At 36.6% G+C, this 71412-nt stretch overlaps 3 protein-coding genes, 1 long non-coding RNA gene and 4 pseudogenes across 4 annotated transcripts; 2 read left to right on the forward strand and 6 right to left on the reverse strand.

Moving 5' to 3' along the window:
• The first annotated feature begins 348 nt into the window (after positions 1–348).
• On the forward strand, positions 349–11924 carry LOC120131667. The gene is made up of 3 exons (XR_005516941.1): positions 349–359; positions 6865–6876; positions 11796–11924. It is a non-coding gene; the product is annotated as an uncharacterized LOC120131667 (long non-coding RNA).
• Positions 8916–11684, reverse strand: LOC120131666 (BAG family molecular chaperone regulator 4-like). Its single transcript, XM_039148606.1, has 4 exons — positions 11242–11684; positions 10806–11062; positions 10569–10715; positions 8916–10216 (listed from the first exon to the last, which is right to left on the reverse strand). Exons 1-4 carry the CDS (start codon positions 11435–11437, stop codon positions 10028–10030), a joined length of 789 nt encoding a protein of 262 aa, XP_039004537.1. The 5' UTR covers positions 11438–11684; the 3' UTR covers positions 8916–10027.
• Positions 11925–12208: 284 nt separating the features above from the next.
• LOC120131531 lies at positions 12209–14151 on the reverse strand (annotated as a pseudogene).
• Positions 14152–15625: 1474 nt separating this feature from the next.
• Positions 15626–16132, reverse strand: LOC120131532 (secreted RxLR effector protein 161-like). Its single transcript, XM_039148509.1, has one exon. The coding sequence runs from the start codon at positions 16130–16132 to the stop codon at positions 15626–15628; it is 507 nt and encodes a 168-aa protein (XP_039004440.1).
• Positions 16133–22087: 5955 nt separating this feature from the next.
• LOC120131668 lies at positions 22088–24577 on the reverse strand (annotated as a pseudogene).
• A 7553-nt stretch (positions 24578–32130) lies between these two features.
• LOC120131533 lies at positions 32131–33875 on the reverse strand (annotated as a pseudogene).
• A 7459-nt stretch (positions 33876–41334) lies between these two features.
• On the reverse strand, positions 41335–42829 carry LOC120131464 (annotated as a pseudogene).
• Positions 42830–63598: 20769 nt separating this feature from the next.
• On the forward strand, positions 63599–65773 carry LOC120131899 (probable glucuronoxylan glucuronosyltransferase IRX7). Its single transcript, XM_039148770.1, has 4 exons — positions 63599–64156; positions 64242–64606; positions 64695–64945; positions 65030–65773. Exons 1-4 carry the CDS (start codon positions 63868–63870, stop codon positions 65490–65492), a joined length of 1368 nt encoding a protein of 455 aa, XP_039004701.1. The 5' UTR covers positions 63599–63867; the 3' UTR covers positions 65493–65773.
• Positions 65774–71412: the final 5639 nt, after the last annotated feature.

Raw genomic sequence — 71412 nt, forward strand, 5'->3', positions numbered from 1 at the left:
AATAATTTAAACTGCCCTTTATCTGGAGGCCATGATTTATCTCAGTTTTGTTCTCTCTTTTTTTTCATCAACATCTACTATATACAATCCCGATAGTGAACATATAGTTATAAAAATTTATTCATAATCATAAAATAGTCCATGAGGTTTTTCATCATATTAAAGAAAACAGACATACATGCAAACAGAAAACGGAGGGATTAATGCAGAGAAAAACGGTGGGCAATGATATGAAGCATTAGTTGATATGAAAGTCATTGCCGGGGTTGAGTTTGAGGATCTCCTCAAGCTCTTCAAAGTCCGAGTTAGAGCTTTCAATCTGCAGTTGTTCCGGTCCAGATTGGTCCAGGCCCACATTTGTGAGCTCTCCTCCACTGGCTTCCCAACCAGCCACCGTCATATGCCCCGGATCTTCCTGCTGCAAGTTAAGCTCGTTCATCTCTTCGTCTATGTAATCTTTTCCATTATCAACTGCACAACAAATCAAGATAAATAAAAGCATTGATTACTTTTAAAATTGAACAAAGGTAGATAGGAATTGAGGTAATGTAATTTTAACATTGAAAGGAAAGAAAAGTAATCCAAAACAAGTTACAAAATAATTATACCTCGAAACAGAATTACTTCATTATTTAAAAATTAGAGTCAAATTAAGTTGAACGCAAACAAACAAAACGGAAGTGTAACTGAATGCAGTACATCAATCATTTCATGGGTGACACTTTGACTGACGAAGCTACCATATTGGCCAGCGGTACTTTTAAGGTTTTCGTTTCGATTTTGGTCATACTTTTTGTGTTTTTCCAGTTAACCATTTTAATAATATAATTTAAAAATATTGTTTGGTAATTAGTGTAGAGATTTGTATTGAGAGGATGATAGGTGGGTTATATTATCAGTGTGCTGCATTTTTCTACCGTTCAGAGAAGGATTGATCGGCGTCTCCTTCGTGGGCAGTCCCTGTTGCATCAATTGTAGTTCCCTCAGCCTATTTAGTTCGGCTTTCTTCTCTTCGATTTCAGCTGCATCCGCAAAATATAAACAAAAATCGTATTATATGCATGAAATATTTATTCGTATACGTACTTTAATCATTGTATTCCTTCTATCCGAAAAATTTTTGATACTATTTTAACGAGAGTTCAGGTGTTTGATTTACCATCCACCATAACCCTACGATTAGCGCAAGCTGAAATACGGTTCTGCAATTGCTGTCGCTCATTTATCTGCAAGAATTGCTTTTCCTTTTGCTGTTGAATTTGAGCCGAGAGCACGATAACTTGGGTCTGTGTTTATTTGAAAATTTTCATACATAGATGAGATCAATTAAATGTGGAGTAAATCTAGAGAAAGATGAAGTTTTGTTTACCTGTAAAGATTCCACCTGCTTTTCCATATCATAGATATGTTGAAGCTTCCTCATTCTTGATCTTTGAGCGGAGAGTCGATTTGAAATGACCCTACACAACAAAACACAAGAGAAGGAACAGTAAATGATTGAACAGACAAAAAGAAAAGTAAGATATACATAGGCTGAAGCAAAGAAGATAAAACGAAGTTACCGGTTAAGCCTTCTTTGTTCCATGATTTGTTCCTTCTCACAACTCTCACTGCCTTGAACACCATTGCCCACCACAGTTTTGACATAAGGGCCGAGTATCAAGTTCTCAGCAGGCAAAGGAAATGGATTTTGATCTGTCTTATTCATTTCATCACTCATGAGAAAATGATCTAACCCCGAGAAGAAAGAGGGCATAGTTTCACTGTTGCTTGCCCCAACAGTAGGACCAGCAACAGCACCAGCCTGATTCATGAAATAGGGCTTTTGTCCCACATAATTAAATGAAGTAGGGGATATAGGAAGATTTGATGGAGACATGGAGGTGAAAGGGTTGGCATTGGCACCCACACCGGTGGCAGCAATGGGATATTCAGGCCAAGTTGAGGTAGCAGATGGAATTTCCTGCGCAATATTTTTGTTCTTTCCGTCCATGCTTTCAAGTGCTACTGTTGCTATAAACCTGCAAACATGCAAAACAAACAAGCATTACTAAAAAGAAATCAAAATCTTACAAAATATATATTTTCGACTCAACTAACCTTATAAAGATTTGAGTTACTGTGATTAAGAGGCTTCCCTGGGCTATGTATTTATACACAAAAACACTGCACATTACCATATATGAAGCAATGTTGCTCCTACCGTTATTTGCCCTTTGGTAGACGGATTTAGAACGGAACCGAAGCTAAATAACGCCCTTAAATCAGATTCAAAAAATACAAAATTACCCACACAAAACATAGTGCAAGATTATCGTCTAATTTGGATAGTCTAGTAAATTCAGGTAGCTTGCCGAAGCTAGCCATTGGTCCTCATGACTTGAGCTTCACATTTTCCATCTCACCTCACAGTCATCCTTATCACTAAGAAAGGTAAATAATACCGTTTTAATTTAATGGTAATTAAAGCATACTCCTATTAGGGTAAAAACATATATCTGTCCCTTTAGTTTCAATGCTTAGAAAGACACAAAACGCTTGCAACTGAATTCAGGCCAAGTTTGGAACCCTAATAATTTTCAAGCAATTATTTATCTAAATCATGCCACCGGTACTGCCTTATCTCTACTTCTTGATATGCTTGAATTAATACTTGACGTTATGTCCCCAATGTTAATGAGATTTTGATTTAATGATATGCGATGGTATTAAAAAGTTGAAGGTTTTAGGTTTGAGTTCAATTAATGACACAGAATATGCTTGAATTTATAATGGTTAGTTTCAAGTTATATAGAATGAATGGAGTTAATCTTTACCATTTGGATACCAATAAGACACCTTAACTATATTGGCCCTTATTGTAACGTTTAACGACCACAATGAAAATATATGTACGTTAGTAGTTAGTGTCTAAGTAAAATAATAGTTTTAACCGTAGATTAAAATATCATTATAAATGTATTCGAAAAGTCGATCCCGCCAACAAGGGTCCTTAACTATTGGTCCATTGTACCGTTAGCTTTCAACGATTTTCTAACTGTAACTCGATTAAAATATTATTTATTTAAATATTAAAAATAATTAAAAAAATATGATTCATAATGATTGATAATAATAGTAACTAACGATCGCGATTAAAAGATATGCACTTTAATGACTAAAGAAAATAGTAGTTTTCACCGTCGATTAAAACATCATTATAAATTTATTCAAACGATCGATTCCATCCATAGAGGCCCTTAACTATTGATCCCTCGTACTGTTAGCTTTCAACGATTTTCTAATTGTAGCTCGATCGAAATGTAGTTTCTTTAAATTTTAAAAATAATTAGAATTTGAGTCTTAATGATTGATAAAAGTAGTAACTTTTAACTACCACAATTAAAAGCCATATTTTTTTTAACGATACCTCTATTGCATGTCTTGTTTTATATGATCCACTAATAAATTCATACAAAACGTTCTTTCAAAAAAAAAAAAAGATAGGTACTTTAGTGATTATGGGAAGTAACAGTTTTAACTGTCGATTAAAATATCATTATAAATTTATTTAAACAATCGATCACAATAAAATGAAATGTTCATTATTTAGTGGATTATGTATGTGTCATCAAAGAATGATTATGGAACGTTACTACTAATTGTACATAAATAATGATGATGAGGTCTACGTGAAGACTTGTCTCTAAATCTCAAACTTTCGATGTAGCTTTCAAATGCAAATGTCAATATGCAAAACCTTAAACCAAAGCATGATAACTTAGCCACAGAGCACAACATTTCATCATAAAAGTAATGTGAGATGGGATTATGGTGATGTGTGGTAACCGGTGTTGCAATTGTGAGTGTTTAAAAATCATTTCATCTGATTTCAGCAATGTTAGTCACATTATTGGTCAAAAACATATAGAGAACTCTACAGTGGAGCGGATTGAGACAAGTCTTTGGAAGGCATAGAGATGTTGATAACTCTTTCATAGTGAGGAAGAGGTTTGGCTTTGTAAGATTTTCCAATAGGGCGGATGCAGATAGAGCGATTGAAAGGTTGAATAATTTTGTCATGCAAGGTTTTAAATCTTTGTGTCTGAAGCCAAATATGATGGAAGGCCGATGACTTGGAGAAAGTTTTACAACAACAACTTCAGCAAGCCTCACAAGGTGATAGTTTTAAAGGAAACAAATGTTCATTCAGGGAAACAGGCAAGCGTAATGTCAATGGAGTGTTGGTAGTGATAAACAAAAGGACCAAACGGAAGCAATAGGGGAATCAAGCAATAAGGAATTGGAAACATCGAATGAGAAGAGTTACAAGAGAATACAATGTCATGTTGAGGAAGAAACACTTCAGAGGTTAGAAAAGTGTCTTGCAGGAATTATGGCGACAATCTACAGCTCAAGTAGAGTAGTAAAACGATTGCACGATTGGAGGCTGGGTGAAATCATTGTTAAGAGTATGGGTAGTCGGAGATTTTTTATTGAGATCAAGGGCCATGAATTCTTTAAGTCACTAAAGGAACATAATTGGTTATCTAAAAGAAGCGTTCGCTGATGCATTATGGGACAAAATGCTTCTCAAAGCATCGATTGTGCAAAGGTCACAATGCTAGTTTCCACCAGGCATAGGGAGAGTATTGATGATGTTATTGAATTAGAGGTGGGGAGGGAAAACTTAGTGGTTAGTATGATGGAATTGAGTTTTCAAGATAGTGGGACGAGTTTTGCAAAAGAAAACTTACGCTAGAAATATTTTCCATGCTGGAGAAAAGTTAATCAGCCTAGCTAGAGACAGACGCAAGATTTTATGTTAAGGGAAAATATAACGGGAAAATAAAGAGAAGACATGTAAATAGAATAAAATAAAATAAAAGTTAGTGATTAGTGGGTTAGAGGTTAATGCTTATTTTAGAATTTTATCTGGACCATAAATAATGTAGATCTTAGCCCAGTGCAACTCACCACAAAGGTCGTAGAATGATTCGAATGCGAAAATAAAAAAAGTTAGTAAGTTGGCGAGTTAGCAATTAGTATGTTAGTAAATAATTAGTTGTTAGTAAGTTAGGATTAGAAGTTAGGGGATTAAAAATGAAATTAAAATAGGGATTGAAATGTAACATAACACAAAAGAAAAAACCAATTTGAAATCAATAAAAAAGTATAAATATGTGACTAAATTGAAATAACTGTAAAAATGAGCCAAAATTGCAATAAAATAAAAAAAAATAGGGTCCAGCGACGAAAGTGTAAAAATGCGCACAATGTTGGGGACCTAAACGTAATTTTCCCAAAAATTTGCACTATAAAACCCACTATTTTTTATTTCATTCATTTTATCCTCAAAACAAAAAAAAAAACTCTCTATTAATTCTCTCTCGACCAGAAATCAAAAGCCTCCATTTCACCCACCGGCCACTGCCCACGGTGGTTGGTAAACTTGAAATCGAGTCCAAACAAACCTGAACTACCCGATTTCCCTTCCTAACACCAAATCGGATACTGGACACGGCTCAACGAGCCCTGGCCTCACTCAAAACACTCGACCTTTCGGCTTCACTCTCCCCAATGACCTGAGGCGGGGATGACTCTTCAGTGACCCTCTTAACTCCAATCAATCCCTATAGACTCATATAAACTTAATCTTTTCCCCCATTCCTATATTTTTTTCTCTGAAATGACATACACACACAAAAACCAAACCAGAGAAAAACGAAAAGGAAAAAAAATGGAGAATACCTTTTGAAATGCTAAAAAAAACTTTTGGTTTAAGGATCATCTTTGCCCCTATAGGCCAAATTTATCATTTTTCGTCCTATCATGTTTTCGTATCAATTTAGCCCTCAAAGTTATTTAATTGTATCATTTTATGCCCTTTTTCTAACTTAAAACCTTAAATTATAAATATTAAGTTAGTGTTTAAAGGTAATAGGGTTATGATTTAGGGTTTAGAGATTATAGTTTAAGGTTATAAGTTAGAGGTAAGGTTATAAAATGATGCAATTGAGTAAATTCGATGACTAAATTAATGTAAAAGTACGATATAATCAAAAGTGATAAATTGAGTCTACTACATAGGTAGAAGTTACCATTTTGCCAAAAAAATATTTTCTCTGATTATGGTTCCTTTTCGAAATGGAGTAGGTCCCTTTATAATCTGTTTTTTTTTTTGGAGTTGTGTTATACCCCGTTGCAAATCGAAAAAAGAAAAAGAAAACAAAAAATGAAATTACATTCAATTTTTATTTTTGTCTTGCATGTGATACTGTGGCTGGGGAGCGACTGGGACCACTGGATACACGAGGAGGCTCGATGTGCTGCTGTTGGGGCCACCTCACGTGGCCATGGGAGGCGGCGGAAGCAGGAATGTTACACTAGGGCTTCTTCACAAATCCCAAATGTGTGGGTTTGTTGGGCTTCGGTTGGGTTAAGAGACTTGTTGGGCCTAAACCGGGTTTGGAGAATTTGTAATGGGTTATTATTATTTTTTGAACGTATATGGACTGGACATTTACCTTGGGTGTTAATTTTATTGGGCTAAAAAATTGTGATGACAGACTTTTAGGATAGAAAAGGAATTCTTGTACAAAGGCTAAATCTTAATGCCATGACAGTTCATATTGCTTTAGCGGGGCTAGAAAGAAATTCTTATTTAAGGAGTTGCGGTTATGGTGAGTTTCGAACTATTTGGAGTCTCTTTGGGGCTGTCTTATAACTGTTTTGATATAGGGGATTTGTGGGTTGTGGCTCTTAAAGGCAAAGAAGATTTTGTATGTTGTTTTTTTTTTTGTAGAGTCGGATTATTGTTATTAGTAATTATCAGATTATGTGTGCTCTTTTCCTCCGTTTAGGTTTAAGAAGGATTTTAACGAGGCAAAAAAAAAAGTATCTAACGAGTTTGTTGCATCTTTGTCAATAACGTAATGACAATATGAGTGTATCCATGAATTTTATTGTTGTTTTCCCAAAATATGTTGTGAATTGAGATGAAGAAAAGAGATTTCAGAGGTAAGAAACAGGATTTTAGGATGTTATTTCTTGAAAAAGATTGTTCATACATGGCTTAGTTACAAACGTCCTTTTTATAGACCAAACTTCCTACAAACAGTTTATTGACTTATGCACGTAGCCCAATCATAAACCGAACTAATAACAACTACTGGGCCAGACACATACTAGCCCACCCGTCTCATTAATCAATACGGTACCGTTTTACTCATCAGACCCCATTTCATAACATTGCAAGCCTTCACACGTCGCGATCCCAATTCCAGCTTCTGTCCCCAAATCCTCCAGCTGATTCAGAAGCCCTAAATTAGCCGCCATCGTTGTGACAAAATATAACGGATTTGCTAGTGTTGCAGTGGTGGTTGGCATGTTTTCTAGAATGAGACCTTCATTCCAACAACTAGAGCGTCCGACTAAAGGAAGCTTGTTTCACTGGGAGTGCTAGAGATGATTGTGAGCGATCGGGACAGTCATTTCACGGGGATGTCCTAGACTAAAATGTTGAAATTGGGTCCATACTTGAACTTTTCCATTAGCATTCATCTGCAGGCCGAATGTTAGTGCTACTCATTGCGACTGTTTGAAGTTATTGAATGTATTCCAATTTTCTAACAACTTGTAACAAAATGAGACACAAATCAGAGTTCATTTAAAGATAAAGATGGGACAACAACCACTTACACCTGAAACTGTTGTAGGCTTGTAGCCGATTATGAGGAGCCTAATTTAGTAGCTTACAAGTTTTCAAAGACTTGACTGGAAATCATGATTTAGTCAGGGCTTATGTAAACATGGCTTAGTCATCAGTCATGGCTTATGGAGGGGTTTTTTTTACCTAAAATTCTGTTTGAAATGTAAAAGCATTCCCAAATAACTTATTTTCAGTAAAAAATCATATTCAAAACGTGATTATTGTCTCAAATCAAGAATCTGAAAAAGATAATTGTGCATTAGAAAGCCCCAAAATTATACTCAAACCCTAAATTAAAGAGACTAAACCAATCTTATCACTCCTATTTTGGTTACTCTAATTTATTTTATTAATATTTTTATATAACATGACATTTTTTTTATTATTTTATTAATATATTATTAAAATAAAAAGAAAATTAAATTAAAACCCCCAAAATTATACCCAAACCCTAAATTAGAGGGACTAAAATAGAAGTAATTTGAAAGTTGAATAATTAAATTAATTTTTTTTAAATTTTAGTGACCAAAATAAGAGTGATAATATAGTTGAGTGATGAATGGTGTGATTTATCCTTTTTTAATGATGACATTACATTATTTTATGTTAACCATTAGCATAATCGTTAAGTTTTTAATGATAAATTACCAAATAAAGCCTAAACTAAACATTATGTATGATTTTGGAAAAAAATATTTTAGATACTAAAACGGAACAAAAATAATAGTTTAGGTACTACACTTATAGTTTATCCATTTTTTAATTAAATTAAAATTTAATTAGGTCTTGATAATTTAATAGGTTTAATGTGGTTAAAAAATAGTTAGATCTTAATTCTTAATGTGTTTGACCTTAAAATATGTATTTAATATATATAATATATTTAATTTTTCAATTAATAAATCGACTTTAAACTGAATTAATCGTTAACCAAATATTAAAAAAAGTTCATTGTTCCTCGCCTAACCATTTTTAATTTAATTAATTCGATTCAGTCAGTAATTTAATTAATTTTGAAAAGTTAACAAACCCTACTAAATCGTTTGATAAGTTTACAGTTACAAATTAACTTAATTAAACCTTGATGGAGAGGGACTAATATAAGCCGTAACGAAAAGTCATTCATCGTATATAAAGTCCTAATTAAGTTACTAAAACTATTATTACATTCTTAATCAAGCCTTCACTGTGCGGTGAATAGGAGGGCAATCTCTGCTTAACATTATGCCCAGATGAGCCTGCTTTCCTTTCTGTGCCGTACGGACGTCGTCCGGAAACATGAATGTCAGGTGCTTACTTATTGCCTGTAATTCAAATTAAGGGAGAAATAAAAGAAGAGAAAATCACAGCCACAAGTTGAGCAATCTTGTTGAAAGCTAGCTAGTCAAGGGGTGGTTTCAATTCAATCTTAGAAAAGACAATAAACAAAACACTTTGTTACAAAGGAGGTCTGGTTTATTCCATTGGAATCTTCTTCTTCTTGTTCCTCTTCTGCTTAATCTTCATCCAATCTCCTCCGTCTCCAAAAACAGCTCCTCCTCTGTACTGTAATGTTATTTATCAGGGTTATCTGAAGCTTCTTCTACCTAATCTAAGGCGAGGAAGAAAAACGATGAATGCGAAGAAGAGAACGAAAATAAAGACGAGAACAAGTAACCAAATCTGGCCATGCAAAGCAAAGTGGGTGTCACGTGACAAACTCAGCTCAGCCGGTGGTTGTGAACTTGAAGGCTCCATTGATGGTGAAATGAAATCCAAAGCCTGCTTGACTCCATCCTTCATCGTTATGAACCAAATACCACTAGAATTCCCTTTATAATGTCAATTTTTTAGCAAGCAGAGAACAGCGCTTCATAATGAATGAAGATGAGAAAGAAACCAAAACACAGAAAATGTGGAAAAGTCGTTTATGCATCTTGATTATCAATTATAAGACAACATAGGCTACTATTAGTCTTTAAATGAATACAAGACAAGTTGCAAAATGAATAAAATAACGGGCTTTTAATGGCCCACCACTGAATTGATTCTTACGGTCCCATAATAACTATTTTAAGTTGCAATTATATGGAGTGTGCATTACTGCATTTCGGTGAGGAAGAGGGTTCCCAAAAGCTAAGCCAACAAGGAAAAATGAGCAGAAACAAGTAATATTAGCCTTGAAGAATCGTCCATGATTCTTTATGCATATCATGCCGAAAGATAAAGAATCCATCTCTCTGCACTTCAATAGCAGAGCTATTTACAAAAACCAAAGCAAAATGAAGTGTTCTATGGATGGAACCTCGATCCCATACAAGACTAGTACATTACCATGTGATAGATGTTATGTTGAGCTTAATCGAATACTTCCCATTCTTGAGTTATTCTTGTAGAGGATGGTAAGGAGGCTTGGCTTCCTACCCCCGACTCGAATGCCTCCCATTTGCTACTCACCGCCACTGCATTGCAACTACTGCTGAAGGGATTGGGGTTTCGAGCCTTCAATTTGTCTAGGCTGTCCACTAGTCCTTGCACTCGACGAACCTGTGCCAAAATCTAATGTTTTCTAGTATGTGATTCGAACTGAAAAATGGTTGACAGCAACCAGATCCATCAACGACAACCTCCTCTTTGTTCACTATTTTAATCAACAAAATATACTTTTTTCCCTTCTATCAGGTTGGATGCAGTACAAGGAGGTGGACATGTGACATATTTAACCAACTGTTTCCATTTCCAAGCAAAATGGGTTCTCATTTTTTATCTTCTTCTCTATGACACAAAGGCACCAAATATATATCAACATGAACAAGCAGAGTTATTTGTACCAAAAGGGCTTTTGATTAGAGCAAAGGAAAAAACTTTTAATCATATGTGTCTCAGTAGGAAATCTAACCTCAACCCGCCTCTGGACTTTGGCTTCCCCATCAGCCTCAATTGAATCTAATTGGAGCAATTGTACCATAAGCAACTCCGTCAAGACAAGGAATTCGTTTTCTGCGACTTTTTTACCTGCGCCAACAATTCCCTCCAAAGCAATAACCTACCAAAGTTTGGTCAGTGGGCTGAAAAGTATTGACATTTGTAACATGAAAAACTAAATTTTAATCCCTTATTTTCAGCGGATGCTAACCTTCTCAGAGAGTTTATCAACCTCTGATCTGACCTTAGCAACCTCTTCACAGGCTTTTAGCACGGTCTGATTTCTATTCATCTCCTCCAGCTTCCTCTCTTTGGTAGCTGGGTCCTCTAAAAGTACCACCTTTGACATGTCTTTTACTCCTACCATATGTAAACATTCTTCATCATCCTTTTCTTTCCCTTGGAACAATAGCCTCTGTTCCTTGGGCTCCAAACCGGTTTCTTGTGCAACAACTCTTTTCAGATCCCCTTCAGTTTGAACCAAACTAATAAGAAGAGGAATTGCAGAAAAACATAGTTTGTTCAAAGGAGAAAAAGTAACATGCAAACTGCTGGTATGAATTGATGACAAAAGCCACTGTGCTAATCTTCCCTAAAACCTCAACAAAGACAGTCATGAAGCAAGAAAAATGTAAAGAAATGATTACCAAAAGTGGATTGAGCAGGCAGAGCTATATCATGGTGATAACAACCATGAGAAACTTTGATCTTGATCATAGGAGCAGAAGAAGCATCCCCCATGTTCCTCTTTTGAACAAGCATGCCACCAGGCCTAAGCTCCCACTCTATCTCCCCTTTAACGCTATTGTTCACTACCCTTTTTGAAGATGATAACCTTTTCATGGTCAGAAAATTAGAAAAGGTGAAGTTGGTTGAGAGAGAGGTACTAGTCTCAGCTAATTGCGATAGCTAAGGCTGAACTAGAGAGGATTGAGTAAGCAAACAAAAATTGCTCTGAAAAAAAGACCCTCCAACATAACCTTTTTTTATAAGGTGTTACCGGTTGGGCAGCTTCAAGCTAGTGTTTCTGTCTTGTGTACTGTGTTTTTCTCCCCTATTTGCATGTAAAAATCATGATTTTGATGAAGGAAACCAGGACTATGACAGAATCGTAATGTTGGGAAAATCCCAAAGCAGATGGAGCCTAAATGTGCCAGGTGGAGGGTCCAGAGGATGAGAATGATAGGGTCGAACAATAAAGTATATATCATATGATGTAACGGATGAGACTGGAGGGTCCAATGCTTTAACTTCAGAAGTCAGGGAAGCCTTGATTGGTGCTAGTTGTAGCCTTCTGCTTGCAGTTGAGGATATTTCTCCACAGAATTTATGGAATTCCAAACATAGAAGATGGTGGATGTAATGACTTCACTCCCAAATATATCCATCTAAAGATGGATATAAATACACACATATACTGGATACAAAGAATGATAAAAGATCCATTCCACTCCTTTGGATTTATACAAAAAATATAATTAATGAAAATTTTCTCCCACCTCTATATATTATATCAACTAATTATTTTGATTCAGTACATAATACAACAAGCAGTGTACAAAAAAAGAAAAAAGAATATTAAACCAACGCATACCGATTGAACTCGATAATATGGTCATCAAGAGAGTGACGGACAAACAGGACAGAACTGAGACCAAGGACTATCAAGCTTAAATCAAACAAAAGGCATGACTTATTCCTGTTGAACCATAGATCAACGAAGCCACAGGTATCTGTGCGAGCATGAAAAGCGAGGAACCGCTTAATTGACCTGGGAATCTACAAAGGATATCGGACAACCAAAAGTTACAATGCAAAACTGTCATGTTATGTCTAAATGCAACCAGATCCCAATATTTCGAGCATAATTAGAGAGCATCTTCTTGGTGCTAGCATTGTGAGAAAACCTACCATTTTTCTCTCTTAAATGCAACTTCTGTTTTCTGTATTATCATGAAACTCTTACTCAACAAAATAATCGAGCTACCAAGTAAAATGAAATGGTGTCATGTAGAACTGCATATTCATGTTGTCAAAACTGGAACTCTCTTTTGCCCCATAAATGCTTGACGAAGCCAATGATACCCATCTCGGTAATGCTCAAGGGAGAAGCAGAGCTGCCTTATAGCCTCTCGTTTTTCTTCTGCTCCCTCCAGTATTGTGATTCTTTGCCTCTCAATCACATCCTCTAATTCCTTAGCTTTTGATTGCAATACCTCCACCGATTTATGTGCTCCTCCAGCAGTAGCAACTAGCTGCACGCGTTCCACATTTAACTCGTGAAGATGCTTGTCCATTTGATCAATCTGTTTATCCCCAGTACTAATATCTGCTTTGAGAGATGCAATTTTAGTTTCAAGGTTAAAGTCTTAAGGTTTTCATTCAAAACTTTAATGCAATCACTCTTCTCAGCAATCTCCAGTCTTAAATGCTCAATTTCACCACAAAGCCTCTCCTCTGATTCTCTTTTCTCATACACGGCTTTTCTGATGTCCTCCTCCAAGGACCGGCCTCGCCCTTCCCAATCCCTGATCTGTTCTTCCAAACAAACTCGTCCCTCCAACAATTTTGATATCTCAGCTTTGATATGAGCTTTCTCGGGAAAAATATTCTGCTCGGCATCAGATACAGCTATCTTTAGATCACGGATCTCATGATACCTGTCAGATAAACTATTCTTTAACATAGAAATTCTATCCTGCAGCTTGGAGACCTCTCTTTTCTCTGTATTCAGTTTGGATTTACATGTAACTATCTCCCTTTGAGCCGAATCAAGGTGACCCTGCAACTTTTGAATTTTTTCATTAGATTGCTTCTTCTCCAGCTTCAAACTAGCAATCTCTTTCTCAGAACCCTGAAGCATTTCTTTAGTTAAACTTAATTCTTCCACCAGTGCCTGCATCTTGCCATCTGCATGGTTATTATCTTTCTCCCACATACCATTCTTATTTTCAAGATCCAATGCCTCGTTTACCTCGATCTGCTCTATCTTGTGCATCTTGAGTTTGACACTTTCTTCTTCAGATGATTCTGAGTCAGCTGCCTCAAGTGGTTTATATTTTTGGAGCTTGATTCTCAACCAGGTGACTTTCTTCGGTGAGCTGTATTTTTTTATTAGCAAGTTCAAGCTTTTCCTCATACTCCCTAATTCTAGCAACAAGTTCAGGATTATTATGTTTTGCCCCTCCTACTGAACCATCTGTACTTTCTTCCTCCAGCCCCCGTAGCTTCTGTTTCACTTCATGGACCTCGATCTCAAACTCAATCATTTTCCTGCTCACCCCTTGATCGCTCCCATTTCCTGATAAAACTGAGTAATTATTGACTGAGGAAGTATCGGATTCGGTTTCAGAATCTGTTCTAGTAGAGAACTCGTCCTCTTCTTTCTTGTACACATCAGAGCCGTTCCCACAAGAACCAAGGAAGACACTAAAACCAGCAGCTCGTGGACCAGATTTACGATGACCCGGCCTTTGGTCTGAGGATGGCCAAATAGAGGGTAGATCAGAGGCAATGTCAGAGATGTCGGAACCCTGAGATTGGAGATCTGATGGAAAATTTGTTGCAAAATATTGAAAAATATTGTTGTAGTATTACAATCTAAAAAAGTTTCATTTCAATAATAAAGTTAAAAAAATGTGAAATTAAAATAGAACCTGTAATCGAATGAAATCCTGTAATCGAATGAAATTGAATATGTAGGAGAAGAGTTTTGTTGAGGCCTGAATGAACAGTTTCCTTAAGACAGATTCGTCATCTCCTCGATGCTTTGAGTAACGTTGGACGTCGGTCTCCCAGGATACAACAACAAACGTTCACAACAGTAAGCACAGCCGTAGTGAACAATCGAACACAATTTTTGTCTTTATCTATCACCGGAAAATGACTTTTGAAGAATCGAAGAATTGAAAATAAATGTACTTGAAAGAAAATAATAAAAGTTGTGTGTTGAAATGTGTCACAACTTAACCTTTATATAGGGAGTGGATTGAAAGGTTAAGACCTTTATTGAAAGGTTAAGACATTTATTTAAATGAAATGACTTAACAATTTGATTAAAAATCATAACCTTTTAATCAAAAGGTTATCATGGAAAGACATGACCTTTAGAGTAAAATGAAATAACTATTTTCATGAATAGTCATTAACTCGATATGGTGATAGATTCTACGTTCGATATTTGCATAAGATAGGTAGGCGTCCCCCTTTGAACCTTCTCTTGTGAAAATATGTTTACCTTACTGGTTGTCCAATAGACGTGATATCCTTGAATTGTCCTACCGTTTGTGTAAGCGATGACATACCTCACACAAATATCTTACTGACAAGAGTTTGGTTCTCATGGTTATGTCCATATAGTAGTGGACATCTCCTGGTTATGTAAGAGCTTAGAGAACTATGCCCAATAGTCTCTTTGAAGCGGCTCCACTTCACTCTCACATAGGTGACTTATGTTGTTCGGTTCAACGAAACACATATTGGTCATTAAAAGCATTGTTTAACCTTATCCACATTTTAGTCAATGTTTTAATCATACGAATGGGCTTGGGGATAAAACCCCCACAGTGACCTCATCAGGTCTATGCAAGTAGGTTGTCCCATTGAACCTAGATCTTGGGATCTCCAGTCAACTAGGTTGGGTTTTCCTTCACATAAAGCCTTAACAATTCATGGGCTTTAGTCCCATTCCTCTTGATGTTTTATCAACTTGATCTCGTTTCAACCCTTTGGTTAGCGAATCCGCAATGTTATCTTTTGATCTTACAAAACCAATATAAATAACTCCAGTTGAGATCAGTTGTCTAATGGTATTGTGTCGACGTCGCATGTGTCGACGTCGCATGTGTCTCGACTTACCATTATACATTACATTTTGTGTTCTACCAATTGTTGCTTGGTTATCACAATATATACATATCTTGGGTACAGGCTTTGGTCATTCAGGAATATTCTCCAAAAAATTTTGTAACCATTCTGCCTCTTCTCCAGTTTTGTCCAAGGCTACAAACTCATATTCCATCGTGGATCTGGTTATAATTGTTTGTCTTGAGGATTTCCATGACACAACTCCTCCTCCCAATGTGAAAATATAACCACTTGTGCCTTGGTATCTTGAATATCAGATATACAACTGGCATCAGAGAATCCTTCTAACACAGCAGGATCTCTAGAATAATGCAATCCATAATTTCGAGTATATCTGAGATATCTCAATACCCTTACAATTGCTTTCCAGTGTTTCTCCCCTGGATTGCTTGTAAATCTTCTTAAACTGCTTACAGTGAAAGCAATATCAGGTCTAGTGCAACTCATAAGGTACATTAGACTGCCTATGATCCTTGCATATTCCACTTGATTAACATTTTTACCTTTATTTTTATATAGATGTTGACTTGTATCTATCGAAGTTTTGGCTACACCAGAATCATCCTTGCCAAATTTTTCAAGAATCTTGTCTACATAGTGTGACTGAGTCAATATGAGACCTTTAGATGACCTTTTGATTTGGATGCCCAAAATCATGTCAGCAAGTCCCATGTCTTTCATGTCAAATTTTGAATTTAACATATTTTTGGTACGTTTTATCATTTCATTATTACTTCCAATAATGAGAATGTCGTCAAAATAGAGGCATAGGATTACATATCCATCAACGGTGATTTTGACATACACACTTTTGTCACACTCATTTATTTTAAATCCATTTGATATCATAACACTATCAAATTTTTCATGCCATTGCTTTGGTGCTTGCTTAAGTCCATATAATGACTTTACCAACTTACATACTTTCTTTTCTTGTCCTGGAGCAACATAACCCTCAGGTTGTTCCATGTAAATTTCCTCATCAAGGTCTCCATTAAGAAAAGTTGTCTTAACATCCATTTGATGTACTTCTAAATTCCGTAAAGCGACAATTGCAAGTATCATTCTTATAGAAGTTATTCTTTATACGGGTGAATATGTATCAAAGTAATCAAGACATTCCTTTTGTTGGTACCCTTTAATAACCAATCTGGACTTGTACTTATCAATTGTTCCATCTGCTTTCATTTTTCGTTTGAAAATCCATTTAGAATTTAATGGTTTAATTCTATGAGGAAGATCCACTAATTCCCACGTATGATTTTGCATGATGGAATCAATTTCACTTTTGATGGCATCTTTCCAAAAATTACTTTAAGATGAATGTATAGCTTCGCTATAAGTTACAGGTTCAGTCTCTAGCATATAGGTTAGAAAATCCGATCCAAAGGATTTTTCTACTCGTGCCCTTTTACTTCTTCTTGGCTCTATCTCGACTTCAATATCTTGTTGGAAGCCTTGACTATTTTCATTAATAGTTTCTAAAGTTCGTTTCCTTGAACTTGAGCCAACTTCTCTAATTTTACAAGGAAATATATTTTCAAAGAATGAGTCATTTTTAGATTCTAATATCGTATTCTTGTGAATTTCTGGATTCTTTGATTCATGCACAAGAAATCGATATGCATTGTTTTGGTGAGCATAGCCAATGAAAATACAATCCATTGTTTTACGACCTATTTTCATTTGCTTTGATAAAGGAGTCATTACCTTTGCAAGACACCCCCACACTTTCAAGTAATTGTAGGAGGGTTTTTTGCCTGTCCACAACCCATATGGTGTCTTGTCTTTTTTCTTGCGAGACACCTTATTTAAAAGGTAATTTAATGATAAGACAGCTTCCCCCCACATGTTCTGTGACAACCCAGAACTTCCTAGCATAGCGTTCATCATTTCCTTTAATGTTCGATTTTTCCGCTCTACTACTCCATTCGATTGAGGAGAGTATGGTGGTGTTATCTTATGAATAATACCATGTTGTGCACATTATTGACCAAATGGTTCAACATATTCACCACCACGATCACTTCTCACCCTCTTAATCCTTTTGTTAAGTTGGGTTTCAACTTTTGCTTATAGAGAATAAATTTTTCTATAGCTTCATCTTTGCTTTTAAGCAAATATACATAGCAATATTTTGTGCTATCATCAATGAAGGTAATAAAATATTTATTCCCTCCTCTAGTTTGAACAAATATTTATACCCTTTAAATGAAATGACTTAACCATTTGATTAAAAATCATAACCTTTTAATCAAAAGGTTATCATGGAAAGACATGACCTTTAGAGTGAAATGAAATAACTATTTTCATAAAAAGACTTAATTATTTTTCATGAATAGTCATGATTCAATCAATTCATTTATACTTTTCCTACAATATTCTTCCTCAATTCTCCTGTCAGGTTGCCATAACGCTCCGCCAAAGAGCGATACATGCGGTAAAACTCCTCAACATGGGACACAAGTTCTGGCCGCCTAGTCCCTTCATACTCTTAGTTAATTGACCCTAAAATGAGAAGAAGAAAAAGTTAAGAAACATATAAGATCTTCACTGCACAATAGATAATGTTATTCGAAAAGGGTATAAGAAAAGCTTTCTATGAAACAAAGGGTAAGATAATGAAAGAAGTATGAACAGATTAATTTCTTACTGCAGTGGATCAGGTATAAGAAAACTAGGTTCAGAGAAACAGTGAAGATCAGTATTCAACCTGCATAACAATATAATAGGTACTTGTACACATTACAATACTTAAACATTACATTACCGGTAGAGTATATGTATATATAAGTGGTAAAATGAGATTTGTTCCATTCCATAAAATATATTAGGGTGAGTTGAGTTGTACAGGGACTTGAAAGACAAAAGTTAAGAGTAATAATCATGCCATTATTTGTCCAACTTTGAGAACAAGATATTCAGCTGTTTTCCCTTAGATTCCGTCATTCTAGGACCAATTTACTCGCCAAAAAAACAAAAAAGCTTTAGTCGCAAAATAAAGACAGTTTTTTTGGAACGGAAATGGATAGCCAGAAGAAAGGGTTTCACCCAAAACGCACTGATTTGGTGCTGCTAATCAGATAAGTCCAGTAGAGGATGCACTCATGATTGAGGGTGGACACATGCTCATCTTGAAATTTATATGTATTTCGATTATTCACTTACATTATTAATAATGTCTATCTTAAAATTTTATTTTATCCAACTTGAAATCTAAATTTTCGTAAATCATTTTATTAATGGTTTCCACCCTAAAATTTTATTTATTCTTACCTCGTTCAAAAAATTTATACTATTAATATATATGTATGTATCTATTCTCAAAAATATTTATAACTCGATCGAAATAATAGAAGAGCAGAACATGTGATAGATTTCTACATCATGAAGACCATGCGACGAGTCTCTTAAAGTCATTTGAGTTGGGTGCGGGCAACCCATCTCAATTCCCAAAACCCGGAAAATCATTCCAACTCGGTAATTGAACAGTTGAGAAGAAAAATAAAAAGGGAAAATAGTAGTAGCAGCAAAATAAGAAGATTTGCGCTTAAAAAAATATACGACTTACAGAGAAAAAGGGAGAGTCATTTTGCAATTGTTTGAGGGTGTTATAGTAATATTAAAGGTTAACTGCAAGGATAATTACTTATGTTTATGTTTTGTTTATTTTTTGTCACTAATTTTAAAATAGACATAATATATGCTTGTTTTCGTTTTTATTTAATTAAGACGAGGTCATTATATGTGACAAGATAGTTGGTATAATCACACATTTGGTTCTTATTATTTACATATTTTTCTCAATTTAGTCATACTTTTAAATAAATTTTCACATAAAATATATTTTTAAATAAAAATAAAAATATTTTAAATTAAGTTAATAATAAAATATATTTAATAAGTTAATAAAAATATTTTTAAGTTAATATATATAAAATATTATGAATTTAAGTATTTATACACTAACATACAAAATATACACACTATGTTGTCTACTTTAGACCAAGCAATAGTCTTAGCTTCATGGTTGGATACATGTTTAGTTTCTTAAGTGATCAAGGTTTGAATTTTTTTGTCTCAATTTGCTTTTCTTTGTTTTCTTTCAACAAAAGGGTGACAGAAGTAACACTTTGATTGGTGGAAATAAACATATTAGATTAAAATAAAGTTAGTGCTTCAACCGAATGGTGACATGTGTGACATGTGACATCATTTGATTGGAAGATTAAATTTATTTTAATTTATTAAAAGTAAACTAAATTGAGAGAATAAGTAATAACAATGACCAAATGTGTGATTATATCAAAAATATTTAATTGTTGCTAACAGTAGTTAATTCGAGGTGACCACGTCTTAATTAAATAAAAACGAAAGTGAACATATTTTATATTTTTTTAAATAAGTGATTAAAAATAGACAAAAAACAATCATAAATGATCATTCGTGAAGTTAACCCTAATATTAATATATGAATAGATTTCTGAGAGATCAATTCCAAAAGTGATGCCGGACGGCTAGGACACTGCCATGCCAAAAACTAGATGTTTTTCATTTTCCTACCATTCAATGCCGTCGTGAAAGGGTCAAAACCTAATGGATAAATTATTGGCGTTGTGGATTCTGAATCCGAAACATGTTTTATTCTGTCTTTGAAATGGATAAATACCAGCCACATCCTTTAAATTCTGTCCATTATGGTATAAGACTACATTATATGTATATATATGAATTTTGGTAAATCATTGAGGACCCAACCCTACTGCCTTTTCATTTCCCTTGATATGTGGTTTGTATTATATTTTGTTATACGATACCGACAGCTGCAAGGATCATCTCGTCTGAGTGGTGGAACCTCATAGGTAAGTACAGACATAAGATTTTATGTTGGAAGCAAAACTAAAATTAGAAAGGGATAAAAATAGATTTTCAATAGAAAATACATAGAAGAAATAAAATATATGATAATTTTATATTTTCAAAGGACGACTGCCCCCACGTGCCCCTGTGATCCATCCCTGATCATGGGGGCCAAGGAGAGCCTTGGTCACTACCAATTGTTTTTTTAATATTAATTAATATTAAAAAGATATATTTTTTTGAAAAATAAATAAGGAAAAATTTTATAGATCCCTCAATTAAAAAAATGTATTTATAAAAAACAAAAAATATTTTAACCCGATTATAATAAATTCCTAGTTGTGTCCCTGAATTTGCAAACTATGTGATTAACCTATTGCTTGATACACACTTACAGGGAACTACAAGTTTGATCCCACCATTTCTTGTATGGAGTATTGTTACACCAGAAAAATAATAAATTATTTTCTTTATTTGTTGCTTGATCAAATTGAAAAATAAAAGAAAAGAAAATCTCAAAAAATTATATTTTAAATTAATTTACATGTGTCTAATATCTTCTCTCATTTTTTTCCTTTCAAATTAAAAAAGATTTATTTTTACATATGAGAATCATTAAAATCAAACACTTTTATTTTATTTCTCAATTTTATTTCTTATAAAACACACTCAACTTATTTTCCTTCTATGTTTTGTGTTCTCTCCTTTTAGTTTTACACTCAACAAAACAAAATCTTAATACTAGAATTATAAACTGAGTGTGATGTGATGAAGACTCTGAAGCATCATAAGGAACCATATAAATGTTTATTTTTATTATGAAAGGAGTAAGAGCTTAAAAGCTACTTCATGAAACAGCACTGCTTAGATGGTGCTCGTCTTCCAGGCTTCCAGCAAAGCATCTCCGATTCCTTCAGGTTGGGCATGGAAGATGCAGAAACCAGGATCATGTGACCCTGCTAAGTTGGCTAGGCCATACAAATGTTGGTTTTCATATTGTTTCCTTATATCAGCTCTCAAACTTATCGATAACACAGAAGTTGATATTAAGATCTTCCAAATTGCAATCTCACATCCGACTTCAAGTTAATTTCATAGATGGACCAAAGGCAAAGGCATTTTACTTCCACAGATGCGCCATGCAATCCCTGTGCTTGTCATTCGACTTGCCTTTACTCAAATCCCCTTTTTTTTGGCTGCCAATTCTACGAATTATATGCGAAATCCTAACGTATAAGCCAAGTACCTCACCTATAACCATAAATGATCATACCACATATAATTGCTTTAATTATAACATTTTGGTGGGTTTTCATTTATACAGGCAAATTTGCTCCGACGGGGTTTTGAAAAAGAAGAAGAAAGGCTGATAAAGGAGGGGGGGAAATATTTTTCCATGTAGGGAGTTTTGAACAGTATTGCCGGCAAACACCAGGAACAACTAGCATCTTTGGAAAAACAGCCGGAGCATACGACGTCATAAAGCACTGGCCAAACCACCATGGCTAGCCTCCCTCTCTTCTCCCCCTCTGCTGCATCCCCTCTCTACCTCCTCTCTGCTGCACATCTCAAGCTTAAAGCAACAGCAGAGGTGAAGAGTCCGAAGACACTGGATGCTGCAGCCTTCTCGGAAGACGGCAAGTGTTCCGGCCAACATTCGACGTCCCTGTAGCTTTCACCTACTTGGGAAAATTTTTTTCCCCTCCATATCAGGCTTTCTTCTTTTTCGAAGCCCATCAGAGCATTTTTGCTCATTTGTACCGTAGAAATATAATGGTATCAGAATTACATAAAACCAACTATGGCCAACAAAATTCCTTCTCACCCAAACTTCCAAATCTTGAGACACAGTTACAAAATTAAAAAATCCAATAGTTCTTTTTAAAAAACTTGTCTATAACAATAGCTCATTCAATGCATGGACTGGGCAGCAATAGAACTTTGACACGCTGTTATTACTGACCGGGAAAATCCAGTTGCATAAACCCTCCTTGACACCATCCAAATTCCAAACGCAACTCAAACCATGCAAACACGACTGATACATGACTCAGGGTTTGACCAACCCTCGACACACCCAAAACTAAGGACGCAAAGGACCTCAACCATTCCAACCCATATATTACGCATCTGGTTTCACTCCCAAGAATACACTAGACATGCGTTGAATCAGGTGACTGACAAATCTCACCATATTCGCCAAAAGCCTACAGCATGGAAAGCAAACCCAGCCTCCTTTTAGGTAGAGGAAGCTGCCTCCCGATCTTTATTCTCACTATCTGCTTTAATTGTATTATCAACTTCTGTTTCCTTCTCTCCCTTTGTAGCAACAGCCTTCTCCTCTCCAGCTTTATCTTCATATTTCTTTTCTTCAACACTCAACTTCAAGTGACTTGGCAGCTGCAACTGCAGATGCATCTTCATTTTCCTCATTCGACTTTTGTGATTCAGCCACTTCTTGGAACATTTCCATAAAGGTTTTGCAATCTATTTCAAGGGGAAAAAAGGGGGTAAAATCAGTAAAAACCAAAAAGCTTAATTAACTCAAAACAGAACTTCATAATAAAACCAAAAAGAAGACAAATCACAAAGAAAACAGCCATGATAACCCCAATCTAAATCCATCTCTGTTTCCGTTAACTGCAACTGATATTTTGTAACACTTACCCCAGAAAAGAAAAAATAAAGGCCACTTTTAACAGTTTCATTTTTCATAGCATATCAAGCTCTCCAGTTTATTTATTACATTAAAGTGTCAAATCGTATATATAACTAATTTTATCATGTCTAAAAGACTTTTAAATTCAACTCAGGATTCAATCATATCCCTTAGAGCAAGGGTTCACAAGCAACAACAGTTAATTTTAAATTATTCAATTGGATATCCTAGAGTTCAAATCTTATTTAAATGGCATATGTCATCAATATGAAATTCAATAATACCTTATAGGACTACAGGAGTAACATCTCAATGATTCTCCGAACAATATCAAACCCAATAAAACCATAAAGGTTAACACACAAAAATGCTTTCGATTTCCATAAAAATAAACATGTGCCACTGGGGAAAACATTTGAAATTCACAGCACGTTTTAAGGAAACAGGAAAATAGTATCACTCACATTTAAGTAAGAAAGTTGCTTCTCAGTTTGTGCTATAAATTAGTAAAACTATATCATTTTAAAGCAAGTACTTGTTTGAGACTGATACCAACTCATACAGATCAACAAAAACTAGAATTTCAGACACTCTGAATCTAATTTTTGAACCTTTGAATTGTGCTCAACCAAGCTTTCAAAAATTCATTAAGATAAGAATACTTGACTAAAACGTAAGTCACAAACTAATTGAAGGTAATATCAATGCCCCACTAGTCCACTCTATGAAATTCTGTTTGCTTACTAAACCCTGATGTGCAGATCCAGATCCATCCAGATCCAGATCGTAGATTAAATGAGTTGAAATAACATTGTTTCAATTTCATTTAGCAAAGTGATTTAGAACACAAAAATACTCACTTTCCACTGATGCAAAACGAATGCAGAAAAGTTCATCTTTCAATTCACCATCCGAAAAGTCAGAAGCGTGCCATACGCAGGATTTATCATTCCCAGCATGTTCCTGAACCGTCATCGTCAGCAACACTGCAAAATCATGGAATAATCAGAAAACGGAAAAGAAAAATATAAAACATAATTGAGGAAGTCAAAGTTAGAGAGGATACCTAGATGATTGGCGCAGATCTTGAGAGTCTTAGATTGCCTCATAACAAGGCGAACTTTCCCCGTCTCTTTGTGCTTCAACAGCTTCACAGTACCAGCGCCTCTTTCTTTCCATTGATTCCCTTCTTTATCAAAACGATACAGCTTCGATTTTCTAGTAAATAAAATTAAGTATATTCATATAATAAGGATCTCTAGATAAATAAACGAATATTCGAATCGGAAATATGAATAAAATAAAAATACTGACAGATCAATGATCGCATCTTCGTTTTCCTCGCCGGTGCTAACAGCGACTTCCTCGAGCTTGACAATAGGTGCGACTTGAGCTCCGGTATCTTCATCATCGGCAGTGGGTGCATCTTCGTCTTCTCTGTGCTCGTGATCGGCCTCTTTGCTTGCCATAACTATTTTTCAGGGAGAGGGGAGCGTGTGTGTTTCTTTCAATTAAGAATAATTGAAGGTTGTTAGGGTTTTGTAAAGGGGGGAAAGTGAAGAAGTGTTTATTTTGAACTGTTGCAGCCTGGAAGGCGGCGTGTGGTTTACGCAAAATGTAAAGTATGAGTTTTCCCTGGGCAATAATTAGAAAAAGGGGAATGTTTGGGTGATGAGGCGCATTTATTCTAGCGGAGAATATTGGGTTCCTACTTGAGGAGTTGTGTAGAATTGCTGGCAAAATAGTTAAGGATATTTTTGAGGCTTAATACAAAACATTAGTGACTGAATTTTACCTTAAAATTGATTTAATATCTAAATAATATTTTTATTAAAAATTAATGTCTAAAGTTTTTTCAGTTACATTTTTAGATGTTTATCATTATATTTTTTTATTTTTTTAATAATAAAAATATTATTTTTAATGAAAAAAACTTAATTTATTTATAAAAAACCCAAACTTTTAAAGAATTAATAAAAAAAATCTCATTTCAAACCCATTACCATGAACACCGGAGGAGCACCAACTGAGCAACGACGAGGATGAGTTTTTAGCGGAATTGGACGGTGGTTCGAATAGTGGTGACAACATAGCTTATGGACGTTGCGATCGGTTGAAATCGACGAAAAATAGCGACGGTGGCTTAAAATCTGACAAAACTTCGAACGCTTCTCCACGGTAAATGACAGCAGCTTACAGTGAAAGGTCATCGGAGGTTTGATCAGAGGTCGACGCCGATGCCGATGATGGTCACCGCTGGCCGCTCGGCGGCCTATTGTAGGGGAAGGGGGAGAAGGAGTATGCGGGGTATTGTTCTTTTTTTTTACAATTTTTTTTATTTTAAAAATTAATTCCTAAAATTACCAGAATATGACATGTGTTAGTTAACGATACTTTTTAACGACGGGCACCTAAATATAATTTAGAAACATTAGGTACCTATTTTTAACAAAAAAAATTTAGGCACTAAAACATTTTCTTAGACAAAATTCAGGTACTTATTTTTGTATTAAGCCTATTTTAGACCTTTTATAGCCAGTTTAAACCCCTAAAATAAAGGGAAAGACAACTTTACTTGAGAGATAATGGAAATTAACCACGCAAAAGGCCAACATGGTGACGGAACTATTGAACAATTGCTTATGCGTTGCCCTTTTGCCGTATTAGTATGATTTGGCTCTGAGTTTGGTCTCCGTCTTGATAATGCTCCCCATTTTTCATGCCTTAATGGCTCATTGGGTCTACCAACAGAATGTAGAGGAGAGAGGTTGTGGATGATGGGGACATGCATAATGTGGGAAATATAAAAGGTGATCAATGATGTCTTATTCAATCGACCCAAAATCTGCTTATTGACTACACCTTGATCTAGTCCTCCTTTCACAGTGCAATCATTAGTTAGACTCGCCCGTCACCGACTGAAGTGAGTCAGACGGCACCACCTTCTATTCCCAGCACCGCATTAAGAAACGGTTCCTTCTGGTGTTTTACGGTCCCTAACCCTGCATTCAATCGAACTGATTGCGTTGCATTGGCCATTCTCACCATACGAAACTATACGACAGCATGCAAATCTCTTCCTATGATCTCTCCCTTGCATGCCCGAATGTTGCTAATTCAGGAGTCGGGGTCTTCAGACAGGACCACTTTAAGATAGGAACGTAGAGTAGAGGTCAACTTTTGAGTAATGGTAAGAAGGTTCAGTGGCAGGTACAGCATTTAGCCTCTGATACCATATACTTGTGTAAGGAGTGCTTAATTATCCCTGTGTGTTAATTATGTGTTTCCCATACTAGGTTCTAGATTAATGGAAGTTGTTGCTTGTAATTGCGTTAAATGGCCGTTGGTCATTTTGTATCCGCCACTTCTAAGAGATTCTTTCATCAAAAAAACAGATAGCTGCTTTAATTGAACATAATAGGATTTTTTTTCCATTATGCAATAATTTCTCAATTACGTAGAAATAAAATAGGCGTCTTTGTTAAAGCTATCACAACTGGATTATAGCCAATTCTGGCAAACCAAATTCCTTTTCACCAAAACACATATTCAAGATATTACCCCAACCCAAAAACACAATCATCTACAACAAACGCTCTTTAAATGCATGTACAGGGCAGCCAAAAAAACTTTGAGACGATACCATCTAGTTTCACCAGCAGGAATATGGCAGACATGGCCAGGGAGATGACAACAGGTGTTTAATTTCACCACATTCGTCAAAAGCCTATGGCATGGAAAACAAACCCAACCTCCTTTCAGGTAGAGGAAGCTGCCTCCCCATCTTTCTTCTCACTATCTGCTTTTTGTGTATTTTCAACTTCGGTTTCCTTTTCTTCCTTTGTAGCAACAGCCTCTCCAGCTTTATCCTCAGCTTTCTTTTCTTCAACGCTCAGCTTCTCAAGTGACTCCACAGCAGCAGACGCTTCTTTGTTTTCCTCTTCCGATTTTTGCGATTCAGCAACCTCTTGGAATTTCCATGAAGGTTTTGCAATCTAATTTTGTAAAAAAATGTAAATCCAATAAAAGCGAACAGCTTTATTCCCTCAAAGCAAAACAGCCAATGTAATGAAATTGAAAAAAAAAACCATTTTATAACTTTTAATAATAATAAAAATACTTAGTAAATCAATACTCGATGGATTATTTATGACTTTACCCTAATTTTATTTAATCACTAAAATGTACAAATTTATAACAATAGCACTAATCTCTTTAAATTTGATTTTTAGTCATTACTCTATTAAGTCTTGAACGATTTGATGGCGTGATATTTATTTTTAGTGATGTAAAATTCGGTCGTATACATAATTTTTGTGGGCCAGTTTCCTATCATGAATTTTTTTGCATATAAAATGACACGAATCTAAGACCTTACTTAAGCAATAAATCAAATTGCCTACAACTAACGTTGTTGATAAATTATGTGACATTTGTTATTTTTCATTTTTTAAAAGAATCTTCCAAATTTCTTTGGTTACTCTAAATATTGTCAAAATAGATTTGTTTATTCTATTATTTTAATTTTTTTTCTTCAAAATCTATTTAAGATTCACAAAACTTCAACATAAACTTTTATTTTCTGTTTCGAGTCTTTTACAAATTTATCTGAATCGTGTGCAGTTCTCTAGATTACAATATTACTTGAGATGAAAAGACATTAGATGCTGTATAACTTGTGCTTCTTATCAAATAGTGAGTCGGGGCCTGATTAGTGAGTCAATCCTAAACTACGAGTTTGGGCTTCTTATCAAATAGTCAGAATCCTGATGGATGGGCTTCTCTAACAATATATGTTGTAACCTGTCCAACAACTCAATACATCTTATTCGGTTGAGAATTTAAAGAATCAGGGCTCTCTAAAGTGTCAGTGTTACAGCATTATTGGTGAGACTAGGATTTTCACATGGATAATGATTAAATTTGTAAGTTTTCTACTTCAATGAGCATGCGATTGGGGTACTTGTCATAAAAATACCCAATCATACGCATCGAAATAACCTCCATTAGTCATGTGTTCATACCATTACCATATCACATTAGTCAATTCAACGGATTCCTTTTTCTTTTTCGGGGTAATAGAGAGGAGTCGAAATTAACTAGTGAAAGTCTTCTTGCAAAATAGCAGCCATTTTCACAAGAGGATCTAAAAAATAAATAAAGTCAATAGTAGCTCCTCGGCTCATAGCAGCTAATAAATTTCTAGTTATGTCCCTACTCACGACTAATGTGAAGAATCTTTATATTCCGATCACGATTCTAGAGCTCAAAGATGACCTCACCAGTGCGTTTCCGATTAAAGCTTCAGAACAATGGTTCCATATTTTGTTAACTTCAAGGTTATCCGTTTCCAATTCGATTCGTCTAAACCCCAACCTCCAAGCATGCAACAATAAGTCATGAACTGCCCATAGTTTAGCCACAAGTAATGACCATCTTCCCAAGCTTTAAGGAAATCTATAAATCCAAACCCCTCCGAATTACGTAACAAACCGCCAACAGCTGCCATAATATCATTTTGTTGTACTGCTCTGTCTGAATTTGCTTTAACCAATCCATCATTCGGGTTACACCACGCTAGGGGAGTTCTCACCCGCAAAGCTTCATTGTATATAGCAAGTGCAACAACCACAACACATTCACCAACAATTTTATCACAATGGAAGATAAATTCTCTTTCTAAACATAGTTCGAATAGAAAATCAAATTGATTAGTGTTTCCACAATTTCCAGCAGTAAACCGCAAATCTAATGGACCGATCATCTGCATTTACAGTCATCATATCAGAATTTCTAAGATACTGTCCAAGACATACCTTGAAGAGTTTCGAGTAGAAATTTAGCAGCCTCTCCTTGCGAATCACTGTTCCCCACACATATCTTGCCATCCTACAATGCCTTAGGATGTGAATCATAACTTCAGCCCCCATGTGAAAAATCGAACAAACATCCGAACTCGATAGATGGCGGCGAGCACGCTCGACATTAGTAAGTGATCGCTCATGCCTTGCTAACCACAAAAAGGTTATGATTCGTTGGGGACCTCTAACTTCCAAATCTTTTTCCAATCAGAACTACTCCCATCTATATCGTGTTGCATGGTAGAGGAATATGTTGATTTTGTTGTGAATCTTCTATCAAACTCCCATCTTCATTCGGGCGAGTCAGAACCTAGACGAATATTAGGTGGTTAGACAGTAGCTATGCGTTGTGTTATGTGTGCAGGGATAACATTCGAAATCATCGCCCAGTCCCATTCTCCCGATGGTAAGGTCATCGAGCACACCGGTGCAGGGGAAGGAGAATCCAAGCCATTATAAGAAAATACAAGTCTATTTCCAACTTTCAATCAGTGATTGTACCAAAAGTCCGTCTCTCAACCATCACGAATATATCAGGAAATACTATCATTTAGATCATTCCAAATCCGTTAGCATAATTAAGCGTAAAGGGTAAAGGATTCTCCCACTTGTATTTGGCTCTAACAACTCTTACCCAAAGCTTATCAGGCTGGTAAGAAAATGAAATCCAATTTTCATTAAAAAAAAGATTTATTTTAAGCAAGCAAGCTATGAAGCCCCACACCTCCATTATTAACAGGACATTGTAACGTCTCCCACTTCACAAGTAGCCAGGGCTGTCATTATTTGTAACGTTTCATGCATAAAACAAAGAGGTACGGAGATGAAGGATCATCTTGTCAGATCCCCTTGAAGGTTTAAAAGACTACAAAAGCTCCTCATTCCAAATCACCTAAGTGGAAACCAACCTGACTCAAGTCATAATTCGAGCAATGATCACCACAGGCAGTCACACAACTTTTAACGTATCCTCAATGTAGTTCTATTCCAGACGATCATAAGCATTTTCTAGATCGATTTTAATCGTCATTCATCCCTTCCAGTTTTCTTAGACATAGAATGAATTATCGCCTGGGCTAGAATAATATTATCAGTAATTTGAAGGCCGGGAACAAAGTTTACCTGGGTTTGAGCCACCCAAGTCGGAAGGAATGGTTTCAAACGATTAACCAGAATTCTGGTAATAATTTTATAGAAAACATTACATAAACTGATTGGTTTAAACTGGCTGATCAAAGTAGGACTATTCATCTTAAGAATAAGGACCAGTAACGTTTGGTTAACCAGCCATCCAGTGTGTCCTCGTCGAAAAAATTCTTCACATAGTTAACAACCGACCATCCTACGATATCCTAATTTTTTTTGAAAAATGCCACATGGAGCCTATCAGCACGTGGAGATTTTAGCGGTGTCATACTGAAAACCACCGTCCGCACCTCCTCACAAGTAATTTCAGCTAAAAAGGGACGAAGAGCTTCATTATTTAATTGCTTGAAACCGCAATTTTAAACAACAGTGCTACAACCACGCACTTTGCTAGTGAACAAAGTTTTAAAATAGCTGACAGTTTGCCAACGGATTCCTTATTTATTGTAACATGCCTTTGTGGTTGTGGCCAAATCATTATTATTCTATATGAAAAATGTGAGTGTTTTTTTCACATGGAATTACCCTTCCATCGTACCATTTTCTTCCAAATGTGAGTAATGAAAATGTACCTTTTTCTTTGCCAATGTTCTCAGATATCTTGCTCTGTTTTACGAAACATCTATGCAATGCTAGGGACACAACACGCTGATGGGTACAGAGTAAGGCGGAGGTGAGCCGGCTCTAATCCCTTTGTTTAGATATATACATATAATTTTAAAATCAATTTTGCCGAGCAAAAATTACGAGATCAAGCATAATATTAAAATATATAAGAATTTGAAACTTTTAGGAATCCATATTTTCTCAAGATAGTTATCTACTTTTTTATTGTACTCGCATTGAATTTTTATTTATGCCTACTCACATATAAGTTAGGGTATAGGGGTAAACTATACGGATGATCACTAATGTTTGAGGTAATTTTTGTTTTCCCTATTGATGTTTCAAATGTTACAAATCGATCACTAACGTTATCAATTGGTTACAAACTGGTCACTCACAGTTATTTAAAAAAAATATTTATTTTTTTCAAAATTCATTGAATACAAAACTTTTAATTTGAGTTTAAAAGATTTCATAACTTTCTCAACTCAAAATAACTGACTTGGTGGTAAGCTTCAATGCGAACAAGGGTCCAGAACAAGAAAGGAAATGAATCTAACATCCTAATATAATGAATATGAACAATTAGTTGGTATTTCAAGCATTCCCGCTGTTTGTTGACAAAGCATAATCTGTTCAAGGACTTGATGGAGACCATGGACCTGTATTGAAATCAGTCTCTTTCATTTCCCGACCAATCATGAGGTTCAAAATTTATTTGGTTTCTATGAATCTCTCCTGATTCCTGTCACCCAAGCAAGCATGCAAATCTTGATGGATAAGTAAATTGAGCTTAAAATTGGAGCACTTTTGATGAATGGAAAGATTATACATTCCCACACTCACACATCAACTTGTGCGTTGAACCGACACAATCTAGCGGTGTACCTTTTCACATGGCCAATGGTCAACAAATCAGCAGCGTAATAGCTAATAGTAGGAGACAAGAGGCAGACGATTTGGACTTTGGATTCGGTGCAAACAGATTTTTGGTTTCCAACATCCTAAATTAGTTTCCTCAAATTGCATCTTCTTATCCTTTCCATCTTAGAATCACTTTTCGTTGGCCTTGGTGTAAGTAAACCAACTTAAATTAAGAAGTTGGCCGAAAAATGCGTGCCATTGTCAATGGTAGTTGTCTATGACAAAGCCTTAAACTTTTGTCGAACGTATTTGCTTTGTGATGGCTGATAAAATTTAGAACAACGTCTCCTTTCAAATAAGGTTTGATTTGATCTTGGCATGACCAAAAAGCTTGTGAGGCTGAGTGTGAAGTGTAAAGAATATGAGTAATTGAAAATTACCAATAAATTGTATCTGAATAATTTTAAATTACACAAAAATAGTTGTGTTACTCAATAGTAACAAAATATGTGGATTCCCACCGCTAATTCCCCTTTCGTGACGTTTCTGTGTGGGAAGAATCAGCCCAGTACTCGCACAGTAGCGCATCACCCGACCATTTTTGCCCTTTCATACCCTTGTAATTACTACATTGCCACACGACAGTGTTACTCAAACGAATCGGACAACACTATTTCCTTCTCTGTTCTCATCGATTCCGGACATTCCGTACTTGTCCCAGTTCGCACGTGATTCGGGAGCGTAACCCTTATGGTCACCCATCCATCTGATTCCCAAATTACCCTTTCTTCCGTCGCTAATTTACCGATTCTCTCCGCGCTGAAGCTTCACAATTCTCCGTATTTTCGTCTTTTTGGGAATCCGAAGTGGTGAGATCGAGAACGCAGCGGGAGACGATCCTCCAATCATATTCGGTGGTGAAGCCGATGCTACGAATGGATGCTGCAGCAGCTGATCGCTGCTCCAGCGTTGGTTCCGATCCCTTCTCAAACACTTATCCACGAAATCCTTACCGATTTCGGATAGCTGAGTCGGTATCTCCGGCAATTCATCTGAGTTAGCCATTCGATTCAGTGAGTTGAAGCCTTGGCCCTCCCAAGCAGGTTTCCCGGTGACCATTTGGATGACGGTGCAGCCCAAGGACCAAACATCACTCTTGATACTCACCGCGAATCACCTCCGGGGCCATCCAGAGAGGCTTCCACGTGGCGATATCATGGACCTAGACCTGTCACTCGAGCTTTCTTTTTTAATCTCAGACGTGGCTGAGCCGAAATCCGCCAGCTTTACGGATGCTGTATCATGGCCCACCAAAACATTTTTCCTTTCACGTCACAGTGAACAATGCCTTCACTGTGCACGTAACTCAACGCCGAAACTAAACACCGCGTGTACCACCGCAAAATCTTCTCCTCCACGTCAGCCAATTTGGATTTAACAATAGCTTCTTTAGCAACGGTCCCACCCGGTAAGTACTCCATGTGAAGATTCCGGTAAGTGGTCGTCTGCGACTCGTTCGTGGTCACGTCAGACACTCAACGACATAGGGAGAGGACAGACACCAACGGAGCAGGGACGGAGCTCCCTTGGGCTCAAAGAACCTGACCCAGTTTGAATTTATATATTTAATATAATTTTAAATATTGATTAATGTAAAAATAAATATTTAAATTTAAAAAATATAAAAAATTATTAAATATTTAATTAAGTAGTAGTCGAACTAAATAATGATAAGTACATGTTCTCAAATTTTTAGACTAATTATAATTTAATTTATTATAAGTTTAAATATTAAATAAATTAGAAGTTGTTTTGTGAATTTTGAGTTTTTTATTATAAATTTAAGGTGAATATAAAGTAGTATATATATAAATACTTTGAACTATTTGAAAATTAACACTCATATCTCTACATTCGTAGTCTTGAAATCGAGACCTCTAGAATTACAATATCCCCCTAATCAATAAGGTCACTTGTTCATGCTGAATTTCAAATTTAAATACCTAATAAATCTTTATATTTTTTTCTGAATAGTCTAGAACGGAAGATCATTATTTCGTTATCCAAAGACTCCAGCCGGCTAGGAAGACATGTCGCTAACGCTAAGTCGACGGACTTAACTGCAAAAAAGGCACTGTCAGATTCATTGGTTGCCAATGTTACAGTACCGAATGAGACTTTGCCTAAACACTTCCCTCTGTTCCAAGAAATCTTCTCGGTACCGCTGATCATTTTCTCCATCTTGAAACTCAATAGCTCTCTTCTTCTTTTTTCGGTTTGTATTGCTTTCTGTTTCAACTGTAGTATTTAAATACCTAGTCTTACGTGGAAATTACAAATGGATAATTTGTTAGGAAATAAACGAGTAACAAGTATTTTCCCTATAGTCAGATTAGTGAGAATACGAAATAAAAGCGGAAAAATAATACCCGAAATTGATACGGAGTTCAGCCAATTGTGCTTACGGCTGCTGCAGATCTTTTATTAAGAGAGAAAATTTTTATAGTTGAAACTTAAGGACTTAATCTTGTAAATACCCTAAAACCTAGGGATTAATTATGATTATCCCATTATCATTTTTCAACAACATCTACCAAACTTTGAAAATATTTTTCAAAGAAACATTACCAAACTTTGAAAACCATTTCAAAGAAACATTACCAAACTTTGAAATTATTTTTCAAAGTTGGTTACCAAACTTGAAAACCATTTTAATACTTTCAACAATCTCCCACTTGAAGACTGATTTAATCTGTCTTCACACCTCGATCTATGCAACAGCTTTTCTAGTCTTGTTACTCTAGCATGCCAACTGAAGTTGAACACAACTTCAGTTTGTCTGTAGTCACCGTCTTTGTCAACATATCTGCCGGATTTTGAGCTCCACTGATTTTTTCAAGTTTCAAAATCTCATCTTCCAAAAGAGACCGGATAAAATGATATCGTAATTGTATGTGCTTTGTCCTAGAATGAAAAGACGGATTCTTTGCTAGATGTATAGCACTTTGACTGTCGCAATACAAGACATTGTTTTCTTGTTTCTTGCCTAAATCTTCCAAGAAACTTTGGAGCCAAACCATCTCCTTGCTAGCTTCCGTAACAGCGACATATTCTGCTTCAGTTGTGGAGAGAGCAACTATCTTCTATAGTTGAGAAACCCAACTCACTGCGGTTCCTCCTAGAGTATAGACATACCCTGTAGTGCTCCTTCTGATGTCAACATTTCCGGCTAAGTCAGCATCTACATAGCCTGTCAGTATCGTATCTCCACCTTTGAAACAAAGTGTTTTGTTTGTGGTACCCCGCAGATATATGAGGATCCATTTGACTGCTTCCCAGTGTACATTGCCCAGATTATTCATGTGCCTGCTAACAGCTCCCACTGCTTGAGTAATATTTGGTCTGGTACAAACCATGACATACATCAGACTTCCAATTGCTGAGGCATACGGCACCTTCACCATGTGTGCACGTTCTTCCTCCGTCTTTGGTGACTGTTCTTTGGAGAGTCTGAAATGAACACCTAAAGGTGTACTTACTGGTTTAGCATCTTGCATGTTGAACCTGGAGAGTACTTTGTTGATGTACTCAGTCTGTGATAATATCAAAGTCCCCGACTTTGTGTCTCTCTTGATCCTCATCCCAAGAATTTGCTTTGCAGCTCCCAAATCCTTCATAGCAAACTGCTTTGACAATTTTTGCTTCAAGTTTATAATCTCTTGCATGTCTGAGCCTGCAACGAGCATGTCATCAACGTACAACAATAAAATAACGAAGCTATTGTCGAACCTCTTGATGTAGCAACAATGATCTGCTTGGCATCTGGTAAAACCACTACTACTCATGAAACTATCGAACTTCTTGTACCACTGTCTAGGAGCTTGTTTTAAACCATACAAGCTCTTCTTCAACCTGCATACCAGGTTTTTCTTGCCTACCTATATGAAGCCTTCTGACTGCCTCATATAGATTTCTTCCTCCAAATCACCATGAAGGAAAGTTGTCTTTACATCTAACTGCTCAAGATGTAAATTCTCTGCAGCTACAATTTTCAACACCAGTCTGATTGTAGATAGCTTCACGACTGGAGAGAAAATTTCATTGTAATCAATACCTTCTTTTTGTTGAAAACCTTTGACAACCAATCTTGCTTTATAGCGTTTGCTCCCATTGTGCTATTCTTTGATCCTGTAAATCCACTTGTTCTAGAGCGCTTTCTTGCCTGGTGGTAATTCAACTAATTCCCATGTCTGATTTGACATAAGCGAGTCCATCTCAGCTTTCATGGAAGACTCCCACTTGACTGAATCCTCCACTTGCATTGCTTCATCATAGCACTCTGGTTCACCATTGTCAGTCAGCAACAAGTAGTGCAAAGAAGGAGAATACCGTTGGGTTGATTTAGGAATTCTGGAGGAGCGTCTCAGTTTTGGTGTGCCTGGTTCTTTCTCTTGAACTGCTTCAGGACTGATCTGAACATCATTTCCAGAAATCTCCTCGAACTCAGCAAATTCCTTTGTTTCAGCTTCGGTATTACTTGATTCTGCAGTTGACCTGTCTTTGTACATCACATTTTCATTGAAAATGACGTCTTTGCTTCTAATGATCTTCCGATTTTCGTAGTCCCAAAATCGGTAACCAAACTCATCACCACCGTAACCAACAAATACACATTTGTTGGACTTGGCATCAAGTTTACTTCTTTCAGCAGAGTTTATGTGTACATAAGAAATACAACCAAACACTCTTAAGTATGAAAGGTTTATTTCTTTCTTGCTCCAAACTTCCTCTGGTAATCTGTCATCCAAAAGAACTGAGGGCCCACGGTTGATCAGGTAAGCTGCAGTGTTAATAGCTTCAGCCCATAGAAATTTGGGTAATCCAGCATGTATCCTCATGCTTCTGGCACGTTCATTCAGAGTTCTGTTCATGCGCTCTGCTACGCCATTCTGCTGCGGTGTCATGGGAACTGTTGTCTCCATCTTGATCCCATTGTTTGTGCAAAAATCTCTGAATCTCCTATTTTTGTACTCTTTTCCATTGTCAGACCTCAACCGCTTGACTTTCATACCATTCTCATTTTCCACCATGGCCTTCCATTTTCTGAAGGTATCAAAGACTTCTGATTTTTTCTTCAGAAAATAAACCCACACATTCCTTGTAGAAGCATCGATGAATGTGACATAATATAATGAGCCTACAAGAGATGGAACTGGAGATGGTCCCCATACATCAGTATGAACTAACTCTAACTTTTCAGCCTTGGGTGTCTTACCAATCTTTGCAAAGCTGACTTTTTTTTTTGCCAAAGATGCAATCCTCGCATAGTCCGACATCTACATCCTTTAGATCCGGCAGCTTCCCCTTTGACAAAAGTGTTTTCATCCCTTTCTCGCTCATATGGCCAAGCCTTTGGTGCCATAGGTTTGATTTTCCATCAGCATCTGCTACTGCAATGATATTCTCTAAATTTGAGGTTACATAGAGAGTACCAGTCTTCTTACCACGAGCAATGACAAGTGCTCCTTTGGTAATCTTCCATTCACAACCTGAAAAGGTTGTACTGTATCCTTCTCCATCAAGCTGTCTTACAGAAATCAAATTTCTTTTGAGACCATGAATATGTCTCACTCCTGTCAGCTTCCAGGTGGTCTGGTTTGGCAGCTTTAGTCGGATGTCTCCTTTTCCGACGATCTTCAAGGTTTCATCATCAGCAAGATGAACCTTCCCAAAATCCCACTGACATAGTTCTCCATGATTTCTTGGCATGGCGTGGAGTGGAAAGATGCCCCTGAATCCAAAATCCATGATTCAATCGGACTGTTGACGCTTAAAATCATGGCATCACATGTCTCCTCCGTCATATTGGCAGATTCCTGTGCGCCGGTATTTTTCTTCGGTGCTCGGCAATCTCTTTTGAAGTGGCCCTTCTTACCGCAATTATAACAGGTAAAATCTTTATTTCCTGTTCTTGATTTTCCCCTTCTGGATTTCGATCTGCCACGATTTGAATTTTTTTCTGAAGTTCTCCCTCTGGACTCCGTGTGCAAGGCTGAGGAGGTTGATGCTTCACCCGATTCTCTCCGTCAAATTTCTTCGCTCAGTACCAGATCCCAAACATCGTCGAATTTTAATTTGTTGTTTCCCGACGAACTGCTGACTGTTGTAACAGTAGCATTCCAACTGTCTGGTAAAGATGATAAGAGAATTAAAGCTCGAACTTCATCATCAAATTCAATTTCCACTGAGCTCAACTGGGTTGTGATTGTGTTGAGTTCATTTAGGTGTTGTGCCACCGATGCCCCTTCCGTCATCCGCAAATTGAATAATCGCCTCATCAAATGAACTTTGTTTGAGGCCGATGGCTTCTCATACATACTGGAGAGAGCCGTCATAAGACCCGCCGTGGTCTTTTCCTTTGCTATGTTGAAAGCAACATTGCGGGATAACATCAGTCGGATAACTCCAAGGGCTTGTCTGTCGAGAAGAGCCCAGTCTTCATTCTTCATGCCTCTGGTTGTTTTCCTGAGAGGGGGTTGATATAGATTTTCTGGTATAGAAAATCTTCAATTTGCATCTTCCAAAATCCAAAGTTCGCACCATCGAACTTTTCAATTTTCACATTCCCTTCGTCTGCAGCCATCGCTCCCACTCGAATCTGGCTTCGTTTGGATCGTTTCTGACAATTTCTGCGAACCGCCGTGTATTAGAACACCTCCGTCGACAATAAACGAGTAACAAGTAATTTCCCTATAGTCAGATTAGTGAGAATACGAAATAAAAGCGGAAAAATAATACCCGAAATTGATAACGGAGTTCAGCCAATTGTGCTTACGTCTCCGGGCTGCTGCAGATCTTTTATTAAGAGAGAAAATTTACAAGTGTTTACAAAACACTCACTACTCACAAGAAAACTCTCTAGTAGGGAGAAAGAAATGATTTTTGGATGGTTTTGAAGCTAAATGAGCTAGGTATTTATAGTTGAAACTTAAGGACTTAATCTTGTAAATACCCTAAAACCTAGGGATTAATTGTGATTATCCCATTATCATTTTTCAACAAACATCTACCAAACTTTGAAAAACTATTTTTCAAAGAAACATTTATCAAACTTTGAAAACTATTTTCAAATAAACATTTACCAAACTTTGAAAATCATTTTTTCAAAGTTGGTTACCAAACTTGAAAACCATTTTAAAATTTTCAACATAATTCGAATAACGGTTTGATAAATGGCGGGACAATTTTTCTTCTTCTTTGAACAAGGCATGTTTTTTTGATGTGGAAGAAATGGGTGGAGCCGTTGAGTGTGATCCTGGGTTTTATCCTTAAACCGAGGGCCACCTGGAGTTGATGGAAGCCGTTGACATGATTGGGAATGGGTATTTTACCTGCAAGATCTTCTCTGGCCTTGTCGGGGGTGTTTTTTGACACGTGGTTGTAGTAGTAGCTTACACCGTTCACGGAAACCAAAATTGTAGGTGGGCAACAGAATATTTCCAAGCCAAAATCACCCACTTTAAACGTGTCTCAAATATTTACGCTTGACATAGAATTAAAACTCATTATCACACTCCACATGGTATTTTGATTTAAAGTATTAGTTAACAAAATCCTGCGGCACCAACATAATCAAATTTCTAATGGGAAACGTTTGACATGATGTCCACCTAAGAAATTGACTAGTTAAGCTAAAAAATGTCGATTCGACGTGGTTGAGCAGTTGGGAGAAAGGAGAAAACAATGGTATAAAATTTGTGTGTGGTGACAGTTGAGGATGTTGTTTGAAACCTAAGGCCGAAAATGGTACGTACACGTCGCAGCTAGAAAGAATTGAGTATGATGGTTGAGAGAGATGCCAATCTTTTCATTCTCCTCAATATGTTTGCAATTAGAGTGAGATAAGATAGATAAATTTTATGATATTACATATTAATGGTAACAATATGATAAATTATAATATATATTCCATAAACAAATTAAAAATATATATAAAAGCAAAATTTATTATTTAAAGACGTATTATATTTTGATTCAAGTGGTAAAATAAGATATCCATAAACATTAAGTTTCATCTCATGTAATTTATTTGAAGTTTTCTATTTTAATCATCATTATGTTAATATTGTACCAATTATAGTGCTTTCAATTAAAATGCCCAGTTAATAACGTAACCTAACCAATAAATTTCAGTTTTCTTTGGAAGACAAGATGAAATTTGTAGCAGGGATTTTCATAAACGTAACTCATTACATGCGTTTTTAACTTGACACACGGCAGCACGAAGTAAGCGACTTTGGCGGTAAAAAAATGTTATTGTTTTATGGGGTTCTGAGTTCGAGCACAAAAAATATCAGGGATGTGAGCGTGAGAATTATCTTTGAACAAATATTATCTTATACTTAATCCAGATTAATAAAAAAAACTTTGACACGTATTAATAAAGTTTGAACGCTGAAAACAGAGAATATGAATGCATAGTGCAAGCCAACAAACACCCCCAATTTGCTCTTTCCACTAAAGACTTCGGTATTTCTAGGAAAATGATCAAAAAGCAATCGGCCATTTGGTCTTTTTGTCATGTGCTATTTGTGGGTCAGATTTAATGAAGGGGGTCATTCAGACAGCTGATAACTAAACACAAAACACGATTCTGTCTCCGATGCCAACTCTGTGGGGGGAATATCACATAGCCACCCTGCAAAAACAAATATCACGTAAGTCAAACTTCACATCAAGTTCGTCACAGTTGCACATCGTGAATGAAAATGGTAAACAAAGCAAAATCCAGAGTGATTTATTTGAGAAACAACTCACCAAGGTCTCAATTATGTTCCTTTCTCCTCGGTTGACGGTCGGTGAACGGAGGTGAGCGCTTCAGCAGTACCATCTCTGCTCACAACCGCACGACAATCACCAGCACTTGATACAACAAGGTTTCCATTTTGGATCAAAGCATGTGCCACCAGCGACATCATACTTGAGAAACTCGGCATCTGTTTTCAAGTAACCTGCTTTGACAGCTTCATTTACCTTGGTTTCATCTTTTCTCCTAACAACTTCATCTAAAATGTTCTTATCCAATTTCTGGGCCGCAAATTCAGCCTGGCTTTGCACCTTCACGTCCATCAAAAACACCGAAAATTTCCTGCAATTATCACATAAAACGAAATGAGTCCCACCAAGTTCAAAATCAATTTTGACGCCAAATCCTTGACATACAATATCAATTACACAATTTATCTATCTATATATCTTTATTGTCCCCATTATTTCATATCTTCTTATATTAACGGATGTTACAGCAACCTGTCTTGTTGGGGATCTTGGAAGGAATTTATGCTTTAAATAGTTTATTGGTCTTGCTCCATCCTGCTGATTACTTGTAGAATTTCAACTAATCAAATGAGTTTTGGGCTCGAGTGGCTCTAATCTTAAAAAATGAGACCCACCAGAGCAATCTTGCTAGAACAAAAGACATTCAGCCCACATCAATGTAAAAAAAACATTTTGTGTTCTTTAGATTATTTGGAGTTAAGACCTCGACACGACACCGTGGGGTAAAGTAGAAGCATGTCTAGTCAATTTTTTTATTTAATTAAATTTCAAGGTCTCATTAGCAACTTGATTACTTCTTTAACAAGCATTAACGAATTGGAAGGGGGGGAAACCCATCATGATTTTTGCTTTTAAGATGAAACAACACTGAACAAGTTCAAGTGGGAGCAACTACATATACTAAGTAAGCTTTAAGGGACATTACTATATTAAATATAGAAGATTTCCAAAACATAAGATTTACGCTACATGTAAACAAATACTAATAATAATGATGCTTCCCTGAATAAAAATAGAAATATGATCATACATCATTACACAGGCAGCAGGTCCTGATTCGATTTTGTGGGATCCACTAATCCGACAAGCAAGCCTCTTAAACCTTGATGGCTGTTGGCCATACCCATCCATCTTCCCCTTTCAACTACTCCACACCCGTTGCAATCCTTGTGCTTCAAAATCCATCTAATTTTAAACTAATCTATCAATTCTCAAACATTCCCACGCTTACTAGTACTAAATTTTCACATGCCACACCAAGTTCTTGGAGAAATCAAATTCAAAGCTCCCTTTCACATCATGGAGCAGAAAACCAATCTCAGGGGAGATTGAAAAAAAGGGCAAAAAAACTTCACCGAAAAACAAAGGTCTCTTTGGCTCTCTCCAAAGAGTTCAACTGGGAATTGGGATAATTGTTTCTCTGAAACAATTGACAACCCTATGTACAAAAATGCTGAAATCAGTCACCGTTCCCTGATAGGCTGATTTTTCACCCTGACTAACCTATAAGAAGTTTAGAAATGGTAAATTATAATGAAATAGTAATACAATTTTAGACTAGTGTTGGTTTGTGGTGGTAGTCAATGAAGAAGTAATCGTTGGAATTTGGTGTGTGGAGGAGAATCAGAGGCATCATAAAGACCCCTTTTCCTGTTTAGTTTAGCACAGGCGCTAATGCTTGTGAGGGAGTCTTGGTGGAGGAGTTGTGGCCGTGGGGGTGAAGGAATGGTGATGGGTGGGATCTCAAAGGACTCGAGGTGGAGGTGGGTGTCTCCATTGAGGCAGTGGTCCTGCTAAAAGAAGGGTTTGCAAGAGCGGACCAGCTTTCATCACTGCTTGTAAAAGCTTTCCCTTTTCGGGTAATGGCTTATCAGGCACTAGCTCTACGGTTGCTTCTGCCATGGATTGACATGGTGGTTGTTGAACAGGAGATGAAACAATGCTCCCCTCACAGTCAGAGGAGGAGAACCCATTGTTGGACTCAATTCCTCTTCTGCGTTCATCCTCGACGCCAGAAACTCCAGAGACAGGACCAACCTGCTGCTGCTGCTGAAGTAGGAGTTTCTCAAGGAAAAGTTTCCGACATTTCTCCTGTGCTTCATCCCTCTCTCTCATTGCCTTGCTTAGCAACTCTTCCAGTTGAATTAGTTGCTCATCTCTCTTTCTCAGCTCCCCCTGAGCTGCCATCCTAGTCTGTTCCAGCTCCACCGTAGTATAAAAAAGAGAATACCTAAGCTCTTCCATTGTCTGCATAAACACAACACCAAATTCCCACTTTAATCAACAACTCAATGTTAAACAAAAAGGCTCCATTTTACAGAAGAAGAAGAGGACCGGCAAGAGTGTGTGTTGTTTACCTTTCCTTGACAGAAGTAAGCCCAGCTTAAAAGAGGACCTCTCTGACTGTCCATATTCTCAAAGATTGAAACCTCAGAAAGAACTGAACTGAACCTGAAAATGATTTTTTTTTCTTGCTGTTCAAACGTGAGAATTGAGAATTAAGAGAGGGTAATAGAAGATAAACAAATATGGGGTTTATGAGTGGTTTCTACCAAGTCTTATAAGGTGCAGCAGCAACAACTGTTGTTTTCTTCTTCTTTTTTTCCTGTCTCTTTTCGGTTGCCTTTTCTTTTTCATTTTTCTTGTTTTAAATATAAATGGGGTTAGCCAAAAGCAGAAAAGACCAAAAGCCTAACGATTGCTCAATTTCTAATATCATATCCCATGGTTGGTCAGTCTCTGGCTGTGCATGCCTCAGAGCTAGCCTGAAGAATCATGCATCGCATCAATTGCAGGAACTGACTACTTGCCATTTTCGACTTTAACCAATAACCACACCTCCCATCTTCTGGTATTATGATTATTTGCATGTCGCTTTACTTCTTTTAGCCACCTTACCTAGATGTGTTTACTTGAATTTGTTACCTTAAATGAAAAAGTATGAAAGCAACAGTCAAAGTTCACATCTCTGCTTTTGAACCCCGGTGGGAGATTCTTCTCTCTGTTGGGTCTCATGGCTTCCTGAAACAAGACAAGTAAATAAAATGGCTTGAGATTATACCATTGCATAGAAAAATGCAATTCTGCAACAAATTTGAACTCAAGTACATATTCCTTCACATGAAGTATACATATTTAGTAGTTTAATCGAAAGGGTTAGACATAAAAATTTATAAGATTATAAATTCAACCTACGGTTAGAAGCTGTTGAAGACGATTGATTTATAGTTAAAATAAAGATGTCATAACCCTTTGTTTACCAATATTTTGCAATCATACCATATAGAAAATTCAGAGGACTTAATTAGTTTCGAGAATCTTGAACAAGACAATGTTTGGTTTCAATCATGTCTATAAAATTATTATTTTTAGTACAAAGTCATGGTAAAATAAACATAGGTATCGTCCTTTAACTTCACTTGGAAATTGGGAAAAAGGATTTTTATTTTATTGGCCTTTAAAATAAATAATCTGCCCCTTCTGTCTTGTTTTTGTTATTCTCTTTTGCTGGTGGCACCAAAGAATAATGTTTGGTCAGTTAAAAAAGTGAATAAATTTCTATCATATTATTATGTTAGAGTTCTTATCCGAAGATTGAGATTATTATTTTTCTTTCTTTTTGTTAAATTTAGGAAACAAAAAATCAGCATGCCTTTATTGACAAACAAAGAGATTGTCGGAATGAAAGGATTGAATTTTACAACTCATGGAACTCGTTTGTTGACCTAAAGAATGTTTGTATGTGCAATTTTTCTTCTTCTTTTGGAATATATCACATTTAGAAACCTATAAATGTAGAAAATTTGCATATCTTTGTGTCTTCATCCCTCACTCGCCATGTTCATATGTATCGATGGTCTATAAAGGGAGCTGCTAACCAAACTTTCTTACCAATATTTTCCCTGGAAAGCTACTGGACCCAATTTTGAACCAGAAAAGTCCTCATTGTTGAGTGGAAAGCTCTCCATTTGACTAATTCATGACCCTTTTGCAACCAAACAAATTTCACCGATTAATTGTTTTATAAAATAAAAACAAACCCTAAATCTGATTATAAGATAGTATTTGAGTTTATTGGTAAATGTCGTTTTAAAACATGTTGGACAATGGATATAAATGTCTTTAATCATGCATTCTAAACTAAAAAAAGTAATTAATTGGTAGGAGTGTGAAGCAGGAGAAAGGGAGTGGTGAAAAAAAAAGTGCCAAGAGAGTAAAATCCAAGAGGAAGGCAATAAAAAAAGAGGGGTGCGGCTGCCTTTATGTCCCATCAAATGATGTAAAGGAGAGTGATTTACCTCTATCTACGGCCATTATTGGGTTATGAGAATCAACCTGCATATGTGGGCTTGCCTTAGGAAACGGCAAACTCAAGCATCAGACACTTTTCCACCATTGTTTTGACAGTGAAACCCTCTGTGTTTCTGCCATGATTATTCTTATTACGCCCTTTATTTTCTCCTTACTGATTCCGTCTTCCCAGAATCACAATTTTGGCCCTTTCCCACTCTGTCAACACTACTATGATTACTATATAGTGTTACATTGGCTCAATACTCTCTACCTATACCCTAACTTTCAACCATGCATCGCCAAATATATGATTAATAATGTTGACTCCATGCCCATGGTGTGTGTAAAGTAACTGCAAATTGATTATTTAATGTTCCAGCAGTTTAACTACTAACCCATGATTTTTACCTTTTTGTAAGGTAAGCAACAATCGTATAGTGTTGTAGTGGGTCTCTAGATGGAAATCAAGTAGGGTTGAAATTTTGCATAAAATTTATCATTTGCTCGTGGCATGTGCTTGTTATGAGATGGTAATAATAATCATCATCATAGTCATTTTAATTATTGTTTTAGCAAACATAATATATGTGAAGATATGGCTAAAGATCCTTGCATTGCATAAAGTCTACCCCTTTAGTTGCTCTTTCCAGGGTATGTAGAAAAAGTGTTTCCGAGGAGACAATATTTATCATTATTGGATCACCTTTACCAACAACTTTACTTTCATAAAATATACTTACCATAAAACAAACATGGGTTTATCCAATCAATTTCACAGTTTAGTGGAGTTTGTCTTTGCAAAACATATGGTCTGCCATATTAGAGTTTCATTGTCTATAGTTACCATGAAAATATCATATTCTAAAACCAAAATATAAAATTGATTCTTTTCTTAAAACAACCGAGGCCGGATTTTATTGCTTTATATATTATATAATTGCAAAACAAAGAAGCGTGACTAAAATGGGTTAGTGTAAAGGTCCAATGAACCCATCAAGATTCAAAGGTTAACGAATTCCTTTCAGGACAATTTAAGGAATCATTTCTACTTAAAGTTCAAGTTGTTAATATATACGCTACTGCTTTGACTATCACTTTGTTAACCGTCTTATAAGTAACAAAAGGTTGTTCATGTGTTCTTTTGAACCCCTTTATTCGTAACTGTAATTTCATTCTTTAGGACTAATCAAATGACCTCGACTTTAAGAAATTGTTATCGTTCCTTGAGGTCTTGAGTTCGAGTACTAAGAATGTTAGAAGTGTGAGCATTCAATGTTTGATGAGTGTTTTATTTGGTTAATATTTTGCTATTAATTAATCCATGTTACCTCCTTTTATAGTGCTAATTTGGGTTGTTTTAATTTGAATTTGTGCATGACCCTTATTTTTTAGAAAATAATTATTAAAAGGCAAATTAAACATATTTTCCTATTTATTTGGGAAAAGTCGGCGTCAATCAAATTCAAAGTTCAATCCATGCACAAACTCTTATTAAATATTCCAAGTAGCAAATCAAAGGAGGAAAGCAAGGCGAACCACAATTCTTTAAGAATTTAAAAGTTGTAATTGATCTAAACATTTGATGTTTTATTATTTTTATTAGGAATTTAGTTTGTATAGAATTTTTATTTAGGATTTTTAATATTTATTAATTAGGAATTTAGTTTGTTAGAATTAAGAGTTTGAATATTTTAAAAGTTAGTATTTTATTTTCATTAGGTTAACTCAAGACTATAAATATCCCTAGGGGTGAAGCTTGAGAGACGTACAAGTTTAGAATTTAATATAGAACTGGTTCTGACTTTTCTTTTGTTTTTAAGTTTTTAGTTTAATAAAATTATTTTTCTTCTTCATCTTCTTTCCTTTTACGCGCCAAGCATGATCTCTACCATACTTGAAAATTTTTCTTTAGCTGATAGCTGAGCGAAAACTCGATCCATTCTCGTGAGAATTACAAAAGCGCTTCATATCTTCATATTTCTTTCTTGATTTTCGGCAGACAAGGGGAGGCGATTGACCTTTCTTCAACCATCTCAATTTCTTCAATCCAAATTATGCAGTTGGTTTGATCGAGGTTGTGATCTACAGTTGGGGAGGAGAGTTGGCTTCTAGCAAATTCAATTCCCTAAGAACAATCTTAGTAGTGGTTCGCTAAGGGAAATCAATATCGGGTTCATTTTTATCGAGATACCATAATTCGAGCACAAGCTTTTCTAATTCAAAACCAACATTGGCGTCAATATCGATAGCCGATATTAATCCAAACAAGGGTTATTTTTCAAGGATTGGCTTTGGAAATCAGTTCACAAGAGAGAATAGCAAGTTGCAAGGGTTGGGCCTTGTAGGTTGTAACCGGCAAGCATCCGAAGTAAAATCTATTTCATTGATCGAGGCGGATTGAGGCAAAGCGAAGTTAGAAGCTATTTCTCATCTTTATTATTCCTTTACAATTTACTTTTCTCAATTTTTCTTATTGTTTGCATCTTAGTTTTACTTTAATTTTATTTTACTAGTTTATTTTAAAATCTCCTTCTTTTTAATTTACTTGTTTTACAGGTTTCTTGGTTCAATATCAAATCAAATTAGAATTAGAAATTTCTGAATCCCTGTGGACCGACCCCTTCTTCCCTATTATACATTTTTAGCTACTTATTTGAGGAAAGGGGCTTACTTATTTGACAATTATGACGTTTGTCAAATTGACACCGTTGTCGGAGATCATGGTAAAATTATTGATTAAAATTTGTTTTGATTTATGTCCAGGGGAAATCCAGGCGAACTAGCAGATTAAGTACCTGAGATCGAAACACTAGCCTGAAAAATACGTTCATGTACACTACAAGAAATGCGACAACAACAACAATAACAACAACCTTTGGACGCCGAAACCTTCTCTGATGTCGAAGAAGATTTTGAGAAACCGATTCCAATTGATCAACAAACAATCCAATAATTAGATGCGATACCTATTGAACAACCGCTATGCATCGTATTCCCTCATGGAGATACATCGTTTGAACTGAAAACAAGTTTGATCCATCTTCTACCTACATACCATGGACTACCCAACGAAATTCCTCACAAGCATCTTACTGAGTTTCATCTAGTTTGCTCTAGCATGAAACCACATAGAGTATCTGATGATCAAATTAAACTATGTGTTTTCCCTTTTTCTTTAGTCGACTCGGCTAAAGATTAGTTATTTTATTTACCTCCTAATTCTGTTAAAACATGGGCTGATATGGCTCGTCTTTTTCTCGACAGGTTCTTCCCTACAGCGAAAGCAAGTGAATTAGGAAGAAAAATCTTAGGAGTACAACGAATAAATGGAGAATCATTATGACTACTGGAATGATTCAAGAAACTCTACAGTTGGGGAGGAGAGTCGGCTTGTAGCAAATTCAATTATCTAAGAACAATCTTAGCGGCGGTCCGCTAAGGGAAATCAAGATCGGGTTCAATTCTCATCGAGATACCAAAATCCGAGCACGGGCTTTGCCAATTCAAAACCAACATTGTCGTTAATACCGATAGCCGATATTAATCCAAAGATTGAGGTGAAACAAGCTAGAGGCTAGTTCTCATCTTTATTTTTCATTTACAATTTAATTTTCTCAAATTTTCTTATTGTTTGCATCTTAGTTTTACTTTAATTGTTTACTTTAAAATCCCATTATTTTTAATTTACTTGTTTTACATGTTTCTTGGTTTAAGATCAAATCAAATTATAATTAGAAATTTTTGAATCCCTATGGACCGATCTTTTCTACCATATTCTACGTTTTTAGCTACTTATCTGAGAAAAAGGGATTATTTATTTGACAATTACAATGCTTATCAATGTTAAATGGTTGAGAGTTATCTTTTTGAACATATAATACATTGTACTTACACCAGATTAATCACATGATAATAATAATTTCATTTTCCAATAAAAACATTTTAGCAAAATGTCTTACTTTTTATTTTTCGCTTGTCAATGTTAAATGGTTGAGAGTTATCTTTTTTAAACATATATTACCTTGTACTTACACCAGATTAATCACCTGATAATAATAATTTCATTCTCCAATAAAAACATTTTAGCAAAATGTCTTACAAAGATTTCTCACGGAAATTATCCTTTCAATATATTTTATTTTGTTTAAAGAATATAATACTTTATATAGTTAGAACAGGGAGTGCAATACTTTAAACATTAAAATTATTGATTTGCGTGGGCTGATGTTGGGGCTCAACCACCAAATCCAGTTGCTAAATCTTTGTCCCTGCAACAGCTGTGTATAAGAGTAGATTTAGTTCCCACAAAAAGATATAGAGAATTTATATTACGTGATTGATTTTAAAGATCTGAATGTGATAGCAAACTAAGATTTAACATATTATAATATATATATTTACAAATCAAATCAATTTGATAGTATACGAAAATGGAAATAAAAACCCAAATGCATATTTTTAACAACATCAAGAAAGGAGATGGTTTTCATTACATGAAACGGGATGGGATATTAATATTAAAATGACTTAAACTAAAAAAAAGTTCATTCAATGTACTTTTCCCCCCTTCAAATACTTAAATTATTTTATGAGTCAAGATAAATGTACAAACTACTAAATGTAAAGTATCTAAATTATTTTTGATGAAAATGAATATTTAAATTATATATATATATATATATGATTATTTAAGTGTTTAAATTAGTTTTTGTAAAATAAAAATCTAAATCTTTATGAGGTGTCAATTGTCTTATTATTTTAAATAAAAAAAATTAACTCAAATATGACAAGTGACACGAGTCATTTTTTCGGGTCAAAATAATTCTTTTATTCTCAATAAATATTTAAAGGAAATTAAACATAGTAGATGAGAAGTAAGGATTGATCTCACAAAGACTAAGGTAACTCCCTGATTTATGCTTGGTAGTGGATGCAGTGATATTTGAGTAATGATAGGGGGTTAGTAGATGAAGAAAATAAAGTAAAAAGAAGAAAATAGGAAGATTAAAAAGTGAAGAAGATTAAGAAGAATATTTAAAAATAAGTAAACTCAATATGGTAACATTAGCCTTGGGCTGTCGCTTTAATTCAATTTTCTCGGATTATCAAAAATGGTTTTTACTTCGGAATTTACGTCGGTTACTTGTATACAAGGATCAACCCTTGTGATTAAGCTTTGTATACTGAATACCCAAGTGCAACCTTTGATTCCAACTTTGGAAATTAATCTAATCAACATCAAATGTTTTAGACGAAGATCCAATTAAGTTCGTAAAAGGCCGACTCAAATTATGTTGTTTCAATAATAATAGATTCTGATCTCAATTCCCTCTTAACAATCAATTTGTTAAGTGTGTTCCCAAGAATTCGAATGTGTTTTTAATAAACCAATCATTCCTCTCATACGGTTAATCGCAACAACATATTGACTAATGTCAATCTTTGGTTTTGAAAATCATTTTGAATTTAAAAATAAGCGCAAGAAATTGAGAGAGATTTTCCGAATTTATTTAGGTACTTTTCAAAATTTCAAGTTGGAGTTGAATCACTACTCTAGCCATTGGCTTAAAAGAAAATTAGCTAAGCATGAAGAAAGTCATGCTTAGCATTTAAAAGTAAAACCTTTAAAAAAATAAGAAACGTGAGTAAGAGAAAAAAAATAAGTTTTATAAAAACAGAAATGAAAAACTTCAAGATTCGAGTGATGATTGTTTAGGCTCAACCCATGAGGGTATTTATAGCCTTTGGAAACCCTAGAAATGCTAAAATAATCCTAAGAAAATACAAAAATCCTAAAAAGATAATTCCTAAACTTGAATTTAAAATGCTTGAAATGCTCCAGACGTCCATCCATCTTCTATAATTGCTGACTAGACACTGCTGACTGTATCTTTTAGAAGTTGTTGAGTCACTACCACATCAGCATTTCATGCCCGAATTCATGCCTACTATTTCAACCTTGATTTCAGAACAAAAAGTGCGGTTTCTAGGCCTTTTAAACACATTTTCCAGAAGTCATTGCTCTACACATAAATCATGTAAAAACGCCCAAATCAACCGTAAAAATGAATAAACAAGCAACATTTAAGCATAAAATAAACACTAGTAAACAAGATTTCGAAATGTTATAAAATAATAATTTAAATACTTATTTTAACTAAAAACAATTTAAATAATGAAAACAAAATAACATAATTTAGAGATTTTTTTACGTTAAGGAAGTCTCGGAGCCTCATATACTTCAGAGTGAACACGTGTTCACCTTAAAATTCAAATTTTCTTTGGTTAATTTCTTATTTTACTGATGATACTCATTATGAAATTTTATTTGTGTCTATCTTAAAATTTTAATTGTGTCTATCCATTTAAAAATTATATTATTAACCTATGTATGTCCATTTAAAAAAATTATAGATCCACCACTAGTTACGAATATTAAAATACATGTAAAAAAAAAAATAGGGTTTGAGATGGATGATTCGGGTGGGTCACAACGGCTATGCATGTCGAGTGGAAATCATGGTTGCCAACCCTTTTGATTAAGCCGTGTGGGGTCCCATCCCATCCCATTAGCCAAAAATGAAAATTGTACTCGTAAAAAAACTTAATATATAGAGAGGGATTGCATTCCCTTTAGTTTGGTCATTTGGTGGGTCGTCAATTCCGTCTCAAATCATATCATTGCTTTGGATCTTTGGAATCCCAAGCAAAAGCTAAAACAACCCCAGTTTAAATTTAATTTTTTTTTAAATAATTTCGTCTCAAATTAATAGGTAAAATTATTTTAGTAACGGGTTAAAAATTATCCATATAAGATGCATTAAATTTTTTTTTTTTAAATTAAGGTATTTATTATAATACCCAGTGAATCTTGTCTAGACTATATGACGATTTTTGAAAAGCACGTGGACTATTGGACGATTTTTATGTAACTTGTCATGATTTTTACTTTTGAACTGCGTCATTGTATGAAAAAATTGTTGTGTAGTTAAATGTTTTATAGAAAGACTACGTGTTAACATTTATCGTCGATTATAAAATAATATTTGTTGTTTTTTATTTAATTAATTTTTTATCATAATATTTAAATAATTCTTATTGGATTAATATTTAATTCGAAGAAAAAAAATTAAGATGTGAGGTGACTTAACATTTTAGCCATAGATTAGATTATAGATATGGATAGATCATGAATTCAATTAATGGTCGTTACTAAGATTGATACCGTCCTCTATCGGAGCAAACCGGTTAAAAGGAACTTTGTTAGGGTTGAGGAATTTTAAATGTAAAAATATTTTGGTACACTTAAGTAATTCATACGTATCATGAGAAACCGAAACAAAATCGTATATTGAGTTTCTAAAACTTTATTTTATTTCATTATCTTTATTAAAAACAAGCCCAAAGAGTCGGGTGATATAACGCGGTTTGGTTCTCAAAAGTCTAATAAACGGACGGCCCATTTTGTCCCCTTCTTTGAAATTGTCTATTCAAAGCAGCCTTAAAATAATCACAAGAAACGGGAATTTCCGAGTGGCATCTTTTGCATAAATCAAAGATCAATTTAATTAAATAAAATTTAACGGTTATATCATGTAAATGGCAATTGCGGGGAGTCGGGACCGTTGGGTGTATGAGAAGTTTTATCATGTGATAATTTTAATATATTTTTAAAGAAAAATATTATCGGTTTTATTATTATTTTTTTAATAAAATTGGTAAAAATATTATCTAAAACATTATTATTTATATTTAAAATATTAATATTTTTTAATATTTTCGATAAAATGTTCAATAATAAAAAAATCGATAGAAAAAATAACAAAATTGATAGTGTTTTATCGGATACGTTAACAAAACCGATAAAGCGCCTAATAATAACAAAATCGGTATAAATAATAATTTTTTCGATAATTTTTTATCGATTTTATTAAAAAAATAATAAGAAAATCAATAACATATTTTTTTAATCGTATATTAAAGTTGAAGACTTTCCCCTCATTACAATTGAAGAATAAAAAGAAAATTAAATACCTATCAGATTAGCATGGGCGTTGGTCCCACACGGTTTTGTTAGGTAGTGAAGAATTTGGTGACGTAAGAACTGCCCACTAATTGTCTGAGTATGATAATTTTAGTAAAAAATTAGGACATATCAGCATGCTCCATTCATATATTACTGTGATTTTCTTAATTTATATTTTATCATTTCAGAATGGAAATTTGAGATGTGAATATAATATGCATATGGCATTTGACGTATACCAAACGGTAAGAACAGACTCTGGTAAAACCAAAATAGCCGAATTTCACTACATGATAAAAGATAACCACGAGTTGAGATGTCACGTCGGGTCTTCAACCCAAAGCCCAATTGACAATGGGAAATCCAAAGCCTTTCATTTCTAAATCCAAAAGTGGAAATCACAGCGAAGTTTGTCTGGGTCTGGGTTGGATGCTTCTCTCACGCACGTGCAAAAGAACCACTGACGTCAATTAAAATCAAATCCTGAATTCACTTGTTCAGAATATGGATACAGACGTAAGATAATTACCTGATCCAATCAAAGTGAAATCATTTTTAAAAATGGAAAAGACAAAGAAGAACGTTCTGTGCAATAACAACGCCGCATCGAGTTAAATCAAAGCAAAAGCTAACAATATTCATCTGATATTTAGATCCCTTCAAGTGGCTGGGACAAGAAAATGCAAGCCTTGTCTTGTTTCTTGTACTATCACTCAGCAGTTTAATAGGACAAAACCAAATGTTTGTAATAAGCTGCAAATATACACAACGTTAAAGTCGGACAAACAACGAAGAAATCAGAAATATGAACATTGGTGTTCGTTCAGTCTTTTCTCCTCATTTTGATATTAAGCGGAATTTCTTTGTATGGTTGCACTTTCTCAACTGCTTTACGTGACGGTAATGACCTTCCAATTGAACATGCTTTTGGGTTACAGGTTTCTTCCATTGTAAAAGGTGAGAGTGATGGAGTCGGACAATCTCCAAGCAGATGATGAGTGGGCACAAAGTTGAGATCATCAATCTCAAATAGATTCTCTGCTCTTGCTTCTCCGTCTTGAGATTTAACCCTAACAGATTGCCGTCTCAAACAACGCCTACAATGAAGAAAAAACACGTTATGATGTCATTACAAAACCATGCAGTGGTTCAACTCTGATAATGACACGGAGATTAATTAGCACTTGGTTTTCTGCGTTGGAAGTAGAAAGCTGACCTTTTATTTTTCAGCCCTCTCTTTATCTATGGAAGCTCACAAATCCAACGTCAACAACATATTTAGAGGCGATAAAATGTTCAAAATTAAAAATGAAACTTCATCTGAGAATTCTAAAAGATTACATCGACTTCTAGCATTACGGCTTCTGTTGCGAGTACAAGGCTTGCCATCATCAATAGCACTAGTCATGCATTCATCGCAGCATTACGGCTTCATTAAGTGTTGTTTTTACTTGAGGATTTCAGTTCAAACAATTATATTTACAGAGTGCAGGTAATTCTAAATAGAAATTACTCAAAAAAAAATTAAATATATGTTATTTAAAAGTTATTTTTTTAAACCAAACAATCCTTATTAAATAATATTTATTTTAAAAAACCAAATAGATCCTTATTGGGCCAAACAAATGGGTAGATGTATTTGAGTTTGGTTTAAATAGGCTTGCTGATTTGTAATGAATTTGGATTTTGGATTAATAAAAACTATTTTTCATTTTATTATTTATTTGTTTTGTTAATTTATATTTGAAATTTGAGCTTTCAAAGAAAAAGATAATTACAATTTCTTTTTAAAAATTAATGACAAAAAATAAAATAAAAATGACGATTGAACCATTGATTTTGTATCACTGTAGAAGTGTACAAAGGTCCATAAAACAGAGACCTTTGTTTCTGTTTAAGACCGGTTTAACAAAGATTGGTAGAGTAGGGTTTTGTATTGTTTTGCTGACCATTTTGCTCGATCGTATAACTTATTGGGCTTCTGAGACGATACCAGATTGGCAGACAGCCGAACTCACAAGGGAAAAGGATACCAGATTGGGCCACGGGAGAATATTAAATTGGCTGTTTCATTTAAATTTTCAAGCCTTCTCTGTTATGAGCACAAGAAAACATGGGTGGATGCTTGACCCCTACCGCCAATAATTGAGCACACTCATTTTTGTCAGTTCCCAACACAAACATAAACATTCTACCTAGCATGTGCTTGGACAGCTCACACTTCAAAGCTCTAGTAGGGTCGGTGCTCACAAAAATGTTTCCTCTCCGATCGGGGACCCTTCCCTCCAATGGCTTCATAACTTTTACGGCGGGGAGCAGCTATTTCAAGCATTTTATCCGAATATAGTTCTATAATTAGTGTTTGAAATGGTAACCGTAATCTAGTTAGTGTTTGAAAACAGAATACAGTACTATGATTTTATCTAAACAAAAGAAGCATAAAAATTAGTACCAAGTAGTAATTCATCTTTCGCTTTCAAAAGTGTGATCGGAAACCAAAGGAGATGCAGTTATTTTAGCTCCAAAAAGTTGTTTTAAGCAGCATAATTTAAAATCAAGATAATGATGTCTTAACTCCAAACAGCTCCATAATTACGCCCTTGACGAAATGAAACTGATATATTGTCTGACCATGACTTCGTCAATAATGATTTATTAATTGATTTTTTTTGGGGGGGGGGGTGGGGCTCAAAGTATATCTAGGTTGGATCCCGAAGCAGTTACTTGGTATGTATTTGGAACCCCAGATTTCTATTTCAAAATGATTGCTTCCCACCACCATGGGGGTTTACCCATTGAAATATAGGATCTGTTTTGCTTATTCCTATTAATCTCAATAAATATTAAATTTGATTAAATTGATATTATGGATCGATTATAAAATTAAGACGAGAATATATAATTCAAATCTTTATTACACTTGCAAGTTCCAACAACCGTGTGCCGTGTTAGTAGATTGTAAGAAGCATGAAGCATGAAGCTGAACCTAATTAAAAACCTGGGTCAAATACAAGATGGGGATATGCAGGAATGAACCAAGAGCGAGGTGTGTCATGTATTTTTCATCTTCTAAAATTTTATAAATTTAAATTTACTCCTTAAATTTTAAAAAATCAAATTCATCCTTTAATATAAAATTCTAACTTTGTTCTCAGAATAAAAATACATTAAACAGATTGTGGTCGGGGGAGGAATAATGGATACAATATAAATTCCTCCATTAAAAGATGAGATGAAAATGAAAGAAAGGCGGTTGTCGGACTCAATTTGGAGTGTGGTGATTGGGCACCGGTCAACAAGAGATAGAAAAGAGACGACGTTATCCTCATTAGACCTTGCTGTGAGCTTATCCACACGTGTGGATGAATACACGATGGTAAGATGTCGTATGAGAAGCGCAGTCGAGGCCAATCAAGATGTGGATTGGGGGAAGAGGGCACTCAAAACTTACAATATAAATCTAATTGACCCATCTCAAGACTATTTAAACGCGTTACTTACCGTGTACGACACTTTTGAAATCCAAGTATGCTTGTGAATTAATGCCTTTGATTTAGTCGAGTCGAATGAAAAAATTTTGAATTATTTGAATTTATAAGTCTTATTTTATAACTCATACTTAATTTGAAATTTTTTCCAATCGAGTCGAGTCTAGTCAAAACTTCAATTTCTCATTTAAATTTATTATAAATATTTATAATATTATAATATTATTTGATTTCAATTTAAATGATATTTTATAACTATATACAACACATATATATTTTTTTCGTATTTTTTCATATATTCACATATATCATACAAAATCGAGAATTCGACTCAAACTTAAAAATTAATTTAATAATTATTAAAAATTTCTAGTTATTCTAGTTGTAATTTATAACTCAATTCGAACTTAAAATCTTTTTAATCGAGTCGAGCTGAAAAAATCTATTTTTCGAATTAACTCAAATTTTATTCTCCCATATCGCGGAGGATGCATTTGGTCGAAGATAATGGTCACTTTTTATACAAATGTTACCATTTCCTTTTCCAAAAAAAGGTAAACAGATTATTAATGCCTAGAAAACAAAGGTTTCTCCAACAAAAGCAGATGCAGATTGATACACAGCAAACAAACGCGTACGCACAGATTCTGCAGAATACAACCATTTATCCATCTTATTTACTTTTTCTTTGTTTTTTCCTAGACTGTTCAAAGTCAACACTTTATTCTCTTCTTATATCGAATCGAATCCAATAAGGATCGATTCCCACCACCGTCGCATCTTAATCTAATCATAATGTTAGGTTAGTTATGTAATTACCAAAGTAGTATTAGGTTCAGAGTAAGAGAAAATAAGCAATGATATTTGAACTTAGTTAATAGTATATGGCCTGCTGCTGTACGTTATGCCTACAATATATACGATAGGATCTGAGTGGAACGTTTATATTAACAATTGGTTAAGACTTAACCTCCTGCGGTGTAGTAGGTAAGATCTCACAAATAATTACGATCAAGTGTACAGCTGCTTGTATTTGTTGGAAAAATTACCGTAAATGACATATACAAGTAGGATTTTTAACATATTTATGATAATCTTTTCATTTGATTTATACTTTTTTAATATAATTTTTTTTTACAATTAAAATCACTTGATGGTTTGAACTTAATAAAGAAGTAAATTCAAAGCTTATTGACACGGGCTAGAGTGTAGGCTAGCTGGTCCGTGCGGCCCTTAGTCGCTTTGCTCGGTTGCTGGGCGCTAAGGCAGCCTTCAAGCTTAAGCTTGGTTGCTTAAGTTGTTGTGAACGTAAGAAAAAGAATATGGACGGAAATAAGAGGGGGACGAGAGTATTTGGCTTGGAAGCCAGGTTAGTCTTATTTCCAATAGAAAAGAATGAATGAGTACAATGGGCTGGGGAGGCCCCTTTTTATAGCGAGAACCCCTACAAGCTTGATGGTTAAGTCTACTTCTACTCTACTAAAAGTAGTTCCCTACTTAAGTTAAAACTCTAAAGGATGTGTCCTACTTGAACAAGGATTGTGGCTTAGTCCCTTTTCTTAGAGGGGCCAGATTTAGCTTGGGGAGGGCCCGAATCAGGTGGTGTTCGGCCTTATCCCATTCTACCACGGGCTTGGCATATTTTGGGGCGATCTTGGTTCGTGGCTTGATGCGTTTGGGCTTCAGAGTGCCTTGGTGCGTGCCAATGCGGGCTGGATGGTGTTGGACTCGGCTTTAAGGTTGCGGTCCGTGACATTCTCCCCCACTAGTTCTAGCGACGCCCTCGTCGCTTGGCTTGCGTGGAATTGTTCGATCTTGTTCTTGAATTGCCATAGGGCTTCGGCGGGTTCCCAACTCCCTTCGCTTTCGGGGAGCCCTTTCCATTGAACTAGGTATTCGTGCCTTGGTTTGTGTCCCACTCGGTGAACTGCTCTTTCAGCGTGGATTACTTCCACTTCCCTTTCGTAAGATGCTTTTATTCCAACGGGAGCTCGACGAGAAATGCTTCGGTCGGGATTATCCCTATCCGGATGGAATGGCTTGAGTAGGCTCACGTATAACACGGGGTGAGCTCTGATGGTTTTTGGCAAGTCTAACCTATAGGCCATGGTGCCTATTCGTTTTAGGATCTTAAAGGGTCCTTCATATCTTCGCACCAACCCTTTATGTCTATCTTGGTTGCGCAAGATGTTTGTGAGTTTGGCAAGGACTAGGTCACCCTCTTGGAAGTTTACATCCCTGCGATTTTTGTCTGCCCACTTCTTGGTACGTTTCCCTGCTTTATGCAGACAGGCTCGGGCTAACTCGTAGCTTTCTTGCCATTCCTTGGCAAACTGATAAGCGGATGGGTTGGGTCCTTGGTACCCTACTATAACCGTGTTGGGTGTGAGCGGTTGTTGTCCGTTTACAATCTCGAACGGGCTTCGATTGGTTGCTTCGCTCTTTTTTAAGTTGTAAGAAAATTGTGCCACGTCCAGAAGCTTTGGCCAGTCGCTTTGGGTAGCACTTACGTAGTGCCTAAGATAAATTTCTAAAAGTCCATTGACTCTTTCGGTCTGCCCGTCGGTTTGTGGGTGGACTGTAGTTGAAAAGTTTAGGCTTGTCCCCATCAGTTTGAATGACTCGGTCCAGAATCTGCCCGTGAATCGGGTATCTCGATCGCTGATGATCATTTTGGGAACACCCCAGTATTTCACCACATGTTTGAGGAACAAGCGAGCTGCTTCCTTGGCTGGGCATACTTTAGATGCGGGTATGAAAGTCCATACTTGGAGAATCTATCAACTACCACCATGATACTTGATAGTCCCTCTGAGTGTGGGAGTCCAATGATGAAGTCCATCGAGATGCTTTCCCATGGTCGCTCGGGAATGGGTAAAGGTTGTAGTAACCCTGCTGGTTTCTTTAGTTCTATCTTATCTTGTTGGCACACAAGACATGTTTTCACGTAGGCCTCGACGTCCTCTTTCATGTGCGGCCAGTAATAATGTTCGTTTAGCAAGGCCATTGTTCGATGGGTCCCTGGATGTCCTGCCCACTTGGAATCGTGGCATTCCATAAAGAGCTCTTTGCGTAGCTTTCCGTACTTGGGCACGTAGATGCGGTGCCCATGGGTATATAGTAGATCTCTCTCAAGCCAGAATCTTCTAGATTTGCCTTCTTTGGCATATTCGATTAGAGATTTGGCTTTATGATCTTGCGATAGCCCTTCCTTTATGCGTTCTAGCACTTGTCCCTTTGGTGAGCTAATGACTTCGATGTTGTACTTTCGGCTTAAGGCATCGGCTACACAGTTTACTTTACCGGACTTGTGTTCCATGGAGAAATCAAATTCGGCAAGGAATTCTTGCCAACGAGCTTGTTTGGGGGACAATTTCTTTTGGGTCAGGAAGTAGCTATTTGCGATGTTGTCGGTGAACACTACAAATTTTGATCCGAGTATGTAGTGCCTCCATAGCCGTAAGCAATGGATTACAGCAGTCATCTTTTTTTCATGGACTGAGTATCTCCTTTCAGTCTGGTTGAGTTATCGGCTTTCATAGGCATTTGGGTGTCCATTTTGCATGAGGACTCCCCCGATGGCAACATCGGATGCGTCGGTGTGAACCTCGAAAGGTTTGTTGTAGTTTGGCAGACACAACACTGGCTCGCTCGATAGAAGGAGTTGGATCTTATCAAAGGCCTCTTGGCATGTTTGATCCCAAGCCCAAGGCTTTTCTTTCTTAAGTAATTCGGTTAATGGTGTGGTGATCCTGGAGTAGTCTTTGATAAATCTTCGATAATAATTGGCCAATCCTAGAAAGGATCTTAGTTTAGTTACCTTGGTTGGTGGCTCCCAATTTTCGATGACTCAGATTTTGTTTTTATCCATTTGGATCGTGCCCCCTCCTATGATGTGGCCTAGGAAGGGGACTTTCTTTTGGGCAAACGAGCACTTCTCTTCTTTGACATATAGCTCATTTTCTCGTAGGACTTTGAACACTTGCCTCAGGTGCTGGATATGTTCATCCAATGTCTTGCTATATATCACGATGTCATCTAAGTAGACCACAACAAATTGATCGAGAAAAGGTTGTAAAACCTTATTCATAAGGGTACAAAAAGTTGTTGGGGTGTTTGTAAGGCCAAAGAGCATCACGAGGAATTCGTAGGAGCCGTAACGTGTGACACATGCTGTCTTTGGCTCGTCTCCTTCGGCAATTCTAACTTGGTAGTATCCTGACCTCAGATCTAGCTTGGTGAACCACCTTGGATCGCCAAGTTGATCAAATAGGTCTGCGATGAGGGGGATTGGATACTTGTTTTTCACGGTGAGCTTGTTTAAGGCTCGATAGTCTATGCACATTCGTAAGGTCCCATCATGTTTCTTTTGAAACAATACGGGTGCTCCATAGGGTGCCTGGGAGGGTCTGATGTAACCTGCATCGAGGAGTTCCTTTAATTGTCTGCGCAACTCTTCTAATTCTGGTGGAGCCATTCGATAGGGAGCTTTGGCGGGCGGTTTTGTATTTGTCAAAAGTTCTATCTTATGATCCACCTCCCTTTTTGGGGGCAATGCCTTGGGAAGTTTGGGAGGCATTATGTCTTCGAATTCGACTAATAGTTGTCCTACTTCTCGTGGGACATCTTCGATTGCAATTTGTGTCTCGCTTACTAGTGATGCCAAGAATGTCGGCTCTTTCTTGTGCATAACTCTGGAGAATTGTATTGCGGATAAGATCTTAGCTCCAACTCCGGGTGCTCGATTAATTGGAACAATGCATTGATGTTTTGGGTCCAAGATACATAGACGGTCGGCAAAGGAGACCGGGAAGGCATTGATCTTGTCGAGAAAACTTAACCCGAGTACCACATCGAAATCGTCGAGGGGGATCACTTTGATGACTTCTTTGCCAGTCCAGCTTCCGATGTTGAGTTCAACTCCTTTGGAGATTCTTGTGATTGGAACCTCTTCGACATTTACAGTTTTGATGTAGCCACTCGCCTTTTCTATGTGAAGGGCAAGCTTACTCGCGACTTTGTTGGACATAAATAGTTCTGAGGCGCCGGTGTCCACAAGGGCACTTAGTTTCTGCCCCTTTATGGAGATGTCCACGAACATGAGTCCCTTTTTCTTTCGACCCTTATTGACTTCCATGGTACTGATAATGGATCCAAGTTTAAGAGTCTCGGCTTCTTCTTCTTCCTCATTGGATCCATCGATGGCAGAAAGTTGATTCTTTTGAGGGCATTCTCTAGCCAAGTGTCCCAGCCCCTTGCAATTGTATCATTGGATGGGTTGTTTTTCCCGCTTTTCCCCTTGTTGGGTTTTGTTGTTCGATAGCTTTCCAGGACCACTTGGTTCTTTGTCCGATTTACCTTTGAATGGTTTCTCCTTGTCTCCACCTTTGGCTTTGTATTTTGATTTGGAGGAGTCATGCTTTCGGACCCCAAGTTCTATGAGTGATTCGGCGGTGGACAAAGCTTTGGCGAGATCCTTGACTCCTCGACGTTCTAGTTCATTCTTCGCCCATGGTTTTAGCCCATCCATGAAGGTGAAGAACCCGTTCTCTTCGCTTAAACTTGGGACTTGAAGACTTAACTCGACAAATTGTCGAACGTGCTCTTTCAGTGAGCTATCATGTCTAAGACGCCTTAGTTTTGATCGTGCCTTGTTCTCGGCATGGTGAGGGTTGAATTGTTCTTTAAATTCAATTTGGAACTCCGACCAAGTTCCTATGGTGGTGCCGTCTCGCTTCATCTCGGCACACTTGCGTCGCCACCATAAGAGTGCTAGATCCGTGAGGTAAACAGCAGTAATGTTTACCTTTTCAGTATCATTCTCGATACCCATGGCTCGGAAGTATTGATCCATGTCCTACATGAAGTTCTCCACGTCTTTAGCCAATCTGGTCCCCTTGAATTTTTCTGGCTTAGGGACTTCGGCTCGGCCCTTGGGGGTGCTGGTCATCATATTTCCAGCCACGGCAGCCTTGCACAAGGCCACCTCGGTCTTGAGTTGCTCAATCTCCTTCTTGAAATCTTCGACTTTGGTCCCTGAACCTCTATCCTTGAGTTCTTCGACCTCTTGTCTTAGAGCAAGTATTTTTCCCTCAACAGCATCCTCTTGTTGAGAACTCTTTGAGTCAAATCCATTGAGTGCCGCTTGCACATCTTCCTGGATATGTTCCAAGGCTTCAAGCTTCTCGAGATATAGTGACCCCAGCTTCTCAAGATCGATGGATTCTAACCGATCCAAAACCTCCTTGGTCTCTCTCGCAGAGCCCTCAAGTCTGGTGATCTTGCCTTGGAGCGATGCGAGCAAGTCTTTTGACGTACCTCGCTTCCTCTCTGGGTTGCGAACCTCGACGCCTTCAGGTTCTACTGGTTCATCGCTTTGATTAGCCATCTCGTCTGGTTACGAGCCTAGCTCTGATACCACTTGACACGGGGCTAGAGTGTAGGCTAGCTGGTCCGTGCGGCCCTTAGTCGCTTTGCTCGGTTGCTGGGCGATAAGGCAGCCTTCAAGCTTAAGCTTGGTTGCTTAAGTTGTTGTGAACGTAAGAAAAAGAATATGGACGGAAATAAGAGGGGGACGAGAGTATTTGGCTTGGAAGCCGGGTTAGTCTTATTTCCAATAGAAAAGAATGAATGAGTACAATAGGGTGGGGAGGCCCCTTTTTATAGCGAGAATCCCCTACAAGCTTGATGGCTAAGTCTACTTATACTCTACTAAAAGTAGTTCCCTACTTAAGTTAAAACTCTAAAGGATGTGTCCTACTTGAACAAGGATTGTGGCTTAGTCCCTTTTCTTAGAGGGGGTCGGATTTAGCTTGGGGAGGGCCCGAATCAGGTGGTGTTCGGCCTTATCCCATTCTGCCACGGGTTTGGCATGTTTTGGGGCGATCTTGGTTCGTGGCTTGATGTGTTTGGGCTTCGGAGTGCCTTGGTGCGTGCCAATGCGGGCTGGATGGTGTTGGACTCGGCTTCAAGATTGCGGTTCGTGACATTATACAAAAGCTCTTCCTTTCTCAACTTCGAATATATAGAAAAATAAAATTGGTGGGTAACAATAATAGATATCCGACCATATCAAGAATATGATTCTATAATTTATTTGTTGCTTATAAATGGTAACCATACATGATCGTAAGAATCAAGTTATCAAATAATTTGAATTGAAATATTATAAGTTAGACAGTTAAATAAAAACTGACCAAATAGATCACAGCCGTTGATATCATTGAAACCAAAACAACCAGCGGTTTAATTCTGTTATCACCGTCATTAATCTTAATGCCTATCCATTAAACAAGATTATCCAGCTAATTTACCAAAAAAATTACCCAACTTGCGACCTCTATATTAGTTCACGAAGGTCATTCTTGTCATTAAATATATCAAAATCCTCACGGGATCCAAAACAGAGCATAGAAACCGAGACCTGACCAAGTTCCATTCTTTTTCACCGCCATGTGACTTCCCTGCTCAGCCCTCTCTCTTAAAGTTTATGTTTTTCCAACTCTCTGCAATTTTTCAATGAATTATTCATTGCGATAAGGAGCCGAATTTGTTCATTAGTTTTTGGGTGCAAAAACGAAGTGTGAACCACCCCCACTCTCCATCTATCTTTAATGTAAATCTTAATTTCCATCCACACTTCAACATCAAAACCAGAAACCGAGAACGCTATCTCAACTGCTTTAGTTTTGACCCTTCAATCTTTCTCCGCTAAAACATCTTCTGTTTATTATTTTCTGGTGCTTTATTTTTATTAAATCAATGAGATGATGGCTCCAGAATTGCAAAAACCCACCAAGAAAAACAGAGGGTTCTATGTTAAGATGAGGATATTACACAGAGGCAGACAACCAGAAAAGAGCCTCTTTTTCAAATATTATCAATGGATTCTTTGGTTTTCTTTTACTCTCTATTTCCTCACCTCTTTCTTCATCACTAACAAGCCAATACCTTTGTCGAAAACCCATGTCTTTGGCTCCAGGTTCTCCTTAGCTTCTCGTGTCCTGTTTGAATCTGTCAACAAAACTAGTCAACAATCCAACCTCAAGAACCCAGGTTTGTTTCTCCCTTCCTCTTTAACCGTGCTCCGTTTTTCTTTTGAAAATCGCTGTTATTAATGGTTTGTTCTTTTCTTTGGCAGCTACTTTAAAAGACTTAAAGATATACATCTACGAGTTACCATCGGAATACAATGAAAACTGGCTTTCCAACAAGCGATGCAGCAACCACTTGTTTGCATCGGAGGTGGCCATTCATAGAGCCTTGTTGAACGCCCATGACTTTAGAACATTCGACCCTGATGAAGCTGATTTCTTTTTCGTCCCTGTTTATGTCTCCTGCAACTTCAGCATCGTTAATGGTTTCCCAGACATAGGCCACGCTCGCTCTATTTTATCCTCCGCTATCCAGCATATCTCCTCTGACTATCCTTTCTGGAACCGCTCCCACGGTTCAGATCACATCTTCGTTGCTTCCCATGACTATGGAGCCTGCTTCCACGCCATGGTAAGCAAAAATAGTTTCCTACAAAAAGAAGTCCTTAATAGTATCATTAATAAACTCTTTTTAATTAAAATTTGATTTCTTTTGTTAGGAGGATAGAGCTATTGATAATGGGATTCCAGGGTTTTTGAAGAAGTCGATAATATTACAAACATTCGGGGTTAATTACAAGCATGCTTGTCAGGACGTTGACAATGTTCTTATACCGCCTTATATCTCGCCTGAAAGCATAGAGAAGACGCTGGAGAAGGCTCCGTTGACTGGGAATCGAGACATCATGGTCTTTTTCAGGGGTAAAATGGAAGTGCACCCTAAAAACGTTAGTGGGAAATTTTATAGCAAGTAAGTTCCAAGACCAAACTTCATTGCATGCAAAAATAACGTGTTTATTCATGTTTTAATGTTGTTTGTTTGGTTTTATTTTAGGAGGGTGAGGACGGAAATTTGGCGGAGGTATAAAGGAGATAAGAGGTTTTCCTTGCAAAGGCATAGATTTACCGGTTACCAGGCAGAAATTGTAAGGTCTGTATTTTGCTTGTGTCCGCTTGGTTGGGCTCCCTGGAGTCCAAGGCTTGTTGAGTCCGTGGCTTTGGGCTGCGTCCCGGTGATCATAGCAGACGGTATCAGGTTGCCGTTTCCCTCCGTCGTGAACTGGGGGGAGATTTCACTCACGGTGGCTGAAAGGGACGTTGGGAAGCTGGGGCATATCCTAGAACGTGTGGCGGCGACCAATTTATCAGCCATTCAGAAGAACTTGTGGGACCCGACAGTCAAGCGGGCCTTAATGTTCAATGATCACATGCAAGAAGGAGATGCCACATGGCAGGTTTTAATTTCGCTTTATAATAAACTGGACAGATCTTACAGGAGGGCGAGGGTTTGGAGCTAATAGGAAGAAAACACGTCGGATTAGTTGCCGGCTATGGAGGTAAATATGGCAACATGGGATGTTGTGGGTGCATGATGTTTATAATGGAGGACAGCTTGGGTCGCCAGTGTCATTTAATCAGAGGTGGATGCAATTTATTTTACAGATCAGGTCTTTGGACCCACATAAAAAGCATGAGAATTTTTTTGTTCCTTTTTTAGATTTTTTTGCCGCAATGTAAATGAATAGAAACAAAAGCTTTTGGTAAATGACACAGATGGGATAGTTTTAGGACAAGACAACCTGTATGAGCATTCACTTAATATATTTAAAGTGAATTGGAATTTGGATCCGTGTTCAAATCTTTAAGATGCTGAAATCCTTTATAGTTTAGAAATGGAAAAAAGAAAATTGTATATACGTTGAATAGAATATGGAAAAAACATGAATGAGAAAAATAGCTTTTGTTATGGGGTGAAGGGAATTGTCCTGTAAAGTGGAGAGAAAGAGAATTAAAATGGGCTGGCATTGAACAGCTAAAAATGTCAGAGTGCCTTAAAGAAGGCTTTTTTACCCCACTGACACCGTTTATTTTTATTTTTACTTTTCTAACACTGTTCGACCAATATTTCCAAAACTAGCACCCTTTCTGCTGAGTTGGCAAAGGCGCGTCCCCGGGGGCGCGCTTTATCCGTGTTTTCGCTGAGTTGGATGCCACGTGTGAAAGGCGCGTCCCCGGGGACGCGCCTTTGCCATATCAGCAGACACGTGTGGAAGGCGCATCCCCGGGGACGCGCCTTCCATTAAATGTCATTAATGCCCCCATCCGTTTTTCCTAACTACCCCTCCTCCTCCCCTATATAAACCCCCTCAACCCTCACTCACTCTTCACACCAAAATCATCTTCTCCTCTCTTATATAACTCAAATTCTCCAACTATTTGAGTTTTAAATTTGTTATTAGTGGTAAGAAATTTATTTTTATGTTAGTATTTTTTTAAATAGTTATTATTTTTTATATTAATATATTTATGTAAATATTATTTTATTATTAAAATAATATTTATATAATTATTATTTATTTAGAATTATTAATTTTTTGCTAATTATATTGTTTTGTCTACAGTTATAATGGAAAACGAAATGCTGTTGCGATTGGATAATGATCATATCTCCAGACATTTTAGCGATATGGTAATATTTTTTATAATTAATGTTAATATTTAAATTTATTTTTATTTTAAAGTTATTATGAATTTATATTAATTTTTACTTTTTATAATATATTATTTAGGATGCTGATCGTATTTTAGAAACTTTTATTAAAAATCCACGTATACCGACACCGGAACGTATTTTGCCATATTTGGCTTCTGCTGGGTTCGGGTATATTGCAACAATTATAGGCGGTTGCAAACTCGAACCTGTCCTAATTTCTGCACTGATTGAGAGGTGGAGGCCCGAGACACACACTTTTCACCTTCCATGTGGAGAGGCAACAATTACGTTGGAGGATGTCTCTATGCATCTGGGGCTTCCCGTCGACGGAAATATGATGTGTGGTATGGCGGATGGTGATTGGCAATCAATGTGCATTGATTATCTTGGAGCTGCTCCGCCAGAGTTTAATGGAGGTAGAATAGCTTTATCTTGGTTGAAAGCTAATTTTGAGGTTTTAAATGAAAATGCTTCAGAGGATCAAGCAAAGGCATGTGCTCGGGCATATATTCTACGAATAATTGGAGGAATATTGATGCCCGACAAATCTCGCAACCAGGTGCATTGTATGTGGTTGCGGCATCTGATCGATTTTGATGAAGCTGGAAGATATAGTTGGGGTGCTGCAGTTTTGGCATTTCTCTTTAGAGAAATGTGTCGGGCGACGAATTATAAGAAAACTGCTATCGGTGGATGTCTTCTGCTTCTACAATCATGGGCGTGGTTCCGCATGCCTTTCTTATGCCCGATCGTGAATGAACCATACGTATTCCCCTTATTGTTGAGGTAATTTTCGAACTAAATTTTGATTTAAATATTTTCAATTAAATAGGGTGATATTTAGTTTATATTATATTTCATAGGTGGTCGATGAAAAGAAAGGACCATAAAAGTATACCTACTGTTTTAGAGGAAATTCGTTTACTTATTGATACGAAAGCTGGGTCTGAGGTATGTTTTTAAATTTGTTTAATTATTAATATTTTAATTTAAAATGTTAGATATAATTAGAATATTTTATTTATTTGAATTGTATATTTATATTTCAGTTTCAGTGGATACCTTATGCGAGCGATGAAGTGAAAGCTTGCATCCCACCCCACCTTAGAGGGTCATTAGAGGTATGGATATCGGTTATACCTCTTATATGTTATGCTATTATTGAGTGGCATCCAGTTGATCGCGTGCTCCGTCAGTATGGTTGTACGCAATATATTCCTGGAGCTCCTAGAAATTTAGACGACGTGCATAACATAGATAGACGGGGAAAGAAAGATGTTAACTGGGTGGTGAGACACAGAGATTGGATTGCACTTTGGGAGAACCGATATACACTGTTGGCCCCTCGACAATATTACGCTGAAACTGGTCATATGGTTACGGATAACTATATGGACTGGTTTAATGAAAATGGGAAGCCGTTTCTACTTTCGGCGGAAGCACGAGGGGTTAACATTCCTAGGCGCCGAGAAAGACGTCAACCGTCTCAATATCATCGTCCCCCGACGCGTGGACGGAGAGAAGGCGCTACCGGTTCTGCATCAGTCCCACCACAACATCCTTATTCGTCGATGCCGCAGGGGTACATGCCCAGCCCTCCACTTCATATGCCAAGCCCACCAGTTTATATGCCATCTCCGCAGGGTTACATTCCGAGCCCGCAGGGTTACATTCCTAGCCCGCCAGGTTACATGCCTAGCCCGCCAGGTTACATGCCTAGCCCGCAGGGTTTTATACCATATGGAGGTGCATATACGACTATGTTTAATGATCCAGCATATGCTTCATATGCATCTTATTTGGCTGGTGGTGCTTCTCCGCAGACACCTCAATCTTCATCTGGATCACATACATCGATGCCAATGTTTCCACAGTTTCCACAGTTCCCGGGGAGCGGTGGGATTGTTACTAGCACTCCTCCAGGGTCGTTATTTTATACAGGCCCTTCAGCCCCTTCAGCGTCATCTGCACCAAATGAAGAAAATGCTGCTGATGATGATAGTGAAGATGAGGAGACTGAAGAACAAGTTCCACGAAGAAATCCTCCACGAAATAGGCAACCACCGCCATGTGGAACTCATTCGAGACGACGACATCGGTGATCCAGTTATATTTAATGTTATTTAAATAATTAAATTTCAGAATTTTATGTAATTTGGTTATGTTATTTAAATGTTTCATGGTTGTTACATACATATTTTTTTTATGTTATTTTTATTCACATTTAACATTAAATGTTTGATAAATGTTTTTAAAATACAAATTATATTATTCGAAATTTAAAATAAAAATAAAAATAATATTATTCAAATTTAAATTTAAAATATAAATTATAGTATTCGAAATTTAACATTAAATTTCAACTTAATATTCCAATTGTATTCGAAATTAAAAGTTATATTCCAATTATAGTTCACAATACTTAAATTGAAATTAAAGGACTCCATACATATGATTTTATCATTAACATATATATTAAAACGTATACATTAAAATCAACTTATGTTGAGTTCATCGATCGACGTAATCAACCAAGAGGGGGTGAATTGGCAATTTATTCAATGTCACATTTCAATGCTCATTCCATACAATTTCAATGTCACAATCAACTTATCACTTCACATTTATTCAATTTATCAATAACATTTTATCTAATTTATTCAAACTTCACATAACGTTTTAATTTAAGTTATTCTTAACTTGTTGAACATTCAAAAGAAGTTAAATTTAAGTTATTCCCCGAGGGACATGAGTGACATAATAGGGCAATGATAATATTCTCTGACGAAATAATGGAAGGCGCGTCCCCGGGAACGCGCCTTCACGTGAATAGTGAAATAATAGGTACTAATATATCTAGTGTCCCCGAGGGACATGAATGACATAATAGGGCAATGATAATATTCTCTGACGAAATAATGGAAGGCGCGCCCCCGGGAACGCGCCTTCACGTGAATAGTGAAATAGTAGGTACTGATATATCTAGTGTCCCCGAGGGACATGAATGACATAATAGGGCAATGATAATATTCTCTGACGAAATAATGGAAGGCGCGCCCCCGGGAACGCGCCTTCACGTGAATAGTGAAATAGTAGGTACTGATATATCTAGTGTCCCCGAGGGACATGAATGACATAATAGGGCAATGATAATATTCTCTGACGAAATAATGGAAGGCGTGCCCCCGGGAACACGCCTTCACGTGAATAGTGAAATAGTAGGTACTGATATATCTAGTGTCCCCGAGGGACATGAATGACATAATAGGGCAATGATAATATTCTCTGACGAAATAATGGAAGGCGCGCCCCCGGGAACGCGCCTTCACGTGAATAGTGAACCGATTATAGAAACTATTATATGCAACGTATTATAAACTTTCAAAACAAACTTCAGTTCACAATCTTTCAAATTCTCAAATTCCCAAACTCTAAATTCTCAAATTCTCTGAAAATGAGTCGTCTTTCTGCTGTTGTTTTGTATGATGGAGAAATTAAGGAAGCTGAAGAGGGGGTTGTTTTTGAGTCAGATCATTATATCCCCTTAACCTTGAAGAGAAACATCACAATTGAGGAGTTAATCACAAAAATTTCGTTAAAGATTCGTGTAGCAGGCCAGAGAAGACTATCTTCACTTCAATACAGATTTCCTACTGAACTTTTTCCGCTCACGTATACATCATTTCAGCTTTCAAACGATGATGATGTTTCTATGATGGTTGATGCTCATATGGGGAGTTCACAATCTCTTATTGAAATGTATGCCACTTTTATTGAGGTTCGTGTAACTCGTGGTCTCTCATATTCCTCTCACTTTGGCATTGCATATCAAACTGATCAAGTTGATAGCCCGACACAACTTATCTGTAATGATTTCACATCATTAATGGCGGATCCAACGCCATATACCATGCCATCAAGTTCAATAGGAAGGCATTCATCTGCAACTGCTTATGATCTCAACCCACGTGGCTTCACCAATAATCCATATGGCAACATCTCTTCTACTTCAAGGGGCAGACATTCATCTGCCAATGTTTTCGACTTACATATGGAAATGCCAACGAGACGACAGTCTATTCACATCCCACATGATACAATGGCCTCAAGTTCAAGGGGAGGACACGCAAGCGGGAACTTATTTGACCTCAACATTGGATTATCGGAGGAACCCTCATCTCCACCAGAAGAACCTCTTCGGGAGCCAGGTGCAGATGGTGCTGAAACGGGATTATTCGTTGAACCTGACTCACCACAGTTTAACGTACATTCTGATGATGACGAGGATGACGTTCCGATAAATACAACACCAGCCGAACTTCCTGCACATATGTATGAGGCTGATTATGATGCAATGTATGAGCCTGAATTTCCAGATCTTCCTGATGTTGGAAACTATGGACTTCAATCATCAGTCAATTACGGTAATTTACATATTGGAATGGAGTTCGCATCGAAGGAGGAAGCAATGATGGCAATAAAGAGTTACAATATTCGTAACTCAGTTCAGTCCCGAGTTGATCGATCTAACACGGAGAAATATGTCTGCTACTGCGTCCAACGTCACAACGGATGTCAATGGATGGTCCGTGTATCAAAGAGGAAGAGGAAGAACAACTTATGGGAACTAACCAGATACAACGGTCCTCATACATGTTGTGCAACAGGTATAAACCAGGATCATCCCAACTTGGACTCCAACATTATTTGTCAAGCAATCATGC

Source organism: Hibiscus syriacus, unplaced genomic scaffold (assembly GCF_006381635.1).
Source record: "Hibiscus syriacus cultivar Baekdansim isolate YM2019G1 unplaced genomic scaffold, ASM638163v2 tig00110556_pilon, whole genome shotgun sequence".
NCBI lineage: Eukaryota > Viridiplantae > Streptophyta > Magnoliopsida > Malvales > Malvaceae > Hibiscus > Hibiscus syriacus.

Coding starts and splice junctions, on each gene's coding strand:
- LOC120131899 (XM_039148770.1), top strand. CDS start 63,868: ATGATGGCTCCAGAATTGCAAAAACCCACCAAGAAAAACAGAGGGTTC. Junction 64,607..64,694: donor GAGCCTGCTTCCACGCCATG/GTAAGCAAAAAT, acceptor TTCTTTTGTTAG/GAGGATAGAGCTATTGATAA. Junction 64,946..65,029: donor AGTGGGAAATTTTATAGCAA/GTAAGTTCCAAG, acceptor GTTTTATTTTAG/GAGGGTGAGGACGGAAATTT.
- LOC120131666 (XM_039148606.1), bottom strand. CDS start 11,437: ATGAAAAGGTTATCATCTTCAAAAAGGGTAGTGAACAATAGCGTTAAA. Junction 10,716..10,805: donor TTGATAAACTCTCTGAGAAG/GTTAGCATCCGC, acceptor AAACTTTGGTAG/GTTATTGCTTTGGAGGGAAT. Junction 10,217..10,568: donor AAGTCCAGAGGCGGGTTGAG/GTTAGATTTCCT, acceptor ATTTTGGCACAG/GTTCGTCGAGTGCAAGGACT.
- LOC120131532 (XM_039148509.1), bottom strand. CDS start 16,132: ATGGGACTTGCTGACATGATTTTGGGCATCCAAATCAAAAGGTCATCT.